A 72089-nucleotide genomic window follows, 5' to 3' on the forward strand; every position below is an offset into this window, starting at 1 on the left:
TTATTTTTCATTGCTGTAACATCGATTCACAATATACATAGGCTCAGGTCAACAGTTTCTGATCACAATATTCTGACAAGACAAAAATAAGAAAATTTCATGCAAATCATATATTACTACTGCTTATGCTATACCCCATCTGATTTTGGAAACAGCAACATTGTTAAATTTACACATGCAGTATTGTTAATAATCCTAGCTTTCAAAGTCTTGGGTAGAGTTATAGGAATATTTAAGTATAATATTTGCAACTCTGTATTTGCACACAGAATACAAGAGGTTTAGAAAATAAAAATAAGGACCCTGGGTCCATGCTCCCAGAGGGATAGAGAATGGGAAAGCTATCAGGGGAGGGGGTGGGAAATGGAGATTGGGTGGTGGGAATTGTGTGGAATTGTACCCCTCCTACCCTATAGTTTTGTTAATTAATCCTTTCTTAAATAAAAAATAAAGGGAAAAAAAGAAAAGAAAAATAAGAAAAGATTAACAAACTATTTAGGTTGTAGTTAGAATCATAATTTAAGGCTTCAAACTATCCATTGCTTTTTAAACTAATTACAAAGCTAGTGAAATAGATCACTTGAATATTGCACAGCTTTGCCATATGCTTGGCTCAGGCCCAGTGGTCTCATTGCACTGAAGCAAATTTTAGTGATGTTCTCTCTCTCTTTGACTCTATAGCTATCTAAAAAAAATTACAGAACTTCTTTAGTTAGGGGGTGTCCCCTCTCTTAGGATTATTTTTTCTCTTTCATTTCCTAAATACAGAAGAGGCATCAAAGTCTCCCCCATCAAGTCAGTGCTGTGTGCTTGGAGTTGTCAAAACACTATGTATATTTTAGGAGTCTCCCTGAGATGTAGCATTTCCCAGTGGACAGAAATATCCAGAAAGAGTGGCTGGATTTAAAGGGAAAAACCCACACATCTACGATTATAGAATGACTAAAATCAAATGGACCATATGTTGGTCTGCAGTGAAGAAGTCCCAGCAACAACAACAACAAAAATCTAGAGGAAATGTCAATAAAATTCAACACCATCATTTTATTTCCACAAAGAAAAGCAGGAAATCTTATTTTCCCAGTGGTCCATGTTTAACTTCTATGAGAAGTGGCCCAATCATCTTATTTGTATTAACAGAGGTTAAAAAGAGAATGAAACTAAGTGATTTTACTGAAATTATTCAATCAGTATTTATAAATTTTAACTAATCACCCCACAGCTATATATCTATACAGACAAGTAAATGTATATTTTTTTCATTGATTGTTTGTGCTTTTTGGTGCCATATGTAAGAATTACTCCATAATCCAATGCCTAAAAATTATCACCTATGTTTTCTTTTAAGTGTTTTATAGTTCTAGTTCTTATATTTAGAGCTTTTGATTTTTTTTTTAATTTAAGAAAGGATTAACAAAACCATAGGGTAGGAGGGGTACAACTCCACACAATTCCCACCACCCAATCTCCATATCCCACCCCCTCCCTTGATAGCTTTCCCATTCTCCACTATAGAGCCTCTACTTCCCCCAGTCCTGGAACCCTTGGATAGGGCCCACTTTCCCGTATGCCTCTTTGCAGAGTAGTCTCCAAAGTGGGATACCCATACTCCATTACTAGATAAAATACCATCATGCAAAAGAAAGAAATTTCTATTTGTGAATTTCACCAAAAGAAAGGACTCCAGGAAAGGAAGGGAAGAATGTAGGTGGAGAGGGCTTTAGGGTGCTGGATGATGGTGGAAAGGAGCAACGTTGTGGACAAGAGTTTTTTGCAGACACATATCATGGGCAGATGAGAAATTGTACCTATGAATCAACAACTGTATTATAAACCATTAACTCCATGATAAAATGGTTTTGGGGAAAATTTTTAAAAGTTAAAGAAGGTTCTATCTGTATTATTTCTGTCACCCTTCTAATATGTATTTTTGTTTATGTTTTGTACGTGTACATAATGTAATAGTAGGATGATATATTTGCACACTTTACATTAAACTTGTATGTCCAACTTGTCAGTGCAAGATCAATTTCTTACTGATGAAGACTATTGAATTAATACATTTCTTAGACCACAGCAAGCATTCAATATGTCCACTATCATTAAGAGCAGCTTATGAGGACATGGGAGATTCAATACAGGATGGTGGTGTAAGACTTCAGTTAAGTATGGTATCCAGACACCTATGGGAGGAGATAAGAAACTTCACTCAGGGCCAGGTGGTGGCATACTTGGTAGAGCTCATGTTACTGTGTGTGAGGACCCAGGTTGGAGCCCCTGGGCCCCTCCTTCAGAGGAAAAGCTTTGTGAGTGGCAAAGCAGTGCTGCAGGTATCTCTCTGTCTCTCTCCCTCCCTATCACCCTCCCCTATTGATTTCTGGTTGTCTCTATACAATAAATAAATAAAAAGATATTTTAAAAAAGAAAAAGAAAAACCTTTTTGAAAAGAGAAATTTCACGTATGTGACAGTTGTCTTATAAATCCTTACTCCAACAAAATGATTTGGAAAACAAAAAAGATGTTGATGATTATCAGAATGATTATATGCAATTGTCATAATATAATGACTATATTCAAGAGGATTAGTTCTATTTTGGGGGTTTCTTTTCTTGTTATAATTGATGAGGTTATTGAATACGTAAAAATTATCAGAGTAAATGGTAGGACAAGAAAATCATAAATGATACTTTCCTTGTTATTATAAAGCATGAAGCAATATTAAGATGAAGGAAAATAAACCTTGATACTGATGTCTTCTGTGTAAACAATTATATCCCTGAATAATATATGTTATCTGTTTAGACTGAAGTTGTGCAGAATTTTTTCTTGTGATTTTCATATCACCACTCTTATGAAACACAAGATCCTCAAACTGTGAGAATTCTAGACATTTCTTGGATTTTTCAAATCAGCCAGGTCCAAGATTTGGGCGTCCAGTCTGGGAATGGCTTTCTCTCGCCCAGCCAGCTTCCCTGCCATTCTTCCAAAGGACTGTGTGTATGGTACCGGACTTACTTTCCCAGAAGTGCTTCTGGGACCGAGGCCTGCACAAAGGGGCTGTTAAATGTGTTTCCCTCCCTGCCAGTTCAGCTGACTCCTGGGCCTCAGGTCACATCCAGCTCATAGTTCCTATCAACTTTTCCCAAAGGACCCCTGGGCTTCTACAGGAGCCAGCACTTCCCTGGAACAGGAAGCTCCATTTACACTGTCTTGGAGCCCAGTGCTCATCCATAAAAGGGAAAAGAGTCCTTTAGGAAAGGGGCAGGGTGCTTGGAAACTCTTTAAAAGTGAAAGCTTTGCAACCGGGTTTCTGTTGTTGCTTGATATAGTTTTTTTTCAGGCTATAAAAACACATGTTCTTTGGACTCACTGAGCAATAAATCTGAATGCTGACATGATAATGAAAAATGTGGAGAAAAATGTCATGTGAGCCTTCCAGAGTATACACCTAGAGCATTTGTTTCTCTCTTTAGCCTTCTAGGACATTATTCCATCTGTTTTGGGGAAGATCTTACCTGAAATGAGTTTGGAGTGTCAGGTTTAGGTCTATAGATGGTTGCCACCAATTTCTCATGTTGGCTTCTAACATGCCAATCACATCCCATAAGATGATGGGCACAATTCGTCAGTGATCTGAACCCCAAGTTATCAATAGAGATTCCAGGAAAAGGAAACTGTGATGTGGTGGTGAAGGGAGTGGGTTATAAGGTGGTTGTATGAGTGGGTAATGAATCAGGTCTTTCAAGGTGTTTCACCATAATAACCAATGATTATGTGATTACAATTTGAACTATGAATCATACTTACTAATCACACTTAATAAAAGTAAAGAGTTAAGTGCTTTATCTATATAGTCTCATGGAACCTTCATAACAAACTTGCAAGCTAGGCTCTACCAGAGTTCCCAATGGACACAAAGACTAACTGAACTAAAGTCAAGGTAAGTAGTGAAACCACACAGAAACCCCAGCTACCTTGCCCCATAAACAGCACTAACCTGATGGACTACTGCTTCTTATTTGTTGAAAGATAGTCTAGAGGACCAGGTCCAGCATATATGGAACCAAGGGCCTTATACATGCAAATTCTGTGATCTACTGTTGAGATATTTCTCCAACGACTATACTGTTTTCTAAATTATTTAAATGCATTAACCTATCTAACTTGAACACACACAAAATGTGGCGAATTTCATGAGCTAAATATTCTGTCTTGGGGTCAGGTGGTGCCTCACATGGTAGAGCACACACTACCCAGACTCCACCTATGTCTCTCTCTCTCTCTCTCCTCTCTCTTTCTCCTTTCCTCTCACTCCCTCTCTCTTTTCCTATCTCTCATCCTTTATCAAAAAGGAAGAAAAAATGGCTATTATAGAGTCATACAATAGCTGAGTCCTAGTGATAACCTTGGTGACAAAAAAAAAAACATCATTCTTTTTTTTTTTAATTTTTTATTTAAGAAAGGATTAGTGAACAAAAGCATAAGGTAGGAGGGGTACAACTCCACACAGTTCCCAACACCCAATCCCCATAACCCACCCCCTCCCATGGTAGCTTTCCCATTCTCTATCCCTCTGGGAGCATGGACCCAGGGTCGTTGAGGGTTGCAGAAGGTAGAAGGTCTGGCTTCTGTAATTGCTTCCCCGCTGAACATGGGCGTTGACTGGTCGGTCCATACCCCCAGTCTGCCTCTCTCTTTCCCTAGTAGGGTGTGTCTCTGGGGAAGCTGAGCTCCAGGACACATTGGTGGGGTCTTCAATCCAGGGAAACCTAGCCAGCATCCTGGTGGCATCTGGAACCTGGTGATTGAAAAGAGAGTTAACATATGAAGCCAAACAATTTGTTGAGCAATCATGGATCCCAAGCTTGGAATAGTGGAGAGGAAGTGTTAGGGAGGTACTCACTGCAAACTCTAGTGTAGTCCTGCTTTCAGGTATATATTTTGCAGTAGTTTATGGATACGTGTGCACATAAGCTCTCTCTCACAGAAACTGGTGTATATCTAGGTTATGGGACTTTGTTGGAAAGTGAACTACCAGTTATGAAATTAGAGTGTACTATTAAAGGAAAGGTCTCACCCGAGTAATGAAGCTGAAGGGTTGTCATTCCACACGTGAAGTCTCTGGATACATTCTGAGGTGAAGCATGTTGAGGTAGCAATCGTTGCTTTGGTTAGGTTGTGATCGGCAGATGCAATGTTATTTGGTTTGGATTGGGAGATGCATAAGGGAAAGTGGGCCCTATCCAAGGGTTCCAGGACTGGGGGAAGTAGGGGCTCTATAGTGAAGATGTGAGGTTCCTGCTGTCTTAGGGTTCAAAAAGACAATCAATAGTTAATATTATCATCACATTATTTGTTAATTGGGTTAACTTTGAAAAGTCCCTTTGTTATGGTTTGCTGGACAGTACCCAGTATCTTGTATATAGCTGTGCTATTGGAAGCTTCTAATCTACTTGGTCTAGGCTTTTGAGAGAGTCCGCATATCAAATACATAGCCTATATATTAAAAAGATTCAGTTTGTCTTTTGAGAAACTTTGAGACATACAATTGATTTCCCCCTCTCATATTAATTAGCTACTGATTTATATGTCTACATTTTGCTAGGAGTGTACATAAACACCATTCCCACCACCAAAGGACTGTGACCCATCCCTCCCGCCCACTCCCACCCCCCACTTTTATTCAATACTTGCTGATATATTGAACCATACCTAGAGTAAATACTGTGATTTTGATGCCATCGGGGTTAAAGAAACAGGCTAGACACCAACATCTCCGTGTGAGCACTATGCTTTCTGGTCAAAGAGCTCTACCTCTCCAGCCCTATGTGCATGCCTTCTCCATCCCCACTCCTTCTCCAGGATTTTCAGTCCTATAGGACACAAGTTTCCCTGCATGTTACCGCTAACAAAAGAACTCCCACTCTACACATTTCCACTTTTAAAAGGTGCTGCCCAGCTTCTCAACTACTCCTTGTCCACATTTCAGATTCCAGCTTCAGATTCAAGTTTTCCTGGTATGTGCCATGGGAAGAGGAACTGGTTGCTTAGAATGGTTACAAAATAGTGGTCTGGTGAAAATCTTTCTTGGATAGCATACTGCTTTGTCATATCCATGACCCAGGTTTGAGCATGATCCCTGCTACACTGAAGGAAGCTCTGATGTTGTGATTTCTTTCATTTGTTTCCTGTCCCTGTTTAAAATAAGTAAATAAATTAAAAATAACGGCAATGAGCCCCCCAAATTCAACTTGAACACTGAAATTTTTAAGAGAAGGAGGAGGGTGTCCTACTAATGGAAAGATATTGAAAGGAGAGTGGGAGTCACCCAGAAGTAGATAGAGTTGTGGTGGGGATCTTTGTCCAAGAAGCTGCAGTGACAGGGCTTATGGTCAGAGAGGAGATGTCTGAGTTTATGATCTTGGAGTTGAAATGATTTTGAGAAATAACATGGTTCAGACTTCACATGGAAAGCTGGAGTTCAGCAGAGAATGAGGCTGTTGGGTCAAGGAGCTAAGAGATGACAGAGACAAATGTAATGGTAAAGAAGAAAAAGCAGCTTCCAGAGTCTAGAATGAGCAGCAATGAATGTCCAAGGGAGGCCTTAGCCAGACTTTATGATATTTTAACTTTTCAAAATCAGTTGTCTGGTAGATGAGAAGGCTAGAATATCCTTAAAATGCAGAGGTTCTCAACTTCTCAATCAGGGTGCATAATCTTTTAAAATCACCCATTCAAAAAGTGTTCTTTAGGGGGCCAAGAGATGGCTTACTTTATAGACTACAATACTCTACCATGTGTGAAGACTTTGTTTTGAGCCCCCAACCAGCACATGAAAGCACCATGCGAAAGAGAAGGCTAATGAGCTATTGCTTGGTGTCTCTCTGAACTGTCTCTTACTCTCTATGTAATAAAAGGAAAAAAAAAGCTCACTGGGAGCAGTGGAATCATGTAGCCAAAAATATTCAGAGAAGACCTGGAAATAAATACATTTTATTCTTTATTGATACCCTGAAAATATTTAAGAGGATTAGACCTTTAGAAAAAAATAAAAGATTAAAAAGAGGGCACCAAAGTAAAAACCCTGGATGGAGGCTGAGGGTGGATGTTCAGCTTCATGTTGTGGTGGGGGGATGGGATAGGACACAGTCTTTTGGTGGTGAGAATGATGTTTATGTACACTTCTATTAATTTGTAGTCATATAAGTCACTGTTTAGGTAATATGAGCGGGGGGGGGGGGAAACTGATTAAATGTCTCAAACTTTTTAAAGCACAGACTGAGTCTTTTAAGTACATAGGCTGAGTCTTTGATATGTTGACTCTCTTAAAAGCTTAGACCAGGGAGAACAAAAGCAACTGGTGGCATAGCTATATGCAAATAATTTCAAAGGACATAAAATACGGTGATGGTGCGTATGATACAGCAAATCCTAATAAAGGGATTTTTCAAAGTTAACCCAACTGCCCAATAATGTGATTATTGAAATAACTATCTATTGTCTTCTTAAACCCTAAGACAACAGGAATCCCCCGCTTTCTCTATAGAGCTTATGTTTCTCCCAATCATGGAACCTCTGGGGTGGGGCTCACTTCCCTGCATGCTTCTCTCAATTCATACCAAATAATATCGCATCCACCAATTCCAACCTAATCAATGCAACGAGTACCATCTCAGCATGCTTCACCTCAGACTGTGTACAGAGACTGCAGACATGGAATGCCAACCCTTCACACTCATCACTTGGGTGAGACCTTTCCTTTCATGGTATTCTCTAATTCCATTCCAGGAGGTTCACTTCCTAACAAAGTCCCAAAACCTAAGTATAGGCCAGGTCCCATTAGACAGAGCATATGTTCACATGTATCCATAAATTAGGGCAAAATATATAGCTGAAAGCAAAAATACACAATAGTCTGTAGTGAGTCAGTATCAAGTTCATAATAAAATAGCATCCACTTTGACTTACTCTTCTCACCTACTTCCTATTACAGTTCTCTCACTCACTCCAAACCTAACCTTATCAAAGTAAGGACTGCAAAAGCTGAATAAGGACAAGAGACTGGCATACTTTAACTATGACTCTTTGGTCACTATCAGGCCATTCCACCAGCTGGGGCCCTAATTGAGGAGTCCTGAAATTCCCAAACAGACATGATGGGCCTAGACCTCGAATAAATCCCTCTCTCCATTGTTACCGGTCATTTCTATCAGGAACAACAAAAGAGAACCCTTTGTGGGCCCCCATAAGACCTTTGCCCTCAATGTGGATCAACAATGTTAGAGAGTGTTCCATCCTCCAAAGGGAGGATGGACAACATACTCTATGCTACACCTGAGGAAGATGGGTAGATACTGGGGCAGCATGGAATGTTCCTACTCATGACCACAGAATGTGTGAGCTCAGATCTAGAAGGATGCAGAGGTCACACAGGCTCCTAAGCTAATTATGGGCCCCAGACCACATCAAATCAATGGGGTTTGCAGTCAACAATATTAATACCCCTTTTCCATATTAGGGAGCTACTCTCTTCCCTGATCCAGCTTTCTGGTCTTTTCCAGCCATGACATCATGTCCCCAGACAATAATTTGGATCCACCTGCATAGCAGATTTCAGACTCAGGGAAAAAAACATACACTAGTATAGCTACAGGCCCTTTGAAATATAACTAAAATATGCCTACTAGCTATCTACAAAATGGAGGACCCCCAACACTTGATCTGCACTATTCCAGCTTTTAGGTCCATGATTAGTCAACAATTTGTTTGGCTTTGTATGTTAACTCTCTTTTCAGCCACTATGTTTCCAGATGCTAGTATGATGCCAACCAGACTTCCCTGGACAGACAACCACCATTGTGCCCTAGAGCTCCACTTCCCCAGAGCCCTTCCCCACTAGGGAAAGAGACAGACAGGCTGGGAGTAGGGAGTATGGATCTTCCTGTCAAAGCAGGGAAGCAATTACAACGGGGAAGCAATTACAGATACCGACCTTCCACCTTCTGCATCCCACACTGACCTTGGGTCCATACTCCCAGACTAATAAAGAATAGGAAAGCTATCAGGGGAGGGGATGGGATAGGGAGGTCTGGTGGTGGGAACTGTGTGAAATTGTACCCCTTTTTAAAAATTTCTTTATTGGGGAATTAATGTTTTACATTTGACAGTAAGTATAATAGTTTCTACATGCATAACATTTGCCAGTTTTCCATATAACAATACAACCCCTGCTAGGTCCTTTATCATCCTTTTTGGACCTGTGTCCCCCGCCCCACACACACACACACAAACCCCAGAGTCTTTTACTTTGGTGCAATATGCCAATTCCAGTTCAGGTTTTGCTTGTGTTTTCTCTTCTGATCTTGTTTTTCAGCTTCTGCCTGAGAGTGAGATCATCCCATATTCATCCTTCTGTTTCTGACTTATTTCACTTTACATGAATTTTTCAAGGTCCATCAAAGATTTGCTGAAAACTGTATAGCCACCATTTTTTATAGCTGAGTAGTATTCCATTGTGTTTATATACCACAACTTGCTCAGCCACTCATGTGTTGTTGGATACCTGGAGTTATACCCCTCTTATCCAATGGTTTTGTCAATGTTTCCTTTTTATAAATAAATATTTTTTAAAAAGATTAAAAAGAAATAAATTTTAAAAAGAAGGGAAAAAAAGAGATAACAGTATCAAAGACCCTGGCAGTAGTTAGGGGGGAGATAAGCCACACCTACTCTACAATCTCAGAGAAGAGCCATCTTTGTCTCTCACATGGTAGACTCAATAACAGAAGTGCCAATGAATTTTTTTTCCTATTCTGTTTCCAGCTTGAAAACAAATGTGGGATTCATAGCTCCTTATGTCTCAGATTTCATATATGTCTTCAAAAGAGATTCCTCTGGGTTCATCCCATCACACATCTTTGACCAGCTCACCTTCTCTGGACAAGAATGAACTTAATGAGGACTTTTAGAAGTATAGCCATGGAGTAGAAACTGCTGCATGCTGCTTCCATGATCAACTAGAAAACAATGAAAACTCTCCTGAAAATGGGTGAGGGAGAGCTTCTCAAAACTTAAGCCATGTGTAGAAGCAGCTGGTGCTACCTTGGGAGCTGTGCAGCAGAGCACATTGTGGCAGGAAGATGGGGAATATCTGGATGCCTAACCTGTGAACTCAGGTATATCAGGGTGTTGGTCTGTCCATATGGACTCACCAATGTTTAATAACAAAAATAAGTAAATTTAAAAACTTGTCAAAAGGGGGTTGGGCGGTAGCGCAGTGGGTTAAATGTACATGGTACAAAGTGCAAGGACCAGTGTAAGGATCCAGGTTTGAGCCCCTGGCTCCCCACTTGCGGGGGGGGGGGGTCACTTCACAAACAGTGAAGCAGGTCTGCAAGTGTCTGTATTTCTCTCCCCCTCTCTGTCTTCCCCTCCTCTCTCCATTTCTTTCTGGTTTATCCAACAACAACATCAAGAATAACAACAATAATAACCACAACAAGGATAAAACAACAAGGGCAACAAAAGGCAAAAAAATAGCCCTCAGGAACAGTGGATTGGTGGTACTGGCACCAAGCCCCAGCAATAACCCTTGAAGCAAAAAAAAAAAAAAAAAAAAAAAAAAAACTTGTCAAGAACTAAAGGTCTCCTTAGGTTCCAGCATCTGAGTAGGAAAATAAATCCTATTTGTTCTTTGAGCATTCAGAAGAAAGCAACTCTTCCAAGTTGTTACTGCAAGAGGTTGGAAACACAGCAGTAAGACCCTATATTGACATCACAGGCACTAAACTGGCCCAGCGACACATGGTTGAATCTTTCATCCTTCTTCTTCACCATGATATATAAATAGGGAAATCCAACACTGTTGCCACAGAAACACCTGTTGGCTCAACAACAGAAACCATGCTAAATGTGCAAGCTTAGAAGTACCCATGTCAGAACCTGCAGAAGAAGATCAGGGTGTATAAAGAGCTGAGGAAAAATGTGAGAGAATTCAGAATATTCATGAAGGCAAAAGAAGAGTCTAAACTTAACATGCAAAAGCATACTCAAGAATTGAGAGCTAATTTCACCAAAAGTTACAAAACACAGAAGAAAAAACTCCAAATAGAATTTGATGCAAAGAAGGGAAGAAATGACAAAAGCAAAACAAAACAGACAAAAAACCAAAAAAACTCCAATCAGAGCTACAGTGTGAAAAACACTTTGAATGCAGTTTAGACTCGGGTAGCAGTCACAGAACATAGACTAAATTTGGTTGAGGGCTAGAAGATGCAACCACCACACTCTAAAAATTTAAAGCTGTTGGAGAGAAAGGTCTAGGAAAAACGAATAAGTTCTCTGTGAAATAGAAGATTCCATCTAAAAGATGAATGTGAGAGTTGTTGGGATCCCTCAAGAAGGAAATAGAGAAAGAGCAGAGAATATATTTGAAGAAATCATAGCAGTGCAATTTCCACAGATGGGCAACATGTGTCCTGGAGCCCCCTTCCCCAGAGCCCTGTCCCACTAGGGAAAGAGAGAGACAGGCTGGGAGTATGGATCAGATTGCCAATGCCCATGTTCAGTGGGAAGCAATTACAGAAGCCAGACTTTCCGCCTTCTGCACCTCATAATGACCCCTAGGTCCATACTCCCAGAGGGTTAAAGAATAGAAAAGCTATCAGAAGAGGGGAGGAGATACAAAGTTCTGGTTGTGGGAATTGCATGGAATTGTACCCCTCTTATCCTAAGGTTTTTGTCAGTATTTCCTTTTTATAAATAAAATTAAAAATATATATATATAGGCATTCAGGAAGCTGAATGAATACCCAAGTTCCTGAATCCAAAATGGCATACATGAAGACATATTATTGTAAAACTGTCCAAAACCAAGAACAAGGAAAAAATATTGCAAGCATCTAGGGAAAGAAAGAAACTGACATACAGAAGTAGAGCCATTATGATCTCATCAGATTTCTTATCACAAAGAGACAAGGAGAGAGCAGAAAAACTTATTCAAAGTATTATAAGAATTGTGAATGATAGTCTATCTTGTCTAAATATCTTTCAAATATGAGAGATAAGTAAAGATATTTTCAAATATCCAGAAACTGAAAGAATTTGCCACTACAAATCCTGTCTTGCAAGAATTACAGAGAGGAGTCCCACATGAAAAGAAGCAAGAGAATTCCATCTTTTAATGAGGTGATCAGTGATAAAATAGAATCTGGAACACAAACAACAATAGGAAAAAAACAGACACAGGAAAGGAGAGAGCAAAATGGACAGTGATACAACCAAATGTTGGTGAACTAAGGCCAATTTAAAAAGACTTGTCGATATTGTAAGTTAGACATAATACTCATGATAACTACAAAACAAAATATAGCAGTTACAAATACAATAGGTAAGATAATCATAGAAAACTATTCATACAAAATAATAAGGAGAAAATAAACAGGAAAAGAATCATATATATACAAAACACTGAAACATATATCAGAATGGCTATCAGTAACCATACATATCAATAACCACTCTAAATGTGAATGACTTAGATTCACCAATTAAGAGATTCAGAGTAGGGAGTAGGGCGGTAGCACAGCGGGTTGAGCGCACGTGGCGCAAAGCACAAGGACCTGCATGTGTAAGGATCCAGTTCAAGCCCCCGGCTCCCCACCTGCAGGGGAGGCGCTTCACAGGCGGTGAAGCAGGTCTGCAGGTGTCTATCTTTCTCTCCCCTTCTCTGTCTTCCCCTCCTCTCTCCATTGCTCTCTGTCCTATCTAACAATGACGACAACAATAACAAACTACAACAATGAAAAACAACAACGGCAACAAAAGGGAAAATTAAAAAAAAAATTTTTAAAAGAGATTCAGAGTGACTGAGTGGATTAAAAAGCAAAGTCCATCTGTTCTATGTCTCCAGGAAACATACATAAGAAAGAAAAACAGAGAAGTTCCAAGTGACAAGTTGGAACAAGGTATTCCTAGACAATAATGTGGAGAAAAGGACAAGAACAGCTATTTTGTTATCAGATAAAATAGATTTTCAGGCAAAGAAGGTGATAAGAGATACACTGAATATTGGTCAGAGGATCAAACTGACAAGGAGACGTTAGTAACCATTGTCAATATATATGTTCCCAATATTCATGCACCCAAATATATAAAATAGGTACTTACTTAACTTAAGGGAGACATCAATTGCAACATAATAATAATAGGAGACTTTAACACACCATTCAATGCAAAAAAAGATAATTGCAACAAAAAAAAAACAACGAAATAGAGACCTTAAATGAAGTCATAGATGGGATTAATTTAGCAGATATATTCAGAACTTTTCATAACCAAATAAATTAACACACACGCATATTATTTTCAAATCCTTATGGAATATTCTCAAAGACTGACCATGTTTTGGGACACAAAGACAGCTTTAATAAACACACGAATCTTGAAATGATAAGTATCTTTTCTGATCATAAAGCAGTGGTGTTAGAAATCAACCACAAAAGAAACAAAGAAGTACATCCCAGATATGGAGATTAAAGAACATGCTTCTGAATAACAACTGGGTCACTGAAGAAATCAAAAGAGAACTTAAAAATTACTTGGAGAACAATAACAATGAAAAGTCCAACTACCAAACTCTGGTATGTGGAAAAGGCTATCCTAAGAGAGAAGTTTAGAGTAATACAGTCCCACATTATTAAAGATGGAAGCTCTCAAGTAAGCTATCTAACATCACAACTGAGTCAAATAGAAAAGGAGGAACAAAGAGACCCAAAAGTCAGCAAGAAGAAGAAAATAGTCAAAAATAAAGCATAAATAGAAACCATAAGAATGATCCAAGAGGTTAATGAAACTGAGAGCTAGCTTGTCAAAAGGACAAATCAGATAGATGAACCACTGGTCAGACTCACAAAAAAACAAAGAGAAAACTATGATTAAAAACAATCAGGAATTCAACAGAGTGTTAGAAGTTCTTGCCATAGCAATCATCTTACAAATCTTAATCAAGCTCAAATTAAGCTTAACGTAAGAAGAAGTAGCTTAAATAGTTCAATCACTAGTACAGAAATTGAATCACTAATTTAAAATATCCCCAAGAAAAAAAGTCTAGATTCAGACAGCTTTTCTGATGAATTCTATAAGATTTTCAAAGAAGAACAACACCAATTTTCCTCAAAGTCTTCCAGAAAATTGAAGTGGGGAATTTACTCCCAAATTCATTCTATGAGGCTAACCACCCTCTGATCCTCAAAGCAGGAAAAGACTAGACCTAAAAAGGAAAACACAGACATATATCCCTGATGAGCATTGAAGCAAAGGTCTTCAACAAAATTTTGGAAAATCAAACCAACAACATATATTCACTAAGACCCAATGGGATTCATCCTGGGAAACAGGGATAGTTTAACATCCCCAAGTCAATCAATATAATCCACTATATTAACAAAAAGAAAGATAAAAATCATATGATCATATCAATTGATGCTGAAAAGGCCTTTGACAAGATCCAACATCCATTTATGGTAAAGAACCTCTAGAAATTAGGAATAGAAAGACAATTCCTCAACATAATAAAGACTATTAAAAACCCACAGCTAACATCATACTCAAGGGTGTAAAAACTTTCCTCCTAAAATTGGGAACCAGGCAAGGAAGTCCATTATGTCCACTATTACTCAACATAGTCCTTGAAGTCCTTACCACTGCAGTCAGACCAGAAAGATATATCAAACATACATATTTAAAAGGAAGAAATACAACTATCATTATTTACTGATGACATAAAAATATACCTAGAGAACCCTAAATCCTTCACCAAAAAAACTACTGGAAATAATAAATTCAGTAAAGTAGCAGGATATAAATTCAATACACATAAATCTATGGCATTTATGTACACAAGGAAGGAGTCAGAGGAAAGGGAAGTGAAGAGTCAATCCCATATACAATAGAACTCATAGCTTTAGTTTTACAAAGATAATTTGTTCTATTTAATTGAAGGATGTCGTTGGCATATTAATAGGGATTGTGTTGAATCTGTAGATTGCTTTTGGATGGATGATCAATTGGATGTTTATTCTTCCAGTGTGTGAAAAGGGGATGTTCTTCCATTTCTTTTGTGTCATCTGTTTCTTTTAGCCGTGTCCTAAAATTTTCATTGTAAAGAGCTTTCAGCTCCTTAGTTAGATTTACTCCAAGGTATTTAAAAAAATCTTTTAGGGGTTTATATAATAGCTTTAGTCATGACTCTGGAAAATTTTTAAGCATGGTGTTTTTCCATTCATTGGACTAGCAGCTATTCTAGTTCATGAAAGACTAAAGGATAGTTCCTGCTTTTTTCATCTCACTTCTCTAAAATATATATATATGATATATATTTGATATGACATGATATGATATATGACAACCTCATCCACCCCCACACACACACCTTGCTGCTATTTCCTGAGGTTTTTCGGTAGCTATTTATGCTTCTATTTAGATTTCTCTCTTCCAAAACGGTCTGCATGCCTTCAATTAATGACCAGGGTTTCCTATCAGCACAGGAACATGGAACTGGGGTTAGACCCTCATCTAGTGACACCCAGAGCTAAACTCTCAAAAATTCCATGATTATCAGGAAACTTTCATATGAGTGGACTTTTTTTTTTTTAAACTTCCCTGTTAGCAGAAATAATCCTTCTGAAATAAATTGCTTGCTTTGGGCATGAAAACTGAGGGAAAACATTAGAAAATATTTATTCAAGATATCACTGGTGATTTGTCATTCTAATTTACTTAACAAGACACCCATGAACCATTTCTTGGAAAGAAAAGTCACTTGCTCTTGAACAATGTACTTTTTAGTGACATAATTCTGTAACAATTGCATTAATTATTGAGAATTATTTGTTTAGATAAACTTAGATGTTTTACAACTGTGATCTGAAATGGCATTGTCCAAATATTAATGTGGTTGAATTGTGTATTTTTTTAATTCTCTTTGATGACAAAGCTGGAAAAATATTAAGTTATTAAAACACTTTGACTTGTTGACTCAGCCATTTATCAACTGTGTAAGCCAAAAGCTAGCCAGGAAATTAAAATTTTAGACTATTTAAAGATGAACTATCTATGTAGTCTGCATTAGATGTTATAACATTTTTGAATTTTGCATTTTAAACTTAGCTTGCCATATTGATATAATAACATAGTTGTTTTCTGGATTTTAATATTAAAATAAGCCCAAAGATTCTATTTTAACACATGTCTGTAAACCATAAAAACTATTCAGAGTCACAGGAGCATCCACTAAAACTACTTTATTTTTAAGATCAATTTGAACATTTGTTGAGAAGTTTACAGTGATTTTTCCCCTTGTTTTTGAGGGATGCATTCCAAGACACTCAGTGAAAGCACAGAACTATAGATAGCACTACCCCCCCATGTTTTTTTCCTATACACATGTACCTATGACAAAGTTTGTAAACTCTGTAAATCAAGCACCCTAAAGATTAACAGCAACAACTAATAACAAAGCACAACAATTATAACCATACACTGTAGTAGAATATTTGTGGTAGTAGTCTCTCTCTCAAAGCATATTTTCAAACCACAGTTAACCTCAGTTGCCTGAATGTGGAGCAGGGACTAATGTAACTGAAGACACCTAAATACAATTTAAAGGTTTAAGCAAATCTAGCTTTTTTCTATACCAAGAGCTATTTTTTTCTCCCTGACTTTACTGGGTATACCATTAGCAGTTATCCCCAGTGTTAGAAGAGGGGACTGAAGCACAGAGAAGTCAAATAGCACAGAGATAATACATGATAAAGTTAAAAATATGAACAAGTTCTCATCTAAGCTGGTCCAGCATTTCATCCTAGTCCCTACAGAGGCATGCTAGCACCAACAAAATTGAATGTTCATTTCTAGTCACATCTGAATTGACTGGTGTGTAGCACAACAACTAAACATCTAGCCACCAGCACATATGTAGATGAAGCAAAGTCTATGAAACCACTGGGTGGTCACTTGCTTGGAAATAGGGGCTAAAGTCTCTCTGTTCCTCACCCACCACCTCTCTGCTTGAGAAGCTCACACAGAGAGGTTCCAGCAGCAACACAGAACTCCTCCCAGACAGAAAAATGACAGAATCTGGAGAAAACCTAGCACACATGGAGTCAAACCAATCTGCAATGAAAATAGTAACTCTGAGGCTGGACTTTCATTCTTTTGCCACTTCAGTGAGGTCAAAATTAGCAAGAAACACCTCAGGATTTCCTAATTTGACCTTTTACCCTGAAGGAGAAAACGTCGTGGCTTAGCAAAAAGGACCTGCCATCTTTAATTAAACTCTCAAATTTTTTTGGCTCTTCAAAATGTGCCAAATCAGCAGAAGATTTTGACAAATAACCAAAGTCAGGATAAGGGTGGTAGTGTCTGAATCCTAGGTCTTTGCTGCAGAATAAATGATAGAATGAATATATATGGGTGAGAGAGAGAGAGAGAGAGTGAGCACAGCGCTACTTCAAGCCTTCTGTGAAAGAACCCTTCTGTTAACATACCTTTAAAAACATACCTTTAAAAAGTGATTCATATATATTAGGTAATATAACATTTATAAGGTTTTCTATATTAAAAAGTTCCTCACCATGTGATGATAACATTAACTATCCATTGTCTTTTTGAACCCTAAGACAGCAGGAACCTCACATCTCCACTATAGAGCCTATATTTCCCCAAGTCCTGGAACCTTAGGATAGGGCCCACTTTCCCGCATGCCTCTCCCAATCCATATCAAATAATATTGCATCTGCCGACCGCAACCTAATCAACGCAACAATAGCCACCTCAACATGCTTCAGCTCATACTGTGTCCAGAGACTTCACGTGTGGAATGACAACCCTTCAGCTTCATTACTCGGGTGAGACCTTTCCTTTCATAGTATTCTCTAATTCCATCCCAGGTGGTTCACTTTCTAACAAAGTCCCAAAACCTAGATGTAGACCAGGTTCTGTGAGAGAGAGCTTATGTTCACATGTATCCATAAACCACTGCAAAATATATACCTGAAAGCAGAAGTACACTAGAGTTTGCAGTGAATACCCCCCTAACACTTCCTCTCCACTATTCCAAGCTTTGGGTCCATGATTGCTCAACAATTTGTTTGGCTTTGTATGTTAACTCTCTTTTCAGCCACCAGGTTCCAGATGCCATCAGGATGCCGGCCAGGTTTCCCTAGACTGAAGACCCCACCAATGTGTCCTGGAGCTCTGCTTCCCCAGAGACCCACCTTACTAGGGAAAGAGAGAGGCAGACTGGGAGTATGGACTGACCAGTCAATGCCCATGTTCAGCGGGGAAGCAATTACAGAAGCCAGACCTTCCACCTTCTGCAACCCACAACGACCCTGGGTCCATGCTCCCAGAGGGATAGAGAATGGGAAAGCTATCAGGGGAGGGGATGGGATATGGAGATTGGGTGGTGGGAATTGTGTGGAGTTGTACCCCTTCTACCCTATAGTTTTGTTAATTTATCCTTTCTTAAATAAAAAAATAAATTAAAAAAAAAGTTCCTCACCTATAGTCTACATATTCAATGTAACAGACAACTAAAGGGACCCTACAAGTATTCTGTAGTTATTCACATTGTTCTATCTATGTGAGGGTCTCCATAACTATCAACACACAGGAACAGGTTGTTACCACATTTCCTTACTTATTGCAAGTAACATACACCTCCAACAACTTGTCTGTCCTTTACAACTGCCATAGTTTCACAGACAGTAAGGATGCCTCTTAAAGCAGCAGTGAGATCCAATTTCATAACCATCTACTAGCTACAGTTTAAATGTCAAATATTACCAAGTATTACCAAAGATATTTTACACCTAGATCTCTAATTATTTGTTAAGAAAAACAAATAATATTACACAACTATTAAGAACAATGAACCCACCTTCTCTGACCCATCTTGGAAAGAGCTAGAAGGAGTTATGTTAAGTGAGATAAGTCAGAAAGACAAAGATGAGTACCACTCATAAACAGAAGTTGAGAAAGAAGAACAGAAAGGGAAAATCAAAGCAGGATCTGACTGAGTTTGGAGTAGGGCACCAAAGTAAAAATCTCTAGTTGAAGGGTGAAAGTAGATGTTCAGCTTCACTGGGGGGGGGGGCACAGTCCTTTGGTGGTGGGAGTGGGGTTGATGTACACTCCTATTAATTTGTAGTCTCATAAATCACTATTTAATTAATAAATCATTTAATTATGAGAGGGGAAAATTGAATATCTCAAACTTTTTAATGTACAAATCATAGACTGAGTATATGGTCCTACAGTCTAAGCACAACTTCCAATTGGTAATCAGACTGAATTTTAACAGTGGGCTCAAATTGTTAATATATTTCTAATAAAGACTTGTTCTTTGAAATGTTGCCCCCCCCAAAAAAAAAAACCTAGGCCAGGGAGAACAGAAGCAACTGGTGACATTACTTTATAAGATACAGCTATATATAAATAACATCAAACATAAATTATGGTGAGGTTGTGTATGATACAGCAAATCCTAATAATGGGATTTTCAAAGTTAACCCAACTGCCAAATAATTTGATTATAGCAATAACTATCTATTGCCTTCTTAAACCCTAACACAGTAAGAACTTCCCACTTCCTCTATTAAGCCCATATTTCTCCCAGTCCTGGAACCTCTAGGGTGGGGCCCACTTCCTGCATACTTCTCTCAATTCATACCAAATGATACTGCATCTGCTGATATTAACCTTATCAATGCAACATGTATCACCTCACATGCTTCACTTCGGACTGTGTCCAGAGACATCAGGCATGGAAAGTCAACCCTTTAGCAACATTACTCGGGTAAGACCTTTCTTTTCTCACAGGAATCTCTAATTCCATTTCAGGTGGTTCACTTCCTAACAAAGCCCCAGAACCTAGATACAGACCAGGTCCCATGAGGTAGGGCAGAAGTACACATGTATCCATAAATTAGGGCAAAAATAAATACCTGACAGCAGAAGTGCACAGTAGTTTGCAGTGAGTCAATAAATGAAGCAAGCAAGTACAAAGACCTAAAAAGACACCATAAAGTACATAGTGAAATAGTTTCTACTTAGACTTAGATACCCTCCTCACCTACTTCCTATTATACATACTTCCCTCAGTCACTCTAAAGCTAACATTATCAAAGTAAGGACTACAAAAGCTGAATAAGGTCAAGAGATTGGCATACTTTAATGATGACTTTTTAGTCACTACCAGGCCACCCCATCAGCTGGGGCCCTAGTCAGGGAGTCCTGAGATTCCCACACAGACATGATGGGCCTAGACCTCGAATAGATCCCTCTCTCCATTGTCACTGGTCGTCTCCATCAGGAACAACATAATGGACCACTTTGTGGGCCCCCATAGAATCTTGTCCTCAGTGTGGATCAGCAATGGTAGAGAATGTTCCATCCTCCGAAGGGAGGCTGGACAACATACTCTACCACCTGAGGAAGATGGGTCCTGAAACTGGTGTAACTTGCAATGTTCCTACTCATGACCACAGAATGTGAGCTCAGACCTACAGGGATGCAGAGGTTACACAGGCTCCTGTGCTGAATATGGGCACCAAATCAAATCAATGGGTTTTACAGTCAACAATATTTATACACTTTCCCCATATTTGGGAACTACTCTCTTCCCTGATCCAGCTTTCTAGCCCTTTTTCCAGCCATGACATCATCTCCCCAGACAATAATTTGGGTCCATCTACATATCAGATGTCAGGCTCAGGCAAAAACTAGTATAGTCATGGGACCTTTGGAATATACCTAAAATAGACTTACTAGTTATTTCCAAAATGGAGACGCCAAATCTTCACCTGCAATATTCTTGGATTTAGGTTTATGAGTAGTCAGCAATTTGTTTGGCTTTATATATATTAACTCTTTTTTCAGCCACCAGATTCCAGATGCTACCACCAATGTGTCCTGGAGCCCCACTTTCCCAGAGCCCTGCCCCACCAGGGAAAGAGAAAGACAGGCTGGGAGTATGGATTGACCTGTCAAAGCCCATGTTCAGTGGGGAAGTAATTACAGAAGCCAGACCTTCTACCTTCTGCACCCCATAATGACCCTGGGTCTATACTCCCAGAAGGTAAAGAGCAGGAAAGCTTTCAAGGGAGGGTATGGGATATGGAATTCTGGTGGTGGGAATTGTGTGGAGTTGTACACCTCTTATTCTACGGTTTTTGTCAGTGTTCCCATTTTATAAATAAAATTAAAAAAAGAAAAGCAAATAATTGGACAGTATCTAATAAATCTGAAAATAAACACATTCAGACTCTAGGAATACCTGGGGTAGATCAGACAGGTATTCATTCCACTTCTAGTTACTTATCCAGCAAAAGTAGGGTGAATTAGGGTAAAATAGTAAAGAACAATAGATTTTATTATAAAGTGTACACTTTGTATTACTTTAGCAGATTTGAAATTTACTCATTTATTTCACAGCTTAGATTTATTTCATTTTTTATTTGATAGGACAGAGAGAAACTGAAAGGAGACAGAAACAGAGAGGGAGAGAAAAAGACACCTGCAGCACTGTTTCACTGCTAGTGAAGCTTCCCTCACTCCAAGTGAGAACATAGGCTCCTTGCTTATGGTGATATGTGTGCTCAGCCAGGCGCACCATCACTTAGCCCCATCTTATATTACTTTTAATGCCTTCATTTGAGATTCAGTTTATAAAGTGCTTTCCATTAAAAGAAACCTGATATCTTTTTTATATATCTATATGCAGGGTGATAGCTCACCCAGTAGAACACACACTTTACCATATTGAAGGATTGGGGTTCAAGCCCACAGCACCATGCAGAGGGTGAATTTCATCAGCAGTGGAGCAATGTTGGGTGTTTCTACTCTCTCTGATACTGAAAGATAAAAAGAGAACTAGGGAGACAGCATAATGGTTATGTAAACAGACTTTCATGTCTGAGGCTCTGAGGTCCCAGGCTCCATTCCACATACTACCATAAACCAGAGCTGAGCAGTGTTCTGGTAAAATAATAATATTAATATCAATAATAGGGAGTCAGGCGGTTATGCAGCAGGTTAAGTGCATGTGGTGTGAAGCACAAGATCCAGCCTAGGGATCCCAGTTTGAGCCCCTGGCTCCCCACCTGCAGGGCAGGGTTGGGTGGGATGAGAGGGGTCGCTTCACAAGCAGTGAAGCAGGTCTGCAGGTGTCTTTCTCTCCCCCTCTCTGTCTTCCCCTCCTCTCTCCATTTCTCTCTGTCCTAACAACAATGACATCAACAACAAGAACAACAACAATAAAAACAAGAGCAACAAAAAGGAATAAATAAATATTTTAAAGTATTAAAAATAATATCAATAATAATAATAATACAAACTTTTTGTTTATCAGTACAAAAAAACCCTGATTGGATAATATATGCATATATCATGGGGTTTCTGGGGAAAATAAGAAATCTCTAGAATTTAAATTTTAACTTTCTCTTAATTTTGCACAGCCACTCTGAAGTATGTTATTTGTTTTTTTATGAATAAAGTGATTTAAAGGTGTTTTTTTTTTTTTAATGTGCCCAGGGAGACTTGAACACTGAAAAACATGCCCCAAGAGAAATGGTTTCTCTTTCTCTTCTTCTTTCTTTCTTTCTTTCTTTCTTTCTTTCTTTCTTTCTCTTTCTTTTTTTCTTTCTTTCTGTCTTTCTTTCTTTCTCCCTTCCTTCCTTCCTTCTTTCCTTCCTTCCTTCCTTTCTTCCTTTCTTCCTCCCTCCCTTCCTTTCTTTCTTTCTTTCTTTCTTTCTTTCTTTCTTTCTTTCTTCCCTTTATTTATTGGATAGAGACAGCCAGAAATTGAGAGCAAAGGGGATATAGAGAAAGACAGCACTGGTTGACCACTCACAAAGCTTCCCCCTTACAGGTGTGGAGCAGGTGCTTGAACCCGGGGCCTTGAGCATTGTAACATATGCCCTCAATCAGGTGTGCCACCACCTGGCCACCAAGAAAAATGATTTCATGGTTACATTGTTCTAAATGTCCATCACTAAGAGAAATGGGTCAGTAAGTTAGTTAATCCACAATACTCATACTATTGATTATTATAGAGGCTGAAACTGATTAAACTATTGTACCAGTGTCCCAAGTTTCTTACTGCAACAATTTCTTAGAACTTACTTCTTAGTTTATTACTTCTTTTTTTCCCTTTTGTTGCCCTTGTTATCATCATGTTGTTATTATTGTTGTTATTGTTGTTATTTCTGTCATTGTTGGATAGGACAGAAGGAAATCTAGAAAGGAAAGGAATACAGAAAGAGGGAGAGAAAGATATACAACTGAAGACCTGCTTCACCACCTGTGAAGTGACTCCCTTGCAGGTAGGGAGCCAGGGGCTGGAACTGGGATCCTGATGCTGGTCCCTATGCTTTTTGCGCTACGTGTGCCATGTGCCAGCTTCTCTAGTTTCTTATTTCTATTTTAAATTCATGAACTAAAAACATTTAGAAGCTTGTGTACAGCAAAGAACAACATCACAAAAGTGCGGGGAACCTAAACAATGGGAGAAAATGTTTACAAGTCATATGTGACTTACAAATATTTATATCTAATGAGTATACATATGTGTGTGAATATATACAACATCACACCAGAACTTTGTACCTATAAGATACTTTTTCCCCCTTTCAATTTCAAATAAAGGCAAAAAGTGATAGAGCAAGAGAGTAGAAAGAGAGACATCCCAGCACATTTCCGCGATTCATGAAACTAGCTATCCCTGATGCAAGTGCTCCTCCGTGGGGTTCTAGGTGCGCAAACCTAAGTCCTCATGACGGAAAAATGTACATTCCAGCAGATTACACAGGGCTATCTCTAAGCCCTCAAATATATCTTTACATTCTTACACCTCAATAATGAAAAATCACAAAGTAGTCACTGTTAAAGGCTCTGAACACCCATTTTTGAAAAAAGAAGAAGAAAAGCACAAATAGAGAGCAGGGACATGAAAAGGAGCTCAGCATCACTGTAGTCACGAGGGAAGTACCAACTGAGACAATAACAAGCATTGGAGAGGATCTGGAGAAACTAGAAAGCTCATGCACTGCTGGTGGAAATGTGATATAATGCAGCTTTTGAAAATAATCAAGTAGTTCTTCAAATTAAACCCAGTGATGCAGCAATTCCACATTAGGTATATATCCAAAGGAACTGAAAAATGAGTTCACACACAAACATGTACAGAAATTCTCATACCAGCATTATCTGTAATAGTTAAAAATTAGAAACAGCCCAAATATAGACAAATAAATAAAACATGATACTTTTTAAACAATAGATATCAGACAGTAGAAAGGAATGAAGTGCCAAAGGAATGTAGCACCTGCTACAACCTAGATGAACCATAAAAATACTGCTAAATGACTCCCTGTATGTTTCTGAATGCTTGAACCATTTCAGAGTTTAAAGAAATCCTGCATTTTTAGGCCAGTCTGTGAAAGGCTAGGATAAATGCCTCTCATCTGAACTACAAGTAACAAATTGGTGGTTAAACATTTGCCAACACACTACAAGTCTCAGCCACAGAAGCCCAGCTATTTCCACAAAGGATCAGAGGGACTTTTCATACATATGGATGTGTGGGCAATCTATCTAATTTCATTACAGACAAACCCAGAGCCACAGTATTTGGAACCATCACTGTTCAGTACTACTGAAAATGGGTTTGCACTCCAACAGCAAGAATTGCTATAATCACAAAGCAGAGAGCCAGATCCAGGCAACCCTGACTCCCTCCACCCCACCTCTAGACCAACATTCCTTAAGCAGCATAACAGGTAGCAAAGTCTATGGCTTGCCAAAAACTTCTTGACCCAGAAGCAGAAGATTTAAGAGCATCTCTGGTAACTGTTACAGTGCACCCTGGAATTCTGGGAGCAGGCTGCTCAAAGTTTCAAATTTGTTGGCATGTGGATTTAGTTTGAAAGTCTGGATGAGATGTCTAATAAATCAGTCACAATATTCCAAAGTTAAGAACACCACCACAGCACCACACATACACATACACAGATAGTCTTTTGCATTCTTTTTGTCATTCTTTTTGTCATTTTAGTAGTATTAGGACTTGACTGCCATATTCAAAATAATTTTGTTATTAATAGTTTGTTACGAGGTTATAAGATTATAATGTATGGTTCCACACCACAACCACCACCAAAGTTCCACACACCCCCCCAACCTCCCATAGTTCTCATAAGTCTTTCAGTTTTCTTGCAAGTTCATGTAAATCAGGTCTCTAATTCCACCCATGAGTAAAACTATCTGGTAGTTGACAGTTATATTTTTCTCTCTTCTCTGCTTTGGGCTCTTTTTTTTTTTTTAAACAGAGAGAGATAGAGAATAAAGATGAGACTCAATACTAAAACTTCTTCGAATGGAAGGGGGACCAGGTTCAAACCTGGGTGATGTGCATGACAGAGCAGGTACACTATCCAGGTAACTATTTTTTTAAACCAGATTTCTGCTCAACTCCTGCTTTTGGTGGTACTTCTGGAAGTACTGGGTTTGAACCTGCAGCCTTTGGTACCCAGGCATTTCTGCATAACCACTATGCTATCTCCCCAGTCTAAAGTGAACCATTTTGCTGTTTTTGTCCCTTTTCTTCTATTTTCTTTCCTTTCTTATTCTTCCCCCTCCCTACTACTCCTTTTCCTCCTCCTTCTTCTTCTTCTTTTAGCTAAGAGGAAGGAAGGTAGAGATTGACCAGCTCATTGTTCTACTATTTCTTATGTGGTATGGATATTAAACCCAGTGCCATAAACATGCAACGCAAGGGCTCTACTGCTATTATGCTGAGTTTGAGAATACCATAACAGTTTAACCCAAATTCAGTCTAAATATATTAAAAGTAACTGCTAGATTTCAAAAACAAGCCTCGTGCATCACTTTCACCCAGATTATTTTTTTCCATCAGTCTCCTTGCTTTCTCTGTAAAAAGGGTGTTCAAAGAGTCAAAAATAGGAATGAGAATGAGTTGATGGGTCAACTGGAATATACTATGTTGTGTGCGGTGTGAATATTTACCTGAAAGACTGACCTGCTTTTCTCTCCTCTCAGAAGTTCCAGGCAACTGTTTGCATTACATAAACTGTTCTGAGAGCTAATCCCTTTCCCCAAGTGAGTCACTCTCACCCAGAGGGGATAAAAATACAATGGATTACCGCATTGCAGCGTCTGCAATTCCCAAGGAAGAAGTGACTTTAGACATTCATGCACCGACCAAGTGCCTGTGAGTATGTCCTCTAGCCATTGGAAACTGGACAGTTTGTGCTGAAGGCAAGGACAGGAAGCACTGTGAGTTTCTGCAGCCGTGGTTGGCTTGAGATAATCCCATTGTGTAACCGGGGGCTGGACCGCTCCCACTGCTGAGAGCCTGGGCCTGGCGTCTGGCTCCTTGGCTATGGGCCAGGCTGGGGTCCTGCCGTCTGAAGGCTGGGTGTGTGTCCCCTCCCAGGCTGTCCACACACTCAGTGCCCGGCCACACCTCACCTTCCAGAGGAAATCTGGCCAGAAAGCCAGACTTCATGACTTCTCCTTTATGAGTCTTACCCACCCCCCAGCCTTTGCCAGGCCTTTTGTTTTCCACTTGGGTGCAGTGGTGGTATTCATGCTCTGCTCAGACCAGAATTTAAAGACCCAGGCAAATAAATAAATAAATAAATAAATAAATAAATAAATAAATAAAGAGCTGCTGACAGGGTTATTGGAAAGATACTGTATCTCGCCTTGCCAAGTTGCCTCTGCGGTCCGCATCAGGCCATTGCTCTTCGAAGAGGTCAGAGCTCTCATCACTTCTGCAAACTACCCTTCCCACAGCACTCCCCCACTGGGCAAGAACACTTACAAGGACTACTTTGGACATATTTAGCAGCAATATTGTTTGATTTTTAACTGGACATTGTTCTAAATACACAAAAGAGTTCAAGGATGTGGTCGTTGGGTTTTATTCTTCTCCCTCTCAACCCCCTGCTCCTACAAGTTGTTAGGTTTCTCTGGGAAAATGGGATGAAAATTTCTGGGGACATTTCCACAATAAAACACTCTCAAATATTTTTTTTGTTGTTGTTGTTAAGATTTCCTTTCTAGTCATGTCAAGACTATAACTCAGATCTGTAGAAGTCAGGAAATTCTAAATTTATGTTGACACTTTCCCCCCTTAGAGCCCTCGCCAGATAATAAGCCATGTAAAAATTTTGTTCCAGTTCAAATGTTTCATATATGACACAGGGTGCCAGATTCTACTAGCAAAAAAAAAAGCTGCTTCAGGGTAATAAAGAATAGTCTTTCTAAAAACAGATATAATCCACATTTTCTAAATGAGTCTTTAGTGCATAGAAGATGAGACAAACAATTTCAGGCAGTTTGGCTTCTTGGTTTCTTTCTTTCTTTCTTTCTTCTTCTTCTTCTTTTTTTTTACAAAATGGAGGCATTTAAGCATAGGAACCAATGAAGTAGATTTTATCTAGAAAATCAGAAGTGCTGGAGGTAGGAATGAGTAATAGTGTCAGTGGTGGACATCTGGGGAACATCCACATGAGCTCACTCTAGAATTTCTGTCAGCAACCAAGTGAAGCCCTCACAGGCCATGGCTGAGCTTTACAGTGGGACTGGCACAGCTCCCATCTATAGCACTGAAACTGTTCTAACATATCTAAAACTCAGTGTCTTCATCTTTAAAAATGCAGGATATTTTTTTCCCCTGAGCCTGAAATCTGATATGCAGGTGGATCCAAGTTATTGTCTGGGGAGATAATGTCATGGCTGGAAAAAGGGCTAGAAAGCTGGATCAGGGAAGAGAGTAGCTCCTAATATGGGAAAGGGGTATTAATATTGTTGATTGCAAACCCCATTGATTTGATGTGATCTGGGGCCCATAATTAGCTTAGGAGCCTGTGTGACCTCTACATCCCTCTAGATCTGAGCTCACATTCTGTGGTCATGAGTAGGAACATTCTATGCTGCCCCAGTACCGACCCATCTTCCTCAGGTGTAGCATAGAGTATGTTGTCCATCCTCCCTTCGGAGGATGGAATATTCTCTACCATTGTTGATCTATATTGAGGGCAAGGTCCTATGGGGGGCCCACAAAGGAGTCTATTTTTTTGTTCCTGATAGAAATGACCAGTAACAATGGAGAGGGGGATTTGAGCTCTAGGCCCATCATGTCTGCTTAGGAATCTCAGGATTCCCCCAATAGGGCCCCAGCTGATGGGATGGCCTGATAGTGACTAAAGAGTCATAGTTAAAGTATGCCAGTCTCTTGCCCTTATTCAGCTTTTGCAGTTCTTGCTTTGATAAGGTTAGCTTTGGAGTGAGTGAGAGAATTATAATAGGAAGTAGGTGAGGAGGGTATCTAAGTCTGATTAGATACTATTTCATTATGAACTTTATACTGACTCACTGCAGACTATTGTGTACTTTTGCTTTCAGGTATATATTTTGCCCTAATTTATGGATACGTGTGAACATATGCTCTATCTCACAGGACCTGGTCTATATCTAGGTTTTTGGATTTTGTTAGGAAGTGAACCTCCTGGAATGGAATTAGAGAATACCATAAAAGGAAAGGTCTCACCCAAGTAATGAGGGTGAAGGGTTGACTATTTCACTATGAACTTTAAAAAAAAAAAATGCAGGATAGTCATAGTATACACAAGTACAATGTTTTTAATTAAATGAGATAATACATACTAGCTTTAAAGTGTGCTTTGAAATTCTTTGTGAAAATAACAACCAGGGGTCCAGGTGGTGGTGTACCTGGTTGAGTGCACACATTACCATGCACAAGAACCTGGGTTCAAGTCCTGATTCCCACTGGCAGGAAAGAAGCTTCAAGAGTGGTGAAGCGACACTGCAGATGTCTCCCTCTCTTATCTCCCTTACCCCCTCTCAATTTTTCTCTACCCTATAAAGTAAAATGAATAAATAAATTTTAAAAAAGAAAAGAAAAACCATATAAATAAATGTGTTCAGGAGAATAAAGTGTCAGCATAAGTATCAGAGAAGCATATTTCAATAAACTTTAATTATGAGCAGTAAGAATCTAATGAAGAAAAAAATCTCAAACAAAAGTTTTATAAGGGAAATTGCATCCTGGGAGGTGATTCAGCAGGGAGAATAAAGGATTTGCATTCACTGATGTCCCATGTTCAGTTCTTATTACTGCATATGTATTGTTCTGATCTCAGCCTCTCTTATGTAATATAGAATTTTTTTCTGGAAAATAGACCACATTTAGGGGCTGGGTCACGGTGCATCTGGTTGGGCCCACATGTTACAATGTGCAAGGACCCCAATCCCCACCTGCAGGGGGAAAGTTTGCAAGTGATGAAGCAGCGTTGCAAGTATCTCATTGTGTCTCTCCTAATCACCTTCTTCCCTCTCAATTTATGGCTGTCTGGATCCAATAAATAAATAAGGATAATTTTAAAAATAAAGAAAAGTAACTAGGACACATTTTAAATACACATTTCTAAAGTCACATATATAGCTGATTCTACCAATAGGGAAAGACAAGAACCAAAGCCTATGATCACCCTGCTCTGTCCAGTATCATCAAGGCTCCAGATAAATTCTCAGCTCTGACACCATCTTCCCAGACTACACTTTTAGCCCACCTGCATGTTAGCTGTAAACCTCAGACAAAAATTAATAAAGTCATGAGCCCCTTGGAATATACCGAAAATAAACTTCCTAGCTTCTTTCCACATGATGACCCTTAGTTCCATCTGCTCTATTCTTACCTTTAGGCTCCTGATTATTAAATGATTTTTTCTGTTTTATATCCTAATGTTTTTCAGCTACCAAGCTGCAGGTGCTACCATAACACCAACCTGAGGTCCCTCACCATGTTGTGAAACCTCACCTCCCCAGCGTCCTACCCCACTATGGAAATGTAAAAAGAGGCTGGGAGTATAGCTTGATCTGCCAACATCCATGTCCAGTGGAGAAGCATTACAGAAGCCAAACCTTCAACATTCTGCACCCCATAAAGATCATTGGTCCATACTCTAAAGGAATAAAGAATAGGGAAACTTCCAATGGAGGGGATAGGATATGGAACTCTGGTGGTGGGAATTGTATGGAATTATACCACTCTTTTCATATAATCTTGTCAATCATTATTAAATCACTAAACACACACACCACCACCACCACCACCACCACCACTACCAGGCAGCCTAGAAGGTTGTGCAGTGGTTAAAGCACTAGACTCTAAAGCAGGAGGTCCTGAATTTGATTCCCATAATCACATGTGCCAGAGTGATGCTCTGGTCCCTTCTACCTCTCTCTTGCCTTCTTATTAACAAATAAACCTTTAAAAAGAAACTTAAAAATAAAAAGCATATGCTTTCCAAGTCATAATAAAAACAATTATAAAACATACAAATAGATGAGCCTCCTGAGAGACAGAGTAGGGAAAGGATCTGTAGGTTGTAGACCAGGAAAAAAAGTGGCCCAGGTGAAAGCAGACTCAGGGCAAGATCAGCTCACTCCTGTCACCTACCTTGGTGAACCCTGTGAACTCTGGGCCTGAGGCTGAGGTCAAGATCCAGCAACAAGGGTGTTGATAAAACATGTTGATAAGACTTCCCTGGATTGAAGACACCACCAATGTGTCCTGGAGCTCAGCTTCCCCAGAGACTCAACCTACCAGGGAAAGAGAGAGGCAGACTGGGAGTATGGACCGACCAGTCAACGCCCATGTTCAGCGAGGAAGCAATTACAGAAGCCAGAACTTCTACCTTCTGCAACCCTCAATGACCCTGGGTCCATGCTCCCAGAGGGTTAGAGAATGGGAAAGCTATCGGGGGAGGGGGTGGGATATGGAGATTGGGCGGTGGGAATTGTGTGGAGTTGTACCCCTCCTACCCTATGGTTTTGTTAATTAATCCTTTCTTAAATAAAAAAAATTAAAAAAAAAGAGTTTGTTACTATAGTACCAACAAGCCTACATTAAAAATAAATAAATAAATAAATAAATAAGGACATTTTACCCCTAGAGTTGCTCTACTCATTAGATTTCCCTATGTAAAGAAAATGTAAAAAAAAAAAAAATAAAAAAAAAAGATTGTTTTGGCAATTCTAGGTCTTTTCTGGTTCCAGATAAATACTTGTAGCATTTAAAAAAAAAAAAAAAAAACATGTTGATAAAACATGATGCATTGGAGAACACTGGGAAACATTTAGTTAGTTAGTTAGTTAGTTAGTTAGTTAGTTGAGTTTAATAAGAAAGTCTTGGGGGGAGATAGCATAGTGGTTATGCAAACAGATTCTCATGCCTGAGGCTCCTAAATCCCAGGTTCAATCCCCCGCACCACCATAAGCCAGAGCTCAGCAGTGCTCTGGTGTTTCTCTCTCTCTCTTTCCCTGTCTCTCTCTCTCTCAAAAATAAAATAAATAAAAATATTTTTTTAAAAAAGAAAGTCTTGAGGACTGAGAAAAAGCAAGTTTATTGTTTCTCATGTTAAGACAGGGAAAGGGGGAGAGGGAAATGTCACTGACAATCCTGGCCACTAAAGGGATAGATCAGCTTAATTTCCATATCTTCAAGGATATTTATTACATGCAAAAGTCATCTCTCAATACACAACCCAAGAAGACTGTGGGAAGAGGAAACCATTTCAGACCAATTTCATTTCCGCCTATGATAGACAGCAAGCCCGTGTAATAAAGGCAGAACAATGGATGTGCAATCTGAGGAAACATGCCACCATCTGCTCACAGGCCAGGGGCTGGATGCGTGGGAGCCTGCAAGCTCAGGGCTGGCCTTCCTCCTCTGCACTCCCTGCCTACCTCACAGCTGTGGTTGTATCTCCTCCACTTCCCGGGATTGGTGCCCTATACTCTGAGACTTGTCCCCAGCCCACATCTGTTGTTTTCTGGGTTGAAGTGGAAGTTGAGATTCTGTGGAGAAAAAAGGGTAGGATTTGGAGTGAAAGCAGGAATAGACACTTGGCCCTGTCATTAACTTTGTGTGTGGACTTAGGTGGGTCGCTATCCTTTCTGACTGAGATAGACTTTCTTATTGAGTGGGGATCAAAATACCATCCATTCATGACGACTATGAAGATTAAACATCAAGGGCAGAGTGCAGCATGCAAGTAGAAAGGCCTAACAAAGACACCAGAAAGTACTTAATCAAATAGTTTCTACTTAGACCTAGATACCCTCCTCACTCTCTTTCTGTTTCACTTCCTTCAATCACACTAAGGCTAATCTTGTCAGATAAAGTTAGGACTACAAAAGCTACATAAGGGCAAAAGACCAGCATACTTTAAAAATGGCTCTTTTGTCACCCCATTAACCAGGGTCCTAGTCAGGGAATCCTGGGATTCCCACATAGACATAATGGGGCCAGACCTCTAACAGATCTTTCTCTTCACAGTCACTGGTCATCTCCATCAGGAACAACACAGTGGACCCTCTTATGGGCCTCTACAGGACCTTGCCATCAATGTGGAATAACAATGGTAGGGACTGCGCCACTCTCCAAAGGGAGGCTGGGTCAACATACTCTGCCACTCGAGGAAGACAGGTCCTGAAATGAGTGCAGCCTAGAATGTTCCTAGCTATGACCACAGAATGCAAGCTCAGACCTACACAGATGCAGAGGTTACACAGGCTCCTGTGCTGAATATGGGTCTCAGATCAGATCAATAGGATTTACATTTAACAATATTTATATACTTTTCCCATATTTGGGAGGTATTCTCTGCCATGATCCAACTTTCTAGTCTTATTTCCAACTCTGACACCATCTTCCCAGACAATATTTTTTAGCCCACTTGCATGTTAGCTGTTGGCTCTGGAAATAAATAGTAAAGTCATGGTCCCTTTGGAATATACCTAAAATAGACTTCCTAGCTTTTTCCCAAGTGGAGACCCCAAATCTTATCTCTTACCTTTAGATTCCTGATTATTAAATAATTTTTACTGCTTTCTATCTTAATGCTTTTCAGCTACCAAGTTGCAGATGCTACCATGATGCCAATCTGGCTTCCCTGGACAGTCAACCTCACTGATGTATCCTGGAATCCTACCTCCCCAGAGCCCAGCCCCAGTAGGGAAAGAAACAGGCTGGGAATATGGATTGACCTGCCAATGGCCATGTCCAATGGAGAAACAATTATAGAAGCCAGACCTTTCACCTTCTGCACCTCATAATGGTCATGGGTCCTTACTTCAAGAGGGATAAAGAATAGGAAAGCTTTCAATGGAGAGGAGGGGATGCAGAACTCTGGTGGTGGGAGTTGTGTGGAATTCTACCCCTCTTATCCTACAGTCTTGTCAATTATTATTAAATCAATAAAAAATATTAGGCAGTTCAATAAAGGCTTTATTTATCCTGCACTTTTGATCCCATGTTTCCTCCAGCTCTGAGTTTCACTTGAGTTCTAGAGTCTTATTAAAAAGTATGGTTATGCTTCAAATAACAGTGTAATAATTGATATAATTGGGGGTTTGATTGCCTCAATGGGACCATCTAGAGTCCTATTTGAGAAACCAAATCATATTCCAAGGTCAAGACATATGAATCAAAGAAAGTGTGTCTTTCCAGCAGGAACCCCCCGCTTCCTCTATAGAGCCTATATTTCCCCCAGTCCTGGAACCTCTGTGGTGGGGCTCACTTTCTTGCATGCTTCTCTCAGTTCATACCAAATGATGTTGCATCTACTGGTCCCAACCGAATCAACACAATGAGTACCGCCTCAGCATGCTTCACTTCAAACTGTGTCCAAAGACGTGAGTCGTGGAATGTCAACCGTTCACCCTCATTACTCGTGTGAGACCTTTTCTTTCAAGATATTCTCTAATTTCATTCCAGGAGGTTCACTTCCTAACAAAGTCCCAAAACACAGATATAGACCAGGTCCCGTGAGATAGAGCATATGTTCATATGTGTCCATAAATTAGGGCAAAATACATACCTGAAAGCAAAAATACACAATAGTCTGTAGTAAGTCATTATCAAATTCATAATGAAATAGTGTCTACTTAGACTTAGATGCCCTCCTCACCTACTTCCTATTACAATTCTCTCACTCACTCCAAAGCTAACCTATCAAAGCTAGAACTGCAAAAGCTGAATAAGGGCAAGAGACTGACATACTTTAATGATGACTCTTTAGTCACTATCAGGTCATTCTACCAGCATGGGCCCTAATTGAGGAGTCCTGAAATTCCCAAACAGACATGATGGGCCTAGACCTCGAATAAATCCCTCTCTCCATTGTTACCGGTCATTTCTATCAGAAACAACAAAAGAGACCCCTTTGTGGGCTTCCATAAGACCTTGCCTTCAATGTGGATCAACAATGGTAGAGAATGTTCCATCCTCCAAAGGGAGGATGGACAACATACTCTATGCTACACCTGAGGAAAATGGGTCGATACTGGGGCAGCATGGAATGTTCCTACTCATGACCACAGAATGTGAGCTCAGATCTAGAGGGATGCAGAGGTCACATAGGCTCCTAATCTGAATATGTGCCCCAGATCAGATCAAATCGATGGGGTTTACAAGTCAACAATATTTATACCCCTTTCCCATATTAGGGAGCTACTCTCTTCCTTGATCCAGCTTTCTGGTCCTTTTTCCAGTCATGACATCATCTCAATAACTTGGACCCACTGACATATCAGATTTCAGGCTCAGGGGCAAAAAAAAAAAAAAAAAAAAAAACTAGTATAGCCACATGCCCTTTGGAATTTAACTAAAATATGCCTACTAGCTATCTACAAAACAACGGACCCCCCAACACTTCATCTGCACTATTTCAGCCCTTAGGTCCATGATCGTTCAACAATTTGTTTGGCTTTGTATGTTAACTCTCTTGTTAACCACCAGGTTCCAGATACTAGCATGATGCCAACCAGACTTCCCTGGACAGACAACCCCGCCAATGTGTCCTGGAGCTCCACTTCACCAGAGCCCTTCCTTACCAGGGAAAGAGACAGGCTGGGAGTATGGGTCAAACTGTCAATGCCCATGTTCAGCAGGGAAGCAATTACAGAAGCCAGACCTTCTACCTTCTGCATCCCACAATGGCCTTGGGTCCATACTCTCAGAGGGTTAAAGAATAGGAAAGTTATCAGGGGAGGGGATGGGATACAGAGTTCTGGTGGTGGGAATTGTGGGAATCTGTACCACTCTTATCCTATGGTTTTGTCAATGATTCCTTTTTATAAATAAAAAAAAGTTTTAAGTGTTTCTTTCATTGCAAGAGCCTTCATTCCTCCCTCTCCCTGTCCCACGCATCAACTCTTTTCGCCCATTTCTTTTCCATCTTTTTTAAATTCTTTAGTCTTGGTGCTGGTGATGGGGAAATTGATAGTCTCTATATAAACTTATAGCTAAAACCAGGATTATTGTCTTGACTGGTAGAATGGGGGTGGTAGAAGCAGAAGATGGAGATAAAAAGGAGAGGGGCTCACTAGGTAGCAGAATTTCCCTCTAATCCTATTGCTGCTGTCATGAGCTGCCCAGCACTTGTTCCCCATTTGGCACTTGACCCCAGACTGACTTGGCCACAAATCACCTTTACCTTCTTAATACTGACCCAGCTGGGTGTCTACAGAACTGGTAAATATTTACCTGTGCAGAAGGGAGGAAATGGCTCTTCTGCACAGTGTAGGTGATGCGGCAGCTCATCTCTCTGTGTCAACAGTGTGAAACAAACAATGGCAATGTGCAGTGATGGCTTGGTATCTGTTGGGTTCCCAGAAGTAGCTACTGATGGCCATGACCTCCAGATTCCCTTTCTGTGCCTTTCAGAATAGTCAGCCTAGAGCAGGCTTCTCTCTGCTCTCCATGTTTGCTCTTTGCACCTTCTGCTCCTATGCACTCCCTTAGAGATCACTGCAGGAACATTTCAACTTTTTCCAAAAGGGTCTAAGAATTAAATATAGGGAAAAGTTTACTAACTATCCAGGTTTTTTTTTTTTAAAGATTAACAGAACCTCAAACTATATATGGAATTGACAAACAGCACTCTCAGCACATCTGAGGGTATTACTCACCTCCTTCTGGCAGAAGGAGATTTCCAGGATATCACAATATAAGTTTACAATAAGTGAATTCAAATGAAAAGGAAAACATGGGGCGGGGTAGATAGCATAATGGTTATGCAAACAGACTGTCATGCCTGAGACTCCTAAATCCCAGGTTCAATCCCCCACACCACCATAAGCCAGAGCTGAGCCATGCTCTGGTGTTTCTCTCTGTGTCTTCTTCTCTCTGCATTTCTCTCAAAAATAAAATAAATAAAATATTAAAAAAGAAAAGGAAAACATGTTTTATAATTATTCAAAAATAAAGCAAAATAAATATCAATAGTTTGTTATAACCAAAATGATATTGTACTAGATGGATACATAGGTTTCATAACTAGGAACAAGTAAAAGTGAACTATACTTTATCCTTTCATACATATCTTCTCTCACTCTGTCTCTTACTGGTTGTTGTTTCCATCGTCAAAATTTCTCTGAGCCTATTCAAATAGAAAAAGAAACAGAGAGGGAAAGATACTAATGTACCAGAGCTTTCCTCTGTGCTGTGGGAGCCAAACTCAAACATGTATTATGCACATGACAAAGTAGGTACACTATTCAGGTGAGCTATCTTGCTGGCTCCTGAACTTCTCTTTTTAATTTTAACTTGCAGTGAAACAGGTTTGGATAGATCAGTATCCCAATGCCAATTATCAAATTTACTCTAATTAAGAACTCATCACAAGCCCAAGTTGATATATTTTAATTACTATTTATGTAATTAAATAGCACTATCACTATTATGCTTGTGTTACTCCTTTTCAACTCAGAATATATTCTCTGAAGGTAATACAACACGGGAAGCACTGAAAACAGTGATTAAATATAAACTGTGGGGTTAGAGCTGGGTTCAAATCCTAACTGCCACTTACTGGCCATGTGACTATGAGCAAGAGAATCTCTTGGTAACTCAATTTCCTCATATGTAAGATGTACTCCTTCTAGAGTAGAGGGAATATGAAAATGAAGGACAATAATCCAGGCCAATTATTGAGCATACTTCTGCTCATATAGGAGACAGTACAGCTAAATAATTATATTATATTACTAAATGAGTTTCTTGAAACACATCCAATTCTGTGTGTACTTTAGCTGAATTATAATCACTATTAATTATATCTGCTGAATAGCACATTTAAGTCAAGATCCAAGGTAGAGAAGTACAAAGAAGTTTCACTTAGTACATAATAACCTCATTTCATCCAAGTTATATAACATGTGACAGAATTTCCTACCTTTTAAAAGATGAATAAAATTTCGCTGATTTCCACTCTTTTATTAGAATAATAATTTCAAAACATAAAGATAGCTGGTATCATAATGAATATTAAGTCATGCACTTATTCTTTTAGTCCCTAAAACTACTTTAAGAAGTTACCACTACTATTCTTTTTGTTTGTTTCATTGCAATAAAAAAAGCCAATAAAAAAAGTTCAGAAAAATCAAGGAATGTATACAATTAAATTTTAATTAAGCTGGCGAGATTAAAAAAAAATGAAGAATCTAAGAAATAAGTGGGCTGTATCTTCAAAATATTGCTAGTTAAAAGACTAACAGACTGTTCCAAATTTCAGAGGACTCACCAGATACAATAACTGAATGCAGGTAATGATATTATCCTAAATCATACAACAAACAAAAAATATTTATATATGGTATGGAGGAGTAGACAATCAAGAAATTGCATGGTCCGGGAGGTGGTACAGTGGCTAAAGCATTGGATTCTCAAGCATGAGGTCCCGAGTTGAATCCCTGGCAGCACATGTACCAGAGTAACGTCTGGTTCTTTCTCTCTCTTCCCCTATCTTTCTCACTAGTAAATAAATAAATAAATAAATAAATATCAAGAAATTTCAATATGGAACACATATCAGATGCAAATGTCACAACAATTTAAAATTTCCAAATTTGATAACTAATCTGTGGATTTCTAATAAATTTTTTCCACTTGTAGGAAACTTTCGCACATTGTTAGTCATGATATAATCAACTTACATTCAGATGGTTCAGAAAAATACACATGCAAAACAAGAGATAAAAATGAAGTCTGTGAGTCAAAATACCAAACACTGAGGCCATCAAAATAGCTCACTTAGTGCATTTGCTTTGTCATGGAGATGATCCACGTTTGAGCCTACACCCACGCACTGAAAAACACTTCTATGCTGTGGTGTCTCTCTCTTTCTATGTGTCTCTGCCTCTCTGAAAAAGCTGGCCTGGAGTTATGAAATTCCAGTGACAACCAAACAACAACAACAAACAAAACTAAATATAGGTGAATTTGGGTAAAAGATAGATACAGCAGTTTTGTTTTTTTCCCACACTGCTGGCTCTTATGGTTGACATTATTTGTCAATAAGATTTTTAAAAACTCAAAGTCTATATTTCAAAAAAAATCATACACATGGATACTGAAAATCATACGATAGGCATTAAAATTACTAACTAGCAAGTCAATCAAAGTGCAAATGAAAAAAATCCGTCATGTACAGAAGTGATGCCTTTATTATATGCACACTCAACCAATTACTAAGTCTACACTGGGAGCCAGTTGCTTCCCTGACTCTAGTATCATGTCTATGTGCTGGGAAATTGTGCAGACTTAGTCACATCTGCCATGTTGTCCCCTCGGACTACTGCTAGTTCCTGCGAGAGTTGGGACATTCTCGGAGCGCCTGTTCCACCATGTTGTGCCCTCAGGGCATTGTCTATTTCCCTGCCATAGTTGAAGTGCTTTGGGTACTCCTCCCACTTCCCATTCTCATGAGAGTTATTATCCTACCCTGGAGTGCTATGGTTACTCCTCCCCCTTCCCATTCCCGTGAAAACTACTCCTATAAAAGCCCTTCTTCTTCCGCACCTCTCTCTCTTGCCAGCGCTTCCCTTCGGTGTTTAGACGCAGGAAAGGTTACTGCGTGAGGTGGCCATTTTCGTGAGGCGGCCATTTTCGCTACCTCCATGTGGCCCAGCCTGCTTCTCTCACACCCAACTCTGAGGTGCCAGCACAAATAAAGATTGGTGTTCCCTCTTCGCTGCGGATCTCCTCTCTCTCTTCTCCATGGTGCAGAATGGCATCTATGGATAAGAGATAATGACAGATAAAATAAAGCCCATAAACTCTGCAATGTGATACACAGTTCAGGTTTTTACCCTAAATAATCAGAGAGAAAATAAGAGGAATATGCAAGCTGTTGGGAAGCCCTCTGGTGAACACTGCCACACTTAGAGCAAGTCTTGTAAAAAGTCTATGGGTAGGGTGGGCATAATAGTTATGCAAAGAGACTCTTGTGCCTGAGGCTCCAAAGTGCCAGGTTCAATCCCCAGTACCACCATAAGCCAGGGCTGATCAGTGTTCTGGTTAAAAAAAAAAAAAGTCTATGGAAAACAAGAACAGAAAGAGAAAACATAGAGTAAAATTTAGACTGAGCTTAATGTATTACAAGAAAGCAAGGGACTCTGGGGAAAGAAGACAGGGAAAGAGCTGGGGGATCTTTGGAGTCCTGGTGTGTGGAAACAGACCTAAGTTGAGGGTGAGAGTATTTTGCAGACACCTATCACAGGGAAATGAAGTATTTTACTCAACTGTACTGTAAACTATTAACCCTCCAATAAAATAATAAAAGAGAAAAAATTAATAACAAATAAAGTCTTGTGGGAAGACTTAGATTAAGTGCCCAGTCTGGGAGCAATGTAAATGAAGTATTACTAGGTGGGAACTAGCACTGGAGCTGACAAAACAGCTGGGGGGAGGGTTTGATTGATTAATAAAAAAAGGTCTGAAGGTGATAGGTAGTTCAGTTTCATCATTAAGCGAAAGGATAAACATGTTCAGGAAGTCTACTTGTCTATGTCACATAGTAGTTAATGAGAGTCTAGAACTAGCTCTAAGTTGTTTTTTGGGAATTAGAAGTGATTGTTTAATGTCTTTTAAAAAGTATTTATTTATCTATTGCTTTGGTTTCCATTGCTGAGCTTCCATTTCTTGGACACATAAACATGAGGAACCACCCAAATTTCATCTGTAGTAAAGATCAAACAAGAACTAAAACAAGCAAACAATAAACATTGTATTGACTTAACCCAATCACATCAGGTTAATACTGAAGGGTTAGTGATATGGTTCAATGGTGTGAATTTAAATTTCATCATATATTCCTTGGGCAAGCAAAGTTCACTAGCCCAAGCATTGTTAATTAGTGATCTACAATGGAGAGATCACTAGGAGGAGTCAACTTTCAGAAGGATTTAGAAGAGTACAAAGTGACCATATCTTGATTGACACTGTCTTCAAAGGTTTGCTAATCCCAGTATCTATGTGAATTGTTTTATGACACAAGTTGGGCTGCCAACTGGGCTTGATGTTTCTGGAAAATACTCTAACACAAATAGTGCTTAGACCTCTTCCTTATCACAGTAAGAAAATATTTGTAGAGAGACCCCTGCAAACTGCCCCATAACTGACATTGGAGGAGGAATAGAAAGACGAAGCATTGCCTCCTGAAGACAGATGTTTATGGGCTATCATTGTCCCTACTTTATATTTTATTGGTCAAAATCTAAAACCTAGATAAATGGAATCCATATTTCTTTTTTTTGTCACCAGGGTTTCACCACTCAAGATTGACCTTTTCAGATAGAGAGACAAAGACAGAGAGAGTGGGAAAGAAATCATAGCATAGCATGCCAGGCGGTGGCAGAGTGGATTAAGCGCACATGGCGGAAAGCACAAGGACCTGCAAGGAAAGCACAGGTGGTGAAGCAGGTCTGCTAGTGTCTGTCTGTCTCTCCCCCTCTCTGCCCCCCCTCCTCTCTCAATTTCTCTCTGTCCTATCCAACAAGGACAGCAATAATAACAACAACAATGATAAGCAAGGGCAACAAAAAGGGAATAAAAATTTAAAAATAAAGTTTAAAAAAAAATCACAGCACCAAAGCTTCCTCCAGTGTTGTGGAAGCTGGGCTCAAACTTAGGTTGCACATATGGCAAAGCACTATGCTATCCAATTAAGTTATTTTGCTGGTCCCAGAATTAAATTTTCTATATAAGCTATTCAAAATAATTAGTCACATCTTCTTAGTGATTGAATATTCAGAAAAGGTAAAAAGCACACAAGAAAATACATTATAGGGATGTGAAATAAAAACATCATTTGCTTCCTAATATATGTATGATTGCAATTCCCACCAGGACTGTGATACCCACTATAGTCCATAGATTTGACTACATCTGAGTATTGACAAAAAAGCAAGAAAGAAAGGAAGAAAGAAAGAAAGAAAGAAAGAAAGAAAGAAAGAAAGAAAGAAAGAAAGACTTTTATTCAGTAGACTGTATAAAAGTTTTCTAATCTTATGTCCAACACACAAGGTCTTTGAGATGCAAAGTGACATAGTAAATTTTAGCTGCTTCTCTTTGTCCCTTTTTTAAAAATATTTGTTTATTTCCTTTTGTTGCCCTTTTAATTTTTTTAATTATTGTAGTTCTTAGTGTAGTTGTTATTGATATCATCATTGTTGGATAGGACAGAGAAATGGAGAGAGGAGGGGAAGACAGAGAGAGGGAGAGAAAGATAGACACCTGCAGACCTGCTTCACCACCTGTGAAGCAACTCCCCTGCAGGTGGGAGCCTGGGGAGCCTGGGGAGCTGGAACCAGGATCCTTAAGCTGGTCATTGCACTTTGTGCCATGTGCGCTTAACCCGCTGTACTACCACACGACTCCCTGTTTGTCCCTTTCTATAGGAAAATGAACAGAGACAAGAACAGAAGTGGTAAAAAAAAAAAAAAAAGAGAGAGAGAAGGGGACTGGGACTGTTGTTGGTCCAAACTGCTATGGAGTTTTGCCCATCTGTTGTTCTGCACCATAGCCATTACATAAAGCATAGAGTTTTTATTATTATTATTATTGTTCTTAAACTAAGCTGCACATTTCTTGTGCTTATGGAGTGTGTTGCCTAGTCATATATTTATCGCTTTAAAAAGCCAGTCACCGAGTTAACTATTAAGGAGATGGGTTAAGCCAAGGCCACTTTCGGAAAACTTCTGCTCTCTAGGTGATGGTTCAGAGTCACCTTCTTGGATTTTAACTGGTTGTTTAATTGAACGTGGATAAGTAATGGCTTAATCCTGCATTCTTTCTCTTGACTTTGTGAAACCCCCTTGACCCTCTCTGCTCTGGTTTAACAATGAAATCAATGACACCACTGCAACTTGAGAAAAGAAAAAGGGTCTGCACATTCTTTTTTCTGAGAGGAAATGAATTTGGGTGTTTCCCAGTCAGTGTCTGAAAGCAGAGATTCTTACAAATGGATGCAGTCCTAGCCCATGTAGACAATTAATTGAAAGACTCAGGAAGCATGAGCCTTTTAGCTAACGTAGCAAAGCGACTTCACAACAAACAATTCATCCCTCCTGACAAGAAACTGAGAATGATAGGAGTTCTGCTTCACCTCCATCCATGCAAGGACCTGGGAGTAAAAGTTTTCCATCTTAAATTCCAGGGACAGGTGTAAACAGAGGATCAGGGCTCCTTGAGAGGCTGATTACAAAGAACTAATCAGAAGCCTTTCATCTCTGACCTTTTACCTGTAGTTCTATTCTGGAGCATAGAGGTGATGGGGGCTTGTGTCCTTTGCACCCAAGGAAGTGACAGACAACCTGTTGATCAATATCCCCTTTTGGTAGAGTCTTTAGAACTTAGAATAGGGACCAGAAAATGAAGTCAAAATCAATACTTACGTCTGGTGAGAAGATTATCATTACATTAATTTCATTTCTAAAAGCAAAAGTAAACAAACAAATAACAAAAGACAAACCAAGTACCTGTGTGTTCACTGCAAAGTAAATAGGCTTATAAAAAACCTAAGTTATTAAAGTTTAGTCAGTTCAATGCCCAAAATGAAAGGAAATAAATACTGCTGAGTTTCCCAGATTTGATAATCTCTGTACTGTTGGGGGCGAGAAGAGCACTGTAACTGAACTTGTCAAGCACCCCTAGTTGGACAGTAACATGTAGCAAATGAAACATAAAAGGAAAGAATCTCAGTCAACAAACCCAAGGCTTTAAGAATGAGCAGTTCAATAGATAATGGAAAAGTTTGGGAGATATCGGCAAAGCAATTAAGAGAATGGAAGGATTGATTTATGGGGAAGCTCATTCCTTTGATGACTGTTTTAGCTAATCAATGATTCGTTTTTACCTTTTTGGTATGGATTGAGGAACAGGAGATGAATAAGGATTATGATTACTAACCTACAAATACCTGAAATAAACAATTTTACTGGAGAGGCAGTAATGTCTTTCAAATTGGCCAACATAATTAAATAGGTCAAAGTAATTAATGTTAAAAGTATGTGTCTACACCATCTGCCTTGTCAGTTCTTTTATTACTTCTTTTATTGAATATAGTTTTAAATAAAAAATGTACAACTTAAATCCTTAACAGAAGGATGTTTTAAATGCAAAATCAGTTCTTTTTAAGAAACAATGAAATTCATTCCATGAGATATTTAAAATCACAACAGCACAAGTGTATCAGAGAGAAAGGGGTGAATTTGTCTTTTCAGTTTCTGGCATATAAATGTTTTTAATTTGTTTCATATATTTCCCTATTGAATTTAAAATTTTAATAAATTCACTCTTCTAATTTATACAGGATTAAATTATTCAGATAGCACCCAGGATGGATTGGAAAAAGAAGAATTTAAAGACAGAGAAAAACTAGGAAATTAAAGTACTCTGTTTTAATTTGTGGAAACAATGCATAAACAATAGCCATTATATTCATAAACTATCCAGAATGTCCTTGGACAAATAAATTAATGAATAAATATGATATCAGAGTATTGCTCAACATTAAACAGGAAGAAAATTCAGACATGTGAACAACATAAGAGAACATTTAAGATATTATGCTAAGTGAAATAAACCAGACACAAAATAGCAAGTGCTGTCAACTCAGCCCTGTACTAGGCAAATTCATAAACACAGAAAAATAGAGGTTGCTAGCAATTGGTAGGAGCAGGGAATGCTGTATTATCTAAGAAGCACAGAGTTTCTATTGAGGATTTTGCAAAGATTCTAGAAATGGATAATGGTACTAGCTGCACAGCTACTGAATTTGCTTACCACCACAGATCTGTATGTTCAAATTTGGCTGAATGGTTTGATTTTAGGCTATATATATTTTACTCCAATAAAGTAAATGCATAAAGAAAGAAAAATGTGAGATGGGAGATTGTTCTGTAAGTGGAGGACTGCTAAACAGAGAGAGGCCAGGAGGGTAGCTGAGGTGCAAAATTGTGTTGGGACATGTGGATCTGAGAGTACATTAAGCAGTCCAGTGAAATCACTCTCTGGGGAATCAGGCAGTAGCGCAGCGGGTAAAGTGTACATGGTGAGAAGCAAAGACCTGCATAAGGATCCTAGTTCGAGCCCCGGCTCCCCACCTTCAGGGGAGTCGCTTCACAAGTGGTGAAGCAGGTCTGCAGCTGTCTTTCTCTCCCCTTCTCTGTCTTCCCCTCCTGTCTATTTCTCTCTGTCCTATCCAACAACAACATCAATAACAATATTAACCACAACAATGATAAAACAAGTACAACAAAAGGAAAAAAGTAACCTCCAGGAGCAGTGGATTCGTGGTGCAGGCACCAAGCCCCAGCAATAACTCTGGAGGCAAAAAACAAAACAAAACAAAAAAAAAACAGGCAAAGCACTAGCACTAGGTGAGTCTACAGATGAGAACACCTGTATAAGTCAGTTGGAAACACTCTGAAACAGAGTCCTAACACAAGACCTGTAAATTATGTAGTTCATTTATTCACTATTTGCATGTTTCTAAGAGAAATAATAGATCCTTCATCAAACCATGATAAAAGGTTATAGCCTTTGGAAATGTATCTTCTTATTTATTTAATTTATTTATAAAATAGAAAATATTGACAAAACCATAGGATAAGAGGGGTAAAAATCCACACATTTCCCACCACCAGAGTTCCATATCCCATCCCATCCACTAAAAGCCTTCCTATTCTTTATCTCTCTGGAAGTATGGACCAAGGATCATTATGGGTTGCAGAAGGTGGAAGGCCTGGCTTCTGTAATTGTTTCTCTGCTGAACATGGACATTGGCAGGTCAATCCATACTCCTAGCTTGTTTCTGTCTTTCCCTAGTGGGGCAGGGCTCCAGAGAGGAGATGGGTTTCCAGAATACATTGGTGAGGTCAGCTGCCTAGTGGAGTTAGGGTTGACGGCATGGTTGTAATTAGGGATGCTTTAAAATAATCCATAAACAGGACAATATATACTGACTCCTACTAAGTGCTCGTCATGATAGTGGGTTTTTCCTTCTGTAGATGGATTCTATTTCAATAACATGCATTAGGGTCATACTAATGTGCAGATTTACTGTAACACAACCCAAACTGACTTCACATTGGCACCAGCAGGACCATGCCCTTGGCACCAACCTACACAAACCTGATAACATATGTGCCTGCCTCACCACTTCTTCAGGCTCACAGAGAGATTTCCAGATACGTTATCTAGGCTCTGGAATCAGCCACTCAGGTCTGACTCACCCTCATATTTGCCAGCAGATTCTGGGCACCCACAATGTGAGGAAATAAGCAATACACAGTTGGGAGGGCTTTTTGTATAGCAACCGAGTTGCACTTTTCCTGGCTCTAACTAACACCTCAGCTTTAGCAGCTGGCTGGGCAGGGGCTCTTCTGTTGATATCTTCAGTTTTTCAGTACTAGTCTATTTCAATTTTATATTAAACACCAAGTCCTTTCTTTAAAAGTATGGCTTCACCAAGCATTCCACCTTCTGCACCCCATGTAGAATTCTGGCCCATTACATTACCCCCAGAAGGGTAAATGTTGGGGGAAGATGACCAGAGGGCTCTGAACTTCAATTCCATCAGGACCCAGAAAGAGAAGGGGGAAAAAGGAAGGATACTCAGAAGTAGTAGGTGTGACGGGCGGAAGGTAGATAGGATAATGGTCATGCAAACATACTCTCATGCCTGAGGCTCCAAAGTCCCAGGTTCAATCCCCCCCCTGCACCACCATAAGCCAGAGCTGAACAGTGCTCTGGTTAAAAAAAAAAGAAGAAGTAGTAGGTGTGACTTAGAAAGGATGAGAAGGCAGGGCCATAGGGAAAAAAAAAAAGGTAAATGTATGTAAATATAGATAGATAGTAATAGAAATTATTGTCAACCAATATCTGTGATCTTGGGAGAACTACTGCAGTTTCCAGTGGAGGGAATGTGAACACAGAACTCTGGTGATGGGAAAGGTATGGAAATTATACCCCTGTTATTTTATAATTCTTTAAATCAATATTAAATCCTTAGTAAAAAAAAAAATATATATATATGTCTTCAATCACAGTTATTAAAGCTCCATCCCTTTCAAGACTTCTGAAAACCCCTTCTTGGTTACTTGTGGTTCCACACAAATTTTTGGACAATTTGTTCAATTTCTTTGAAAAATATCATTAGGATCTTTATAAAGATTACATTGAAACTGCAAATGGCTTTTGGCACAGTGGCCATTTTAATAATATTTATTCTTTCAATCCCAGAACAAGGAATATTATTCCAGTTCTCTGTGTTAGTCTCTATTTCTTTTAACAATGTTCTATAGTTTTGCCTGTAAAAGTCCGTCACATGCTTTGTGAGATTTAGCCCAAGATATTTTATCTTTTGGGATTCAATTGTAAGTGGGATTGAGTCTTCCATTCCCCTTTCCTCTGACTCTTATATATATATACATATATGCCACAGATTTACATGTACTGAATTTGTGTCCTGCTACTTTACTGAATTTTTATTAAAAAGGATTTTGTTGTGGTTTTTATTAATGATTTAATAATGATTAACAAGTTTGTAGGAGAAGATGGGGGCTGAATCTCGTAGAATGCCTTTTTAGCGTCAATTGATATGACCATGTGATTTTTATCTTTCTTTTTGTTGATATTGTGGATTACATTGATTAACTTGGGGATGTCGAACCATCCCTGTTTCCCAGAGGTGAATCCCACTGGATCTTGGTGAATTATTCTCTTTATATTGTTGGATTTGATTGTCCAAGTTTTTGTTGAGGATCTTTGCATCTGTGTTCATCAGGGAAATATGTCTGCAGTTCTCTTTTTTGGTAGAATCATTTCCTGCTTTGAGGATCTAGTGATATTACCCTCATAGCATGTGTTATTACTGACCCATCATCATCTAGAAAACTTTATCTTTTTTTCCCCTATTACATAATGATAGAGACAGAGGAGTTAGCCCAACTTTTTAGAGCACAGAATTTGCATGGCTGAGGGCCCAGAGACCATAGGTTCAAATCCCAAACCCACCATATGTCAGGGCTGAGCAGTAGTCTGGCCTCTTTCTTCCTCTCTCTCACTTACTCATGCTTTCATAATAAATATTTTAATATTAGAAAAATAAATTATGGTTTTAAAAATTATATATATATGTATATATATTACTTGGAATGTGTGAAAGCCAAAGTGGACTAGGACACAAAAGTGCCATTGGGTCAGGCCATAAAGGAAGGCAAGAAATTGATTCATTGGGACCATCTATACTAAGCACATCTGAGATAATCTTCATATACCTAGAGGGGAGCCTGGATGCTGGTATATAGTGTATTCTTCCAGAAGATCAAGTTAGAGCTCTGGGGGGAAATCACATCACATATTCTACCTACTTTCTGACAACAGACTGAGACCTTTCCAAACACATTTCAAGCAAGACATCAAATTCTGGCCTTAGTAACAGCACATATTAACCTTGAAAAGAATATAATAAGACAGTTATAAGAAGGACAAATACCTATGATTTCATTTACATGAGATAACAAGAGTAGAGTAGTCAAATTCATAAACACAGAAAGACAGAATTCTAGAGAATATCTGAGGCATCAAATATGTTGCCACTATATCACAAAGGTTTAAGATAACCAGATAATCTTGAGAGTACATGGGATACAGTTTTAGCTGATAACATAGCCAAAAAAGAATCTAATATCCCAATTTCAATCTATGGAGCCAACATAGTATCAATACTATTTCATAAAGTACTATCCAAATTCATATCAAATGGCAATGGAATTGCTTACATTATTGAACTCTTGTGAAGTAGAAGTACATCTTTCTCCTAGAGATTCTAGGAGAATACTTTAATTAAGAAGCATATCTCATTTATTAACTATCATACTACAACTGAGTGTTGGCCCAACTCATTTTAATTTTTCATGTTGCCCTGAGGTAAATTTAGAGTCATATTTTAGGATTCCCACTTATATAAGCCCTACCAAGACTCTAATAAGGGTCTTACCATAAAGTTCAACTAGCTTTATTTGTATCCTGACTACACAGATAAGTTTTTTTTTTAATAACCAAGGTAAATTCTATGTGTCTTCCCATACACTTTTCTTCCCAATTACATCTGTCAATGTGAATAGTCTTACACATTCAACATGGGTCTTTCTGCAAAAATTGCTTATCTGTCTTTACAATATGGCTATGTGGTGGCTCATACAAAAACTGATCCCACTGAAGATCATTTAAAATTTATATGACAACACTACAAGAGAACATCACTGACAATTTGATGGCATGTTGTCAATTCTAAAGTTAGTTACTTTACAGAGAAATTTAAACTGTGCAAAATAGTACCCATATATATGAAAAATAATTTATAGAGACATTTCTAAACTTGAAGGTAATGAGGAAGAGGAGGAGGAGGAGTGCTGCGGGGAAGATCCACAGATGGTGAACCTTGCTGTGATGTCTCATCTCTCCCTCTTCTCTCTCTCCCTGTATCTCTCCATCTCTCTTTACCATCTCTGTCTGTTGACTTCTCTATCAGAAATCTAAAAATAAAAGTTAAAAAAAGCAGTGGAATCAAACATCTACAGAGGCTCAGTGCCACACACAATCATCAATTATTGTGTTCAGAAAAATAAGCAGCATTTTTAATATTACTCCTTCTACTTTTCCTCTCTTCTATCAACTACACATACACATCACATACACACATCTCTGAAGCCTAGAAAGCCAGAGATGTGGGTGCCTGCCTGCCTGACTGACTGGGTTCTGGTGAAATGTTTCTTTGCTTATAGAGGTCACCTTATTTCTGAGAGAAAAGACAGAAGAAAGAAAGGTGTCTGCTTCTTAACAGGTTACTGACCCTAGCATATTAAGACTCCACCCTTCTCAAAGTATTTGATTATAACCACCCTCTAAGATCCCTTTCTACAAGTATAGTCACATCAGAAAGTAAGATTTCATCATATATAGTGGGGAACCTATGATGCAAACCATCTTAGCTATCCTATTAGCTCTCTTTATTTATCTTTTATTGATTTAATAATGATCGACTAGACCATAGGAAAAGAGGGATATTTCGCAGACTACCCATCACCAGAGTTCCACACGCCCCCCCCAAAATAGCATACTTCTAGCCTATCTCTCTCTTTCCCTAGTGGGGTGGGATTGTGGAGAAGTGGGGCTCCAGGACACATTGGTGGAGTCGTCTGCCCAGGGAAGTCCTGTTGGCATCATGTTAGCATCTGGAACCTGGTGGTTGAAAAAAGAGTTAACATATAAAGCCAAACAAATTGTTGACTAGTTGTGAACTTAAAGGCTGGAACAGTTCAGATGAAGACTTTGGGGGTCTCTGTTTTGTAGATAGTTGGTAGTCTTATATTCATTATATTCCAAGGGGCCTGTGGCTACACTAGTTTTCTTTTTTTCTTATTTTTTTTTTTTCTGAGCCTGACATCTGATATGCAGGTGGATCCAAGTTGTTGTCTGGGGTGATGATGTCATGGCTGGAAAAAGGGCTAGAAAGCTGGATCAGGGAAGAGAGTAGCTCCCTAATATGGGAAAGGGGTATAAATATTGTTGACTGCAAACCCCATTTATTTGATGTGATCTGGGGCCCATAATTAGCTTAGGGGCCTATGTGACCTCTGCATCCCTCTAGATCTGAGCTCACATTCTGTCATCATGAGTAGGAATGCTCCAAGCTGCCCCAATTTCAGGACCCATCTTCCTCAGGTGGAACATAGAGTATGTTGTCCAGCCTCCCTTCAGAGGGTAGGAGGGTAGAACATCCCCTACCATTGTTGATCCACATTGAGGGCAAAGTACTATGGGGGTCCACAAAGAGGTCTATTGTGTTGTTCCTCATAGAGATGACCAGTAACAATGGAGAAAGTGATCTATTCGAGGTCTAGGTCCATCATGTCTGTTTGAGAATCTCAGGACTCCCCTACTAGGGACTCAGCTCATGGGGTGGCCTGATAGTGACTAAAGAGTCATTGTTAAAGTATGCCAGCCTCTTGCCCTTATTCAGCTTTTGCAGTCCTTGCTTTGATAATGTTAGCTTTGGAGTGAGTGAGGGAAGTATAATAGGAAGTAGGTGAGGAGGGTCCAAGTAGACACTTTTTTGTTATGAACTTCATGGTGTCTTTTTAGGTTTTTCTACTTGCTTACTGCATATACTGCTCACTGCAGACTATTGTGCACTTTTGCTTTCAGGCATATATTTTGCCCTAATTTATGGATACATGTGAACATATGCCCTATCTCATGGGACCTGATCTACATCTAGGTTTTGGTTTTGGGACCACTTCAGAATGCTTCACTTCAGACTGTCCAGAGACATCAGGAGTGGAATGTCAATCTTTCAGCTTCATTATTCAGGTGAGACCTTTCCTTTCATAGGATTCTCTTATCAGGTGGTTCACTTCCTAACAAAGTTTCTATTTTAAGTATATTCTAAGGGACCCATGATGACTTTATAAATTTTTGCCTGAGCCTGACAGCTAACATGTAAGTGGGCTAAAAGTATTGTTTTGGAAGATGATGTCAGAGTTAAGAATAGGACTAGAAGGCTGGATCATGGCAGAGAAAGGCTCTCAAATATGGGGAAAGTATATAAATACTATCAACTGTAATCCCCATCGATCTGACCTAGGGCCCATGTCTATTCATATTTTGCACATGCTTCACCCTACAGGTGTGGAGGGGGGCTCAAACCTGGGTCCTTATGCATGGTTGTGTGTGTGCTCAACCAGGTGTACCACCACCTGGCCCCCTTTATCTTTTTCTTTCTCTTCTTTTTTTTTTTTTTAGATGAAGACAGAGAAATTGAGAGGGATGGTGGAGGTGGAGAAGAAAAGAAAAAGATAGACAACTACAGCACTGCTTCACCCCTTGTGTAGCTTTACCCTTGCAGGTAGAAACAGGAACTTGAATCTAGTTCCTTGCACATGGTAATGTGTATACTTACCAGGGTCACCACTGCCTGACCCCTCTGCTTATTATTAATACTGTGGCATAGTAATAACTCTCAGTTAAAATGTCTAGAATTTTTAGTTTATGTCACTTGCCTTTTATGTTTTTGGTAGAAATAGATGCTTATTAAATACACAGATCAGAATGTCAGACTAAAGGAACACCTGCACTCTTATTTTAGAAAGATATCAACTAGTTTTCTCTAAAATATCTTTGGTCATGATTGTTCAGACTATAAGTGAAATTGAAGAGAAAGATTCAAGTGAAACTGGAAAAAATAAATAGCTTTGTACTCTAAGTGGGGAGTGCAGGTGTAGGAGCTGGCAGAGCCCTAGCCTGGAATCCAAACCATGACCTGCTCTCCTCTGTTGACTCCATTCCCCTATTCAGGCAGGACCACTTCTAGGAACTCCAGGAACACAGATCACAATTCCCAATCCAGCTGAAAGAGTAACTTTGCTTTTTTTCAACAAGCCCAGTAAATGTTTTAGCCAATTCCTAGAATCAGTGCTAGAAAGAGGTACTCTGTCCCTGGATTAATGCTGAAGTCAGATGCTGTTTTTATATAGACCAATAGCAGAAACAAACAAAAAATAAATAAATAAAACAAACAAAAAAAACACCCAAATGCTCAGTTTAACTGGTCAGCTGTAAAAGAGCTCTGCTCTAAGAGTGAGGAAAGTGCTTAAGTACTTTTTAGGTGCTGTGTGAGAATATGTGTGTTTCTAGTGGGTATGGACATGTGTTTTATGGTATATATGGTATGTGTGTGTGTAGGTATGTAGTAGGGATATATGTGTGTGGTATGGTGCATGTGTGGAGAGGGTATGTGGTGGGTATGTGTATATATTGTGGTATAGATGTGTGTGTGTGGTACCTTCATGTAATACAAAATATCCATAGTAAACATCTTGGTGCTCCATGGAATCAGAGAGCAATTTCAGAGTTGTCAGTAATGATCCTAAGTGAGGTCACAGTTAACACTGAAGCATCATAAATTAGATTAGAAAAAAAAAAAAAAAGACCAAAACTCCTTACCTGCCAAAGTAAACACGATGGGTAGGAGTGAGAGGAGAGAAATGTAGATGGCAGAGTCCAAAGTGAGTAAGCTGACATTTTATATGGTTCACTACCTCTCTACTTTGTGGCCTTCATAAATTTTACTCATAATTAGTGTCAATGAAATTAATGAAATTGCAGACTATTGAACAAAAGAAGTATAAAGTGGAAGTTTTCCATTGGGTCAGTGAGACCTCAATTTATCATAGATCTGTTTCATGTCATGGATGTTGGGTTTGTTTTAAGTAGCTTTCAGGAATTCCAGAAAAATTCTGTATGTCTTGACCTTTCTCAACAAAGTTAAAATCAATTTCAGAGCTAAAAATTCTGTTTTAAATAACCCTCCTTCAAAACACACACACATTTTGGTTTAGTAAATCAGTTTTAATTTCTTTACCAGAATAAGATTCTCTTCCATTTATTTATTTGTTTATTTATTTATTTGTCACCAGGGTTATCAATGGGGCTCAGTTCTGGCACTATGAATCTACTGCTCCCAGTGGCCTTTCCCCCCCCTTCTTTTTCTGGTTTATTTGAAAGGACAGAGAGAAATTGAAAGTGAAGTGGAAAAATAGAAAGTGAGAGAGAAAGATAGAAGCACCCTCCCTGCAGGTGAGGAGCAGAGGCTGGAACCTGGGTCCTTGAGCATGTTAATGTGTGTGCTCAACTGGGTGCATCACCACTCAGCCTCTATAAGTTAATAATAAAAGTGTTGGTAAAGGACCCAGGAGGCAACACAGTGTATAAAGCATTGGATTCTCAAGCATGGAGTCCTGAATTCAATCCCAGACATTCCATGTTCCAGGGTATGCTCCGGTATTCTTCTCTTTTTTTTCTCTCTCTCATAAATGAATTTATTTATTTATTTGTTTGTTTGTTTTACCAGAGCACTGCTTGACTCTGACTTATGGTGGTGCTGGGGATTGAACCTGGGATCTCTTGTGCCACAGACATGGTAGTCTTCTTGTATAATCATTATGCTGTCTCCTAATGGTGGTGGTTGCACAATACTGTGAAGTTACCAAGTGGAAATGGTTGAAATAATGAGTTTTGATGCTATGCCTGTATTAACTGACTTTTTTTTAAAGAAGAGAAGATGTTTTATTCAACCTTTACAGAGGACACACTGTTCAGCCTGAAAGTCTTCTGATTGTGGTGTTTTTTAAAATGTTTATCTTCTCTTTTTTTCTGATAGTACTCTCTGATCTGAAGTTGATAACAATGAACTTAGATCCTAATTACATAATGTAGGTTAGGAGATCATCCCATGCAGAACAAAAAATTCGCCAAAAGACTGGAAGCAAGTTAAGCATCTCTCTGTGGCAATCTGGCTTAGAGTATTAACTTCTGTGTTACAACATTGAGCTTTCATCAAGCCAAACAATAAAAAATGGAGACAAGGCACACTCTGGCCAACACTCCAGACACAAGTCCCTGAGACTGACATCCCCTCCCTCCCTCCCAGGCAGTGGTTGACTTTCTACACGACGCATAAACAAGTGTCTTTTGACAGAAAGGCCAAGTGGCTCCAGGTCCGGATGATAGCGCTCCCTAACAAAGCAGGGAAGTGGAGACTCCAGTCTATTTACAAAGCCTACGTGCGAGAAAAAGCAGAGATAAAGCTGTTCCCAGGAGGAGCCACATCAGGGCTAGCACAGGGATGCTCTCCTGTCCCTGCATCTCAGAGCATGTCCACACTGAGCAGACTCTGTGCAGAGAAGTCAACAGAACACTGGTAATGCTTAGCTTAGTCTCAGCCACTTGGCAGAAGATACTCAAACTCTAGCCCCATGGTTAAGCCCCACTGGCTACACTTATGAAGGACTCAATCTCCTCAACCCCATTAAATCCCAAACACTTCTTCAGTATACATCTGTTTAAATAAAACACGTTAGGTTCCATCAAATGTGCAAAAGATAGAGTGCAGCTATGTCCATCTTAACATCACAAAAGCCTTGGTAGTTTAATGCCCTAGCAGAGCCCCCATCTCTTAAAAAAAGAGATCTGCAAAGGACCTCAGAGACTAGTCTGGAAAGTCAACTGCCCCATACATAACTTATCTTCTCCATCCTGCACCTACCTCAGACTGTAATAAATTCTACCAAGGTCTGGGCTTCTATATATACTTATTTTGAGAATAACCTCGGTTCCACATGATCCTATGTCTCCTCTGGAAAATGCAGTAGCAGTAGACTTGTATCTACTACATTCCTAAGACACAAACACACACACTTTCCATCCAGACACTCACTAATTTTCTTGTATCTGATCTTGTGTTAGGTACTAGGATAAAACCACAGATGGAACAAAATCCCTATTATTAAAATAACATTTTATTGGGTATGGTTAATGGTTTACAGTATAGTTGTTGACACATGGATAAAATTTCTCATCTCCCCATGATAGGTGTCTGCAAAACACCTCCACCCCCAACTCCCAAATCATGCATCAAGACCCCAAAGATGCCACATCCACACACACCCTAATCTCCTTTCCCAGAAACCTGTGCTTATCAGCAGGTTGCTCAACAAAATCACTGGTTTTGAGGTCCAAGATTTAGGAAGGGGAAAAGACAAGCAAGAGACTATATAAGCAATAGTGTGGTTTGGGGTGCCGTGATCTGGATGTGCATAGTGATCCAAAGAACCGAGGAGAGATGAGTGGACTCTCTCAAAGTTCAACATGTGGAGGAAAGGCTTTGAGGAGGCTGTCTCTGGCTCCCAGGGACTAGGGGCTTGGGTGGGCTGGACTCATGGAGCAGCAAGATGCAACAGACCTTTCTGGGGAGGAGCCAGAGTCCAATGTGACTAGGTAACATGCTGACATTTGAGTTCCAGGCTACTCTGGCCATCTTTTCTCAGACAACAAATCCTAGGATCTGAAACTAATATAAATGAACAAATAAGTATTACATTTAAAAAACTAGTAATCAATTGAGACAGAAGGGCCGCTTTAAATGTGATTTTACTTGTTAAAACTTAAGTATCTTCAGCCTGAGAGGTGACACAGTAGATAAAATGTTGAACCCTCAAGCATGGAGTCCTGAATTTAATCCCTGGCATTGCATGTGCCAGAGTGATGTTCTGGTTCTCTTTCCTTCTCCCTCTCTCTCATTAATCCACAAATAAAATTATCTTTTTAAAAAATGGTGGGGGTTAGAGAGACAGCATAATGTTTATGTAAACACCTTTCATGGGTGGGATGATGGCACATCTGGTTGAGTGCAGTTACAGTGCACAAGGACCCAGGTTTGAGCCCCGGGTCCCCACCTGTAGGGGGAAAGCTTTGTGAGTGGTGAAGCAGTGTGGCAGGTGTCTCTCTGTCTCTCTCCCTCTTTATCACCCCCTTGCCTCTCAATTTCTGGCTGTCTCTATCCAATAAATAAAGATAATAAAATTATTTATTTTAAAAAAAAGACACCTTTCATGCCTGAGACTCTGAGGACCCAGGTTCAATCCCCAGCACTACCATAAACCAGAGTTGAGCAATGCTCTGTTCTCTATCTTTCCTCTCTGCATCATTCATTAAAGTAAAATATTTTTTAAAAATTTACAACTGAATTATCTCTTTACTTTGTAAATGTAAACTAAATTCTGGTCCCACAAATTAAATCCATAAATGGCATGGGGCTGGACACAAGCATTGCAAAGTGCAAGGACCCAGGTTCAAGCCTCCAGGCCCTGGGGGGAAAGCTTCCCACATGATGAAGCATGGCTGCAGGTGTCTGTCTCTTTCTCCTTCTCCCTTCCCTCTCAATTTCTCTCTGTCTCTATCCGATAAATAAACAATTTAGAAAAAAAAGAATCCATAAATGACTTATTTTCCATATCACACCTGCATTTACAACACCTATATTCTCCACTTTACAAAACCTCATGCTTTCCGGGGGCAGGGACCCAGCGCACCGGGTTAAGCACACATAGTACAAAGTGCCAGGACCCCCCACAAGGATCCAGGTTGGAGGCACTGGCTCCCCACCTGAAGGTCAGTCGGTTGCCTCACAAGCGATAAAGCTGGTCTGCAGGTGTCTCTTTCTCTCTCCCTTTCTATCTCCCCTTCCTCTCTCAATTTCCCTCTTATGCAATAAAAGAGAAAAATAATGGCCACCAGGAGCAGTGGATTCATAGTGCTCTCACAGAGCCCCAGCGATAACCCTGGAGGCAAAAACAAAACAAAACAAAAAATCCTCATGCTTTCATGAAAGACCTATTTAACTGTTTCCACTAACTGAAAGGAATGCAAAAAGAATTTTTACTTTTACAACAAAAGACAAAAATAAAAAGAGCAAAGTCAACATGTGTGTTTGTTTTGTAGCAACTGTGCATTTAAAATAGTGAGTGACCTTGCCATGCTCCTTCCCCAGGACGACTATAATACTATTTTGCTATTGAACCCATGAAAATGTGTCATTCACAGCAAAATAAAGAGAGACTATGCAAAACAAAATAAGTCTGAAGAAAAAGAAAACTATTGGATGATTTCCCCCAGATTTTAATATAAGGATATAAAACTGATGAAAAGACAAAACAGTGAGACAAACCAGAGTACACTGACAACAGGACTAAGGTTGGCTTGAGGAGAATGTAGGAGGAGAGACAGAGGGAGGTACAAAGGAAAAGGGTAAAAAAAAAAAAAATCAAGAAAGACAATAAAACTGTGTGTTGATATACATCCACTGGGAGAAGGTCCCAAGGGTGCAGTAAAACAGAGGTCAGCCAACTTCTCACAGAGCTGGTAATGGAAGTCACCTCAGAGAAAGGAGGAAGGTCATTTTTTGGTGAATACTAGCACTACCCTACTCTAGTCCCCAGGAAGTGAGCAATTCACTGAAACGTCTTGCTCAGCTCTCAATGGGAAAAAAAAATCACATTATACACCTTTTTTAATCCATGTTGTACAACCTAAGACCATATAATGTTCATCTGTCAATCAACCCATAGTAAAATAAGAAATTACTTTGTAAGGAGAATTAAAGGAAATGATATATGAAGTAATATGCATGAAGTCTTTAGCACTTGCCAAAAAGTTTTCTCTGTTGTCTTCTTTATCTTCTCTCTCCATCTTTTGAATATGAAATGCTTGTATTCTAACATGAAGTGGTGATAATTAAAGCCTTTGTTCATATAGTACATTATGTATAGTGTTGAATCAGTGACTGACACTTAAGAGCACTTTAGAGCTACTAACTCACTTAATCTTGAAAAAAGAACCTCTTAAGAAACTTTTTTTTTAAGTTCAGCTCCTCTTATCCCTATTTTGATTGAACTTTTCCTCCTTATCTCCAAGAGCTTTTGTCACAATCCATAGGTTACAGCTGTGATGATTGTGGATGAGCTTATTTCTGGGTGGTGGAGGCTGATGGCTCAAGAAGCAGCAAGTGAGTTGGAAGTCAATTGGTAATCCATCAACAGGAAACATTCCTGACCTGGATCAGCACTGGCACACAAACAGAAAGAGTGCTGTCTACTTCTCTCTCTCTCTCTCTTTTTCCTTCCTTTCTTCTTTCTTCTCTTTTTTCAAACTAAGCAGATTTTGTGCCACCTCTGCTGACTAAATAAGATGAATCATTGGAACTACTCACAGAAAAGTTCATAACACATAAATTCTGGGTCCTAGGCAGATGATAATTGTCTCTCCTCCATCTCTAGCCCTAGGCTGACTCTTACACCACAGTAAGACAGAGCGACCATTTTCAGATACAGAGCCACAAAGAATGATGGCTAACACCATACTGTGGTCAAGGCCTCAGACTCTCCTAATCTACCAAGAGGCTGAAGGACTAATTTAAAGGTTAATAAACAGTGGATCTTCTTCAGCATGTAGAATTACATCAGACTGTGTCCCAGAACATCTTCTGCAAGGGGTAAGAAATTGACATAAAGGTTAAAGGGTCCTGTGCAAAATATGAATAGATATGGGCCCTAGGTTAGATGGGTGGGGTTTACTGTTAATGGTATTCATATACTTTCCTCATATTTGGGAGTTAATCTCTGTCATAATCCAGCTTTCTAGGCCTATTCTCAACTCTGACACCATCTTCCCAGACAATACTTTTAGTCCACCTTCATGTTAGCTACTGGACTCAGGCAAAAATTACTAAAGCCATGAACCCCTTGGAATATACCTAAAATAGACTTCCTAGCTTCTCCCCACATGAAGACCCCTAGTTTCATCTGCTCTATTCTTACCTTTGGGTTCCTGCTTATTAAACAATTTGTCCTTTATTTCTTACCATATATATATCACCAAGTTGCAGGTGCTATCATGATGCCATCCTCACTTTCCAGGGCAAAAGACCTCACCAACGTGTGTTGGAACCTCACCTCTCCAGATCCCTGCCCCACTAGGGAAAGATAGAAACAGGATGAGGGTATGGACCGGCTTGTCAATTTCCATGTTCAGCAGAGAAGCAATATCAGAAGCCAGACCTTCCACCTTCTGCACCCCAAAAAAAATTTGGTGAGGTTGGTAAGTATACGTGGTGCAAAGCGCAAGGACCATTGTAAGGATCCGGGTTTGTGCCCCTGTCTCCCCACCTGCAGGGGAGTCGCTTCACGGGCAGTGAAGCAGGTCTGCAGGTGTCTATCTTTCTTTCCCTCTCTGTCTTCTCCTCCTCTTTCCATTTCTCTCTGTCCTATCCAACAAAGACGACATCAGTAACAACAACTATAACATCTATGACAATAAAACAACAAAGGCAACAAAAGGGAATAAATATTTTTTTTAAAAATTGGTCCATATTCCCAGAGAGGGATAAAGACTAGGGATGCTTCCAATGGAGAGGATGAGATACAGAATTCTGGTGGTAGCAGCTGTATAGAACTGTACCTTATTATTTTATAATCTTGTTAATAATTATTAAATCACTAATAAAAAATTTTTAAAAATTGAACTCTCAAGCATAAGGTCCTGAGTTCAATCTGCAGCATTACAAGTGTCAGATTGATGCTCTAGTCCTTTCTTAATCATAAATAAATAAATAAAAATAAATATTTTAGAAGGGGAGCAGTTGTGTTCCAGGTAAAGCACACACATTATCATGCACAAGGATATGAGCTTATTCCCCCCCTTTCCCCACCCAAAGGGCAGAAGCTTCACAAGCAATGAAACAGTGCTACAGGTGTCTCTTTTTTTTTTTCTTTCTCTATCTCTCCTCCTCTCTCAATATCCCTCTGTCCTATATATAAATAAATAAATAAATAAATAAATAAAAAGGAAGAAGGAAGAAAAAGAAAAGAAAAGAAAAACAGAAAGAAAGAAAGCAGAGAAAGAGAAAATGACCACTGGGAGCAGTAGATTCTTAGAGCAGGCACTGAGCCCCAGCAATAACCCTGGTAGCAATATCTTTAGCCCACCTGCAAGTTAGCTATCAGGCTCAGGCAAAAATTAGAAAAATCATGGGCCCCTGGGAATATACCTAAAATAAACTTCCTAGCTCCTTCCAATATGAAGATCTCAAATTTCATTTGCTATACACTCTTACCTTTAGGTTCTTGATTATTAAGAAATTTGTTCTGCTTTACATCTTAATGAATTTTCAGCCACAAAGCTGCAAATACTATCATGATGCCAACCTGACTTTCCTGGACAGACAACCTCACCAGAGTGTCCTAGAACCTCACCTTCCCAGAGCCCTACCTTACTAGGTAGAGATAGAAACAAGCTGGACATATTAACCTGTCAATGCTCATGTCCAGCAGAGAAGCAATTACAGAAGCCAGGCCTTCCTCCTTCTGCTCCCCATAAAGAACTTTGGTTCATACTCCTAGAGGAATAAAGAATAGGAAAAGTTCCAATGGAGGGGAGGGGATATGGAACTCTGGTGGTAGGAATTGTATGGAACTATACCCCTTATACCATAAATAAATAAATAAATAAATAAATAAATAAATAAATAAATAAATAAATAAAATAAACCAACCTGGTGACACAAGTTTAAATCTCCCCTCCACCACCAAGATATATAAATAGGGAAGTTTATCACCTTAGCCACAGTGCCTCTTGCTGGCACAACAACCAAACTCACACTAAATGTAGAAACTGAGAAATACACAGTCAGCAATGATAGAAACTCCAAATGACTAGACAGACACAGATCTAGAAAAAGTGACAGAGATAGAGTTCAGAAAACTCATTATGAAATCAGTTCAAGACACTAAACTTAACATACACAGATTCAAGAATTCAGATATCATTTTACCAGACAAAGAATAGAAAGAAAAGGAAAAATAAACTCCAACCAGAGCTGCAGGGTGGAAAGGACACTTTTTAAAAATTTAGTTTATAAAATAAAAAATATCAACAAAACCATAGGCTAAGAGGGGTAAAATTCCTTACGTCTGTCTTTGCACTTCGCGTCATGTGTGCTTAACTGCCTACCACCCAACCCCCATGAGGAGTATAATTCTACATTTCCCACCACCAGGGTTCTATATCCCATCCCCTCCACTGGAAGCTTTCCTATTCTTTATCTCTCTGGGAGTATGGATCCAGGATCATTGAGGGGTGCAGAAGATGGAAGGCCTGAGGTCTGTAATTGTTTCTCTGCTGAACATGGGCATTGGCAGGCTGATCCATACTACCAGCCTGTTTCTATCTTTCCCTAGTGGAACAGTGCTCTGGAGAGATGGGGTTCTAGGGTACATTGGTGAGGTTCTAGGGTACATTGGTGAGGCTCAGGGAATTCAGATTGGCGTCATGGTAGCATCTGTAACTTGGTGGCTATAAAAGCATTGAGATATAAAGAAGAAAAAATTGTTTAATAATCTGGAACCTAAAGGCATGAATATAGCTGGTGATAATTGAGATCTCCATTTTGGAAAAAGTTAATAGGTCTATTTTAGGTATATTTCAAGGGGCCTATGACCTTACTAATTTTTGCCTGAGTCCAATAGCTAACATGCAGGTGGGCCAAAGGTAATATCTGGGGAGATGGTGTCAGGGTTGGAAATAGGACTAGAAAGCTGGATCAGGGAAGAGAGTAACTCCCAAATCTGGGAAAAGTATATATAAATATTGTTAACTGTAAATACCATCAATTTGATCTGAGGCCTATATTCAGTGCAGAAGTCTGTGTAACCTCTGTATCCCTGTAGGTCTGAGCTTGAATTCTGTGGTCATATCTAGGAATGTTCTAGGCAGCACCCATTGCCAGATTCATCTTCCTTAAATGGTTGAGGATTTTGGCGCAACCTCCCCTCTGAGAATGGGACAGTTCCTATCATTGTTGATCGACAATGAAGGCAAGGTCCTGTAGGGGCCCACAAAGGGGTCTATTATGTTGTTCCTGATGGAGATGACCAGTGACAGTGGAAGGAGGGGTCTACGAGAGGTCTAGGCCCATCATGTCTGTGTGGGAATCCAAGGATTCCCTGACTAGCCTCAGGAGATGAGGTTTCAGGACACTTTAAATGCAGTTCAGGCTGAGATAAGAAGACTCAGGAGTATATTAAATCAGATGGAGTAGATACTGTCAATGCTAGAACACATAGTCACCACATTCTGTGAATTTAAAGCTGTTGGAGAGGAAATATTTAGGAAAAGAGAAGCACTTCTCCATGAAATAGCAGATTCAATCAGAAAAATGAATGTTGGGAGTCGGGCTGTAGAGCAGAGGGTTAAGCACAGGTGGCGCAAAGCACAAGGACCGGCATAAGGATCCTGGTTCGAGCCCTGGCTCCCCACCTGCAGGGGAGTTGCTTCACAGGCGGTGAAGCAGGTCTGCAGGTGTCTATCTTTCTCTCCTCCTCTCTGTCTTCTCCTCCTCTCTCCATTTCTCTCTGTCCTATCCAACAATGACAACAACAATAATAACTACAACAATAAAACAACAAGGGCAACAAAGGGAATAAATAAATAAAATAAATATTTAAAAAAAAAGAAAAATGAATGTTGGCATTATTGGGATCCCTAAGGAAGAAGAAGAAGAGAGAGAGTAATATAGAATATACTAAAAGAAATAATAGCAGAAAATTCTCTACACATGTGTAATGTTCAAAATGTAGAAGGGATGGGCAGTGGTGCACCTGGTTGAATGCACATGTTACAATGGTTAAGGACCCAGGTTCAAGCCCCCATGGTCCCCACCTGCAAGGAAAGTCTTCACAAGTGATGAATCAAGGCTGCAGGTGTCTCTTTGTGTCTCTCCATCTCTGTCTCCTCCCCTCTTAATTTCTCTCTATATCTATCCAATAAATAATAAGTGTATATAGAAATACAAGAAGCTTGTACAAACTACTGTAATTTACTATTGACTGTAAACCATTAACCTCCCCCCAATAATGAAAAAAAAAAAAACAGAAATACAAGTAGCTGAACACACACCTAAATTCCTGAATCCAAAATGACACACACCAAGACTACAAGAAACCAAGGACAAGGAAAAGAATGTTGCAGGTTTCTTGGGAAAGGAAAAAAGTTACATACAGAAGCAGAATCATTAAGCTTTCATCAGAATACTCATCACAAATGCTAGAGTCAAAGAGGGAGTAGAATGCCATATTCAAAGTATTAAAATATAAGAATTTCCCGTCACAATTACTGAATCATGCTAAATTACCCTCAGATATGAAAAGCAAAGATCTTTCAAATATATAGAAACTGAAGGAATTTGCCACTACCAGTTCTGCCCTGCAAGAATTACTGAGTGGAGTCCCACATGAAAAGAACAAAGGAAGTCCAACATTTTTTCCCCAAGTTCTTTTTTTTTTTTTAATTTAAGAAAGGAGACATTAACAAAACCGTAGAATAGGAGGGGTACAACTCCACACAATTCCCACCACCCGGTCTCCATATCCCATCCCCTCCCCTGATACTGTTCCCATTCTCTATCCCTCTGGGAGTATGGACCCAGGGTCATTGTGGAGGGAAGTCCAACTTTTAAAGAGTAAATAATCAGAGTTGAACAGAACCTTAAACACAACTACAATAAGGAAAATAGGAAAAAAGGGAGAACTAAATAGAGTGATACAGTCTCATGTTGGTGAATCAAGACCAACTTAAAATAAACTATTGTAGATATTATAAATTAAAAATGTAGGTGGACAATCCATCAAATCTACAGGATTAATATGACAATTTGGTGTTTCAGTTTTAAGATTCCATAGTTAGTGAGATACACTTGCAAGTAATCCTCCACATGTAAGAATGATATGTAATTAGCATGTGCAGCCCTTATAGACATGACTGACAAAAGCCCTTGACTTGTATAAGAGGAGTAAACATTGTTGTCTCATGATGCTCTTCAGTGGACTGGCAAATCCTCTCTCCTTAGACAGATGGATTGTACATAGTTTTGCTTAGTTCCCTAAAAATAATCACAGGCTCCAAAAGAACTGACACTTTGTTAGTAAATACATTCTGTACTTCAGATGATATGTTCCTGGTTATGGAAATGACATAAGATGAGTCAGGAAGGGTCAGTGGCTTGCTCCACAACCCAAGGGCAGTCAGGCATTCAAAAACTTCCAGCTCCTATTGCACAGTATCCAATGTAGACGCTAAACAAATATTCATTGTTAAAAGGATGTAGATGAAGAAGAGAGGAGGAAGAAAAGAAGAAAGGGATAGGAAGAGAGAGAAAGAAATAATCCTTACAGTTTCTGAGCCATAAATTGAAAGTTGTAAAACTCATGCAGCAGACTCATTGAATTAGATGAAGTTTCTTGAGCAAGGTAGTTTTCTAAATTTCCCTTTGCTATCAAGATTTGTCAGCATTAGAAAAGATCTTAAAAATATCTTTAACATTGCAGTATACAAAAATAAGTGTTAAGTGTGCATATTATTGGGACATATAATTTACTTACAATATAATTAGTATATATGTTAATGTAATATACTTAATATACTTTGTTAATCAATACTGTCCAGACGAAAGTCATTAGACTAAGTCCTTGTAAAGATTGAGGAGAAATAGAACATGATGAGAATGGAGTGAGAACAAGAGTGGAGAGTGGTGAGTGTTAACTTTTCAAATAAAATTTCTTAAACTGAGTGGGGGAGATAACATAATGATTATGCAAAAAGACTTTTTCATTCCTGAGGCTCCAAAGTCACAGGTTCAGTTCCAACCATAAGCCAGAGCTGAGCAGTGCACTGGTATCTTTGTATTGTTCTCTCTGTATCTCTCTTTTTTCTCTAATTAGAATAAACAAATAAAATATATTCTTTGGATATTTTTATTCAATTTCTCTCAGGAAAGAAATAGAACATGCTGTTGTAATTCTAGAATGGTAAAAATCTGTAGTTATTTATTTTAATGATGTTCACCCAAAATTATAGCCTTAGAAATCTAAAGTGATAAGAATATAAGTTACAAGGATGATGCTTATTTTTTCACTTGGGCAAACTTTGTAATTGAAAATAAATGTTTCTTTTCAAAACTCGTATAAAAAACAAAGACAAGAACACTAGGAAATCTTGTACAACCAAAATAAGATTCTGATGACTACTTTATTTTTACTATTTTTTTTGAAGCATGCTGCTCCAGATATCTGGGTGATTACATACTCACTAATGTATTTCCCCTTCATGTTTATTTTGGAAAGATTGCAAGTTATTTTGAAAGAAAGGAAGAAAAAAACAGACTACAGAGGAAGCAGAGTTACCTTCTATCTCATAGGGCAACGAATTGCTAAAATTATCAGACTTCACGGAAGAGAAAAGAATTCACTTTTTATTGCACACATTTTTTTTCTTCATTTGTGACCAATAGTGGGCTACAAGATTGCAAGATTACAGGGTATAGTTCCACACCCACCACCAAAGTTCTGTGTCCCCACCACCCTTTTGCATATTTTCAATTTTTTCAAAGGATCTATAACAAAATGACAGACATTGGTATCAGAAGAAACCAAGGCCAAAAGCCAACAAGGAAATGTTGAATTTGTGGATTTTCCCTAGAGCATAAAATCTAGAATTATAAGAGTGATATTATCAGAGCATTGGCTAACAAAGAAAACTTTCTTCCTATACATTTTCAACCAATTGAGTTTTAAAGATTGTAGCACTGGTCAATCAGAGAGATTAGATAGTAATACTATATATAAGTTAGATAGTAATATTATATACATATATATATACACACATACGACAAGTTGGAATTCAAGTGTTAATTTGTACCCCTACCTAATAACTAAATATGTTTGCAAAATTAATCTAGTCACTCAACAGAAATGTATTATGCATTTACTGTGTCCACAAAGCTGTGCTTCATAGGGACACAGAGTGAAGTGACACCAAGTCTCCTCTCAGGGCTCAACCACCTATGTGGCCTTGATTTTTTGCCTGATGTGGCAGGCAAAGTGGTGACCGACATTTGGGGAAATGATGACATCTACTCTTCTATAAGTTGACTGCTCTTCTAAAACCATTTGTTTTCATCTTCCCGAAAAGGAGATAGGTTTCATATTGATATTCTGGTTTAAAAAGAAAAAAAAGTCCTTCCTCCAACAATGAAACATTTCTACTGTACAACATTATTTTTAATTGTGTCTCTGCAGGAAGGAACAAGTCCAGAATGATCTAGAAGTTGGTTGTAATCAATGACCTCTCCAAGATACCTTGAACTTTCTTTTGTTGATTAGATCAGCCCTTCCAAACGTGCACTGGGAGCCCAAACCTTCTGGCTTATACCCATGTTAAACACAGCTTATTTGCATGATGTGACAATTCATTATCAGATGACCCTGTACTCACACACAAACACAGCCACTATCAGGCACAGACAGGCCATAATCTGGCAAAACCTTGATGGAACAGAAATAAACACAATGTGTAGTGCATATTAATAAACTCAGACCTTCTGGCACACACTGACATCACAAACACCCTCAAAAGGAAAGTGCTGGGAGGCTAGGTTTCCTTATATGAACCTTACCATCTATGTAAACAAGGAGAGATAAAAGGGAAAGAGGGGAATCTTTTGAAACAGTCTATCTCTTCTTCAATCTTGGAAATAACAACTCCCCTCAAAAAACTAATCATTTCTGCTATGTGTCATTTTTTCTGACAGAGGGAACTAAGGTAAAGCTACATCCTACCTTCCTGCCTTGGAGTCTACTCAGTTAAAGGTAGTTGGAACATGGCTAATTGAAATCTAGTTCCAGTCTCCCATGAAAGATTTACTGATCCAAAACCAAATAAAAAACAAAAATATTGGGATGGATTTTTCATATAGGGGTGTGTGTGTGTGTGTGTGTATATGTGTGTGTATTTATTTTAGGGGGTCAGGCAGTGGCACACCCAGCTAAGCACACATAGTAGTAATTGCAATGACCTATGCAAGAATCAGGGTTCCAGCCTGGGCTCCCCACCTGTAGAGAGGATGCTTCACAAGCAGTGAAGCAGGTCTGCAGGTGTCTACCTGTCTTCCCCTCCTCTCTCAATTTCTCTTTGTCCTGTCCAATAAAATGGAAAGGGAAAAATGACCACCAGGAGCAGTAGATTTGTAATATTGGCACTGAACCCCAGCAACAACCATGAAGGGAAAAAAAACTTGTTTTAGAGTGTATATGATGCTCTTTAAAAAGTCACAAGAGGCAGTCTTGTTATTTATTTTTACTAATTTAGAGTATTTGGTTCATTGATGACAACAAATTGGATTTGTGATTTCTAGAATAAAAAAAAAAGCAAAGGTTATTGATAAAACAATTTCCAGGCCAATCCATTAATTTTTTACTTTTCAGGTATACAATATATATAATTTTGAACTGTTACTATGCTAGTGCCTGACTTGGGCTTCTAGTACAGAGAAAACTGATTATAAATTATACCCCCACCCTCCCATCCAGGAAAGGGTTAGTTTTAGTCTCCAGCTTGCAGCAGTTATCTGGGAAGTGCACAGGATGAAAGGAAAACTCAAGATGGTTCATCAATCAAGAAAGAAAAAATTATGTATGCTTGTGAAAAATAAAAATATTAAGTCCTATTGTTAATTAGCACATGAATGAACAATGTTTTATGTCATATAAGCTACGTATTGTTCTCTGTCTGCTTGACACCTTTGAAAAGTTAGGTAGATCTCTTTGTATGAATTGCCTGACAGCTGACCTTAAAGCTGACAAACTATCTATAGACTTCAGTATGCTCAGAGCTTTCATGTCTATGACTTAAGTTTTGTTTTTCTTTTTCTTTTAAGTGAAAAATAAGTCTCTTCTCCCAATCCTTTGAGCAAGCCTCCATCATCAATATTTGTTTCCCATGTACCCTGCATAATACATACACAGAGAATGCATATTGATTTATGCCTTGATTTTTAAACAACATTTCATCTGTCCTGTGGATCTTTAGCAATAAGTATAAAATGTCCTCTTTCCATAAGACCAAATATATGTTCACATGATTTTGTATTACCATGTCTTTCTTTGATCTAATACTGATGAGAATGAAGAAAGCTTTGTTGAGGGTTACTTTGCAAATTAAAAAACTGGTCATACTGTTTCTGCTTGCACACATTACATACATCCCATCCCTCCAAACCATTCTATTACTGAGGACGGATTTTTTTGTTTTGCTTTTTCTACTGAATAAAAACTGAAAATCTAGAAACCACTGATTTAGAGTCTTTGGTTCTTGATGACAGAAATTGGATTCTTGAATTATAGAATCAAAAAAGCAAAGGTTAGTGGTAAAACAATTTCCAGACCATTATATATTAATTTTTAACTTTTCATGTATACAATATATATATAATTTTAAACTGCTACTCTGATAGTCCCTGGATTGGGTTTTTAGCACAGAGAAAACTGACTATAGCAGACCTTGAGTGGAAATTATTTATTTTATATTTACTTATTTATTCCCTTTTGTTGTCCTTGTTTTATTGTTATAGCTATTACTGATGTCGTTGTTGTTGGATAGGACAGAGAGAAATGGAGAGAGAGGGAGAGAAAGATAGACACCTGTAGACCTGCTTCACCGCCTGTGAAGCGACCCTCCTGCTGGTGGGGAGCCAGGGGCTCGAACCCGGATCCTTACCCCAGTCCTTGCACTTTGCGCCACCTGCACTTAGAGTGGAAATTATTATGGGATGCCTCCAAGAACGCCATATCAAGCTACAAGGAACGTCAGTTATTATAAATCAGACAAGTGCAGCCAGGCAGTGGTGCACCAGGTTAAAGGCACATAATATAAAGCTCAAGGGCCTATACAAGGATGGTGGTTCCAGACTCTGGCTCCCCACCTGCAGGGAGGTTACTTCACAAGCAGTGAAGCAGGTCTGCAGGTGTCTTTCTCTCCCCCTCTCTATCTTCCCCTCCTCTCTCAATTTCTCTCTGTCCTATCCAACAATAATAACAACAGCAAGAAAAAAAATGGGAAAAAAGGCTGCCAGGAGCATTGAATTCCTAGTGCCAGCACTGAGCCTCAGTGATAACCCTGGAGGCAAAAAAAAAAAAAAAGAAGAAAAAAATGCAGACCAGCAAGTGCTGATTATATGCAGCAAAAGTAAGAGGTACTATAGATCCAATAAGTTTCTCTTTTTTCTTATTTTTATAAGTTTTTTAATATTTGTATTTGTTTATTATTGGATAGAGACCGAAAGAAACTGAAAGAAGAGGGAAGATAGAGAGAGGTAGAAACAGAGACACCTGCAGCCCTGCTTCATCACTCGTGAAGCTTTCCCCCTGCAAGTGAGGATCATGGGCTTGAACCTGGGTGCTTGTGCACTGTAATGTGCCGCTTAACTAGGTGCACACTATCTAGCCCCCTCTTTTTCTTTTTTTTTTTTTTTCACCAGAGCACTGTTTAGCTCTGGCTTATGGTAGTGCTGGGGACTGAACCTGGGACTTTGGTAGCTCAGGCATGAAAGTCTTTTTCATAATCATTATACTATCTCCCTGGCATTTAATTGACATTTAATTTTTATTAAATCAAAGGTAAGCTAAAATTTAAAGCATTAGACTATAAGGCTAAACTAATTTTTAAAACAGTAAACACACAAACACACACACACACACACACACCACATATATGTTCCAAAACTGGGTTGGAAATAATTAAAAAGCATTTTAATTCAGGTGTGTTAGTTCAAGTTGTGGCATATAGAGAAAATTTAACATCATTTTTCAGACACCTTAATGGTTTTGAAGCCTCTCCAGGGGTAACTTTATTCTATATTTGTAATTCACAAAAACTGTGCGCTTATACAATATGCTCAAAAGAGGATTTAGACTTGGGGTTTTTTTTCCTCACACACACATACAAAATCTTTCATGCTACCTTTCATTTTCCTTTAATTTGAGGATGAGCTTTCCCCATCAGTCTCTGCAGTGGTTTCCTTCAGAACCACCATGTACTGGCAGTGCCTAAGCATCATGACCTGTCCTCTGTCACTCACCTCCAGATAGCTCCAGTATTAGCCTCTCTTGGATAAAGTGGCCCAGATTCTTCTGTTGAATTTCCATATACTAAGCATTCCCTTCTGCTAGAGTCAGTGAGTCTTTTTCATTTCACTCATCTCAAATCTTTTCCTACCATACTCTTTAATATATAACTACATTTTGTCACCCCTCAAGTGAGCCCCCTACTAAGGGCCACCCACCGTGTATTCAGATCCCACAATCCTCCTTCCAATGTCTAACCAGACCATCTCACTCCCTCCAACCACTGGCACTCATAAAGTGTTGACCTTTCTCTCCTCCCAGTTAGCCTGCATCCACTACCCCAACTAGGTCAACCATTGGCTTTATGTACCTCTGCCCTTTAATTTAAAAACTTAGGCACTACACAAGACCTAGGGTGGAGAAAAAAAAGTCAAGATTCTTTCAGTTGAGCAAAACAACATTTTGTGCTTTCCTTCAAGAAAAGTCTTGTTGTAATGTGGCAGGACCTCTGTGAGGACCAGAGGGAGACCTCTTGGTTGGGACAGACTTTCAAAAGCAAACCAGCTTTAAAAAGAAAAATGAGCCAAGATTACAACCACAGGAGTGCTGGCAGCAAACAAGCTGAACTTCTCAAGTGTTTCCATCTGTAACTTCTATCAGGAAGGGTTATAGATGGTCAAGGAGTTATTTTAGGAAGTAGAGTCAATGGTAGAGAAGAACACCCAGGATTTCTCAAAGATTCCATTGGGCCTTTGATGAACTGTGTTCAGATTTTTTTTTTTCTTCATGTATCCTTTCACCTGGTAAGCATATTGTATGGCACAAGAAGAAAAAAGAAAAGAGAGGAAAATCAAAATAACTACCATCAGTAACAACTATTTATTGATCACCTAAGATGAGCATTGTACATACCTCTTAAGAATCTAGAAAAAAGATTGTCATGCCCATTTTACAAATAAAGATAGAGGGTATATAGTTGCCCTGGGGTTACACAATTATGAGGCAAAGCGAGGATTCAAACCAAGGTCAGTCCACAACCAAACCCAGTGCTTTTTGTGCTTAGTGTTCTTCCATCTCCAAAAAGAAGGATTACAGAAAATGTCCTTTTTCAATAATTTCAGGTCTTTAAGTGATGGTTACTAGTGGAAGATCCAGAAGTTATCAAGTATGTGAGTAATATATATAACAAAAACATTTAGAATATTTTCCTCTGTTGTTCTAAAGATTAAATCCTATAAAATATCAACCAAATGGGGGTCGGGCGGTAGCGCAGCAGGTTAAGTACACATGGTGCTAAGAGCAAAGACTGGCATAAGGAACCCGGTTCAAGCCCCTGACTCCTCACCTGCAGGGAGATTGCTTCACAAGCAGTGAAGCAGGTCTGCTGGTGTCTTTATTTATTTATTTATTTATTCCCTTTTGTTGCCCTTGTTGTTTTATTGTTGTAATTATAATTTATGTTGTTGTTGGATAGGACAGAGAGAAATGGAGAGAGAAAGGGAAGACAGAGAGTGGGAGAGAAAGACAGACACCTGCAGACCTGCCTCGCTGCTTGTGAAGCAACTCCCCTGCAGGTGAGGAGCCGGAGGCTCCAACCGGGATCCTTAAGCCAGTCCTTGTGTTTTGCGCCACGTGCGCTTAACCCGCTACACTACCTCCCGACTCCCTGCAGGTGTCTATCTCTCCACTTTTCTGTCTTCCCCTCCTCTCTCAATTTCTCTCTGTCCTATCCAACAACAACGACATCAACAACAATAATAATAACCACAACAACGATAAAACAAGGACAACAAAAAGGGGGGGAAATAAATAGCCTCCAGGAACAGTGGATCCCTGCTGTAGGCACTGAGCCCCAGCAAAAAAAAATCAACCAATGAAAAGTCACTGAGTTATCAAGGAAATTGGATATTCTCTACTATAAATGTGGTCATTCCTTGCTACTCTCTAGTTTTCTAAACTAAATTAAATGATAAATGAAACAGCACAGAAATATAAATGATAACTGATCTTTGTTAAGTTAACCTCTTTGCATACACATAATTTAGAACTTACAACACATCTTAGATCCAATTATCATGATGACATTGAAGGTAAGAGAGCTAAAATAATTAGCCTAAGGACAAATAACTAGTAACTAGTTCTTGGGTTTTCAATTTTTTTCTATCTAGTTTTAAAACTTATGTTCTTAATTTTTAAATGGCAATTACTCATCCCTTATGATTCGTAATTATTTATCATCTTAAGATTTCTTTACCTGTGGTCCAGGAGGTGGCATAGTGGA

Source organism: Erinaceus europaeus, chromosome 1 (genome assembly GCF_950295315.1).
Source record: "Erinaceus europaeus chromosome 1, mEriEur2.1, whole genome shotgun sequence".
NCBI lineage: Eukaryota > Metazoa > Chordata > Mammalia > Eulipotyphla > Erinaceidae > Erinaceus > Erinaceus europaeus.